Source organism: Cyprinus carpio, chromosome A3 (genome assembly GCF_018340385.1).
Source record: "Cyprinus carpio isolate SPL01 chromosome A3, ASM1834038v1, whole genome shotgun sequence".
Taxonomy (NCBI): domain Eukaryota; kingdom Metazoa; phylum Chordata; class Actinopteri; order Cypriniformes; family Cyprinidae; genus Cyprinus; species Cyprinus carpio.
Window position 1 is genome coordinate 6993035 of NC_056574.1, and position 72089 is coordinate 7065123.

At 34.9% G+C, this 72089-nt stretch overlaps 2 protein-coding genes across 3 annotated transcripts; one reads left to right on the plus strand and one right to left on the minus strand.

The window, feature by feature from the left end:
* The first annotated feature begins 19151 nt into the window (after positions 1-19151).
* mmd (monocyte to macrophage differentiation-associated) lies at positions 19152-44982 on the plus strand. Its single transcript, XM_042716786.1, is given in 8 exon segments — positions 19152-19430; positions 21167-21248; positions 23437-23466; positions 23469-23599; positions 24696-24770; positions 25338-25439; positions 41367-41436; positions 44106-44982. Coding segments are annotated over 8 exon segments (720 nt in total). The 5' UTR covers positions 19152-19404; the 3' UTR covers positions 44310-44982.
* A 5277-nt stretch (positions 44983-50259) lies between these two features.
* hlfa (HLF transcription factor, PAR bZIP family member a) lies at positions 50260-61227 on the minus strand. 2 transcript variants are annotated; one of them, XM_042716796.1, is made up of 4 exons: positions 61019-61227; positions 59396-59746; positions 52174-52385; positions 50260-51053 (listed from the first exon to the last, which is right to left on the minus strand). In XM_042716796.1, exons 1-4 carry the CDS (start codon positions 61137-61139, stop codon positions 50838-50840), a joined length of 900 nt encoding a protein of 299 aa, XP_042572730.1. In that variant the 5' UTR covers positions 61140-61227; the 3' UTR covers positions 50260-50837. The 2 variants fall into 2 exon arrangements, with proteins under 2 accessions (XP_042572730.1, XP_042572738.1); XM_042716804.1 differs by having other exon boundaries at positions 61025-61226.
* Between the last annotated feature and the right edge of the window lie 10862 nt (positions 61228-72089).

The window sequence follows — 72089 nt, forward strand, 5'->3', positions numbered from 1 at the left end:
CATAATTTTCTGAAAGCAACTAGGTGCTGAACTTATGCCAACGGAACAACCCCATGTGCGTCACGAATGCAGTCAGGTTTTTACTGTCCTCGTGCAGGGGTATCTGCATGTTATGTTCAACAAAAGGCATACAAACAGAGCTTCGGGTAAATGCTAGTTTACTCAAAGAACTTCAGCGGCAACAGAACGGAATACAGTACAACTGTGAAGCATGCGCATCAGCATGATTTCATGACAGTATTACTACAACAGATAATAACAATGAAGAACTGGTTAGCAACCACAACAGTGGTAAGGCTGTTACGAAACAATAGGTTTTTGTTTTTGAATGATTTCCATCAATTCTGTCTCTGTGTTGAGCAGCGCTATTCCCACGTGGCCAAACAATCGGCAGCGAGCGAGCGAGCGATAATCACAGACCGTCCACTGTGACGCAGAGCTTTGGCTCTCTCTCTGATTGATCGGGCTGTCCCTTTTTTACCCCGCTCGCCCATTGCTGCAAAAGTCTCTCTCTCTCTCTCTCTCTCTCTCTCTCTCTCAAACACACACACACACACACACACACACACACACACACACACACACACACACACACACACACACACACACACTTCCTAATTAAACCCAGGAGTGCAGAGCTCAGGCCAGTCAGGCTTTGTTCAACTTTCCTCTTCAGGAGCTCTCGCAGATATGCAGAGCTGCGTCCATCAGCCTCAGACAGACGTATCCCACAAAGCCACAAAGGAGGAAATATGTCAAGCCTCCCTCATGGGAAAACGCAGAACGATGTTTGATTGAAATCTGTGTGAGAAAACGATGCACGGGGAGTAATTTGTTCACTCATGATTTTGAAAGTTTGAAATAAATTAACACTTTTATTCACCAAAGATGCATTAAATTGATCAAAAGTGACAGTAAAGCCATTTAAAATGTTAGATAAGATTTCTGTTTCAAATAAATAATGCTCCTTTGAACTTTCTATTAATCAAAGAACCCTGTGAAAAAAATAATCAGGGTTTTCACAAAAATAATGAAGTAGCACAACTTTATTTTTTTTTTTCTCAACATTAATGGTTTTCTTGAGCAGCAAATCAGCATATTAGAATGATTTCTGAAGGATCATGTGACACTGAAGACTGGAGTAATCCACTAATATACATTTAAAATAGGAAAAAGAACAATCCAAGCTTGCCATAGTTACCAAACACACACTCCTGCAATATGAACTTGTGTGTAGTTCATAGAAACGATTTCTACCAAAAGTGCCAATGTCTGAAGGAAAGGTAGTTCTAGACGAGAAAAAAAAAAAAACAGTAATTGTTGCATAACATTGATCTGATCATAACAAAAAAAAAAAACCCTTGTCTCTAAGGCCACATCCACACGACGCCAGAGCTTTCCCTATCCAATCCTTTTTTTCCCCTCGTTCTAAAAAAAAAAAAATTCCATACACACGAAACCACTGAAACTGATACATGACAGACCAGTATGTGTCGCTATAATTGTGCCACATAGATACACTAAAAACGGAGAAGACTAGGAGCATGTGCATAAACCTTGCGAGGTGTTTACAAACATTTTTGCTTTAGTAATTTATGATTTTTCTTTAGTAAAGCTAATAGGCTCAGTAGCTCCTGCAGCATGAACACAAGCATGTAGTCCGCCATTTGATGGTCGTATCGATCCTTAAGTATCGATATAAATCGATACTGATGCGAGTATCGAATGTATCGATACTCAAATAAAAAATATCGAAACTAATGTGTTTTATTTACTAGTGATTTTGTTTATTTAACAAAAAAGAAAAAAGAAAAAATAATGAGTACAATGCGCATTGAATTGGAATAAATAAATAAATTATAGTATTATTGTTTTGTATAGTATTATTTTCCTGCTCATCTGAACACATGCAACTGTTGCAGGACAGAACTAATCAGTCACAGAGAGTGTTAACACAATTCGGACAGTGCATTCAAACAGGGCTGTGCTTTCCAAAAGTATTATAAGAAAGCATTGATGTTTTTTAGTTTGTGCAATTACATTTATTTAAATTGAACGTTAAAAGTTTATATTAACCATGTTCTGTAATGTTAGTATAAATCATGCACGGTCATGATAAAATGGTTGCTTATTATGCATGCAACAGCATGTCACTGCCAGTCCCTTATGAAAATATACCATGGTTTTACTAAAGTGACTGTAGTTCAACTGTAGTTTTTGTAGATTTCCATGGTTACCACAACAGTAAACATATTTTAACCACGTGTAACCTAATAAGTTGCAATCAAGGCATATTGAATGTTAAAATACATTTCAATTATAAAGTTTAGTGGATATCATTACTCATTTGACTCTTAGTAATTGATTAATTTAATACATTTCGTAATTTAAAAGTTCAGTTTAAGCATTGTATTCGCTTTAATATCGACGATAATGGCCTTTAAAAGTATCGGTATCGTATCGAAAGCAAAATAAGTGGCATTGCCAAGTAATCCACCATCGTTGTTGTTACGTGACGTAGCTGTGTCTGACTAGGGTCGAGACGTGGGGATCATGACATCATCGTTTCACAAAATATACGGATTGGCTGTACACATGAAAACGCAAGAGCGTAGTTTTCAGATTTATCCACTCTGGGACCCGGTTTCAAAAAAAATTTGGTTTCAGGCTACCAGCCGGATCCGTCTGGACGAAACGCTGATACGATACAAATTTTTAAATTTTTTTATGTATACAGCTAAACGCCTCTCCGTGTGGACAGGGACTAAGTGTTTTAAAGAAAAATCGTAATGGAAGTAAACAGATTAATTGAAAAGAATCTATCAGAGTGAACAATTATTTTGGAATTCGTGAAATAAGTCATTCATACTGCTTTACAAACCAATTTGACCGCTTAAATGAATCAAATGAGCGATTCTTTTGCGATTCACAAAATAAGTCACTTAGACAGCTTTGCTAATTGATTTAACCAATTAACTAAAATAATTGACTAAACTAGTCTGAATGAATCTTTTGCAATTTGCAAAACGAGTCGTTCAGAGAGCTTTGCGAAACGATTCATCCTTTTCTTTGAAAAGAACAGACTAGAATTAATTACTCCTTTGCTATTCATATAATGTATATGTATACTATGTATACATATATACTATATGTATAGTGTTCAGACTGCTTTTTAAATTGATTCAACAAAAATGGATGTGTCAGCATCCACAGGGTTTTATAGTCACCATGAAATGGGAATTCATCTAGTTTCTAAATGCATGTTATTGGTCTTATTATGAACAATTTATTCATCCATGTTTCTTTTTTTTTGACCTCAATTTTTTATTAAAACAGTGGGAAAAGACATTATTTTCCGCAATAAAGAACATCATTGAAATTACCTGCAAATAATGACTTTACATTTTGACTTAAAGGTGTCATAGAATGCAAATATCACTCTTATAAGGTGTTTGAACACAGTTGTGTGGCCACAGTGTGAAAACAACCAGCCTATAATGGTAAAAATCCCACTCATTGTTTTATAATCCCAATAAATCATGAACAGTCTCTACACACTAGCAGTTCCAGAATACTCACTACTATGACATTATAGTCGGGAAAATGTCCCGCCTATTTGTGACGCTCTCTGCCCTATTAGCATATACACAGCACTGAGTGAGAAGCAGCGGCCCGCCATTACTGTTTTCTTGCTGTAGCTGCTGCAACCCCCCCCCCCCTTTTTACGTCAGACTGCTTCACAAACGAGGGTCAGTTCAGTGCTGGAGTTGTGCAAAGATTGCTTCTGAAAGAGGGATCGATACCATAGCTTTGTGCGCAAACATCCAGACTCCAGACAAAGTAAGCATCACGCATCATAATTTGTTTTCCAGAAGAGCTTCTTGGCTCTCTGTAAGGCTAATGTTGCTGAAGCTATCATTGTCTGTCTGTTTTCACTGATGTTGCCTTCACGTGCTACCAGAATGATTATAAATAGGAATGTGGTAGTTAAAAATTGCATTTGGTGATGTTGTGTTGTCGTTATAATGGTATGATTGTTTTTAGGTGTGTGGTAGTTGGTATTTGCGTTTGCATGAGCTCTTAAAGCTCCGCACTTTTCTGAAAAGGGTGGCGGGAGCACAAGCTCATTTTCATTTAAAGGGGACAAACACAAAAAACAGCATATTTTGGCTAATACCCTAAAAGTGGCAATTTCAACAAGCTATAAAAAATTATCCGTGTGGTATTTTGAGATACTTCACATACACACTGTGGGAACATCAGAGAACAATGCAAAATATTGTATCAGTGCATTCTATGGCACCTTTAAGTGGACTTTAAATTATTATTCAGCAGCTTTAAACAGTAGTTCTGAACGAAACATCTAATATTAAATCCACCCATGATCTCTTTACGAGATTACATCAGTGTCCACTCTGATCTGGGTTGGGACACACTATTAAAATGAAATCATGGGTTATTTTATTAGGCTTTTGTGACCACTAAATAACAAGGGGTTTCTCATTTTTTGCTGGCAGTGAGGCGTTTTTCCCAGGGTAAATGATGTGAATTGTTGAGATGGTTCATGCAGGAAGCATGAGGGTGTGTCTCGCTCAGCAGCTGTGGAGGTCGGGAAGCATTTAACGGTGATGTCATGAGAGGTACAGACTTCACAGCGCTATGTTTCCTTTTATCTTACCTCGGCCTGCTGTGAGAAAAAGCTCACAGTTCATCCGTCAACCTCCGGAGACGCATTAAAGCGCTGTGACAAGATGGTTGAGGGTCTGTTATGTATTTAGTCACAGGAAGACTGGTGCATTGAAGAATACAAAACCAGCAGATCATTTACTTCTGGACTGTGTGCTGAAACAGTTTCACAGTAAACTCTTGTGAACCCTCATGACTCAAAGAAGTCATGAAACACATTTCACATAAAACTTTCTATTTAAGATAAATTTAAAGATGCTAACAAGTTACTAAGGCACTCCTAAAGAGACAGTGATGGAAAAAATATGAGATGGGATGAATTATTATTTTTTTTATTCTCTTTGTGTTCACATGCAAAACATTTGCATTCTCTCGCAAACTATGTTGCCCAAAGAAACCGCAATCACTTGCAAAACATTTGTATTATTCCGCAAAACATTTGCGTTCTTCCGAAAAATGTTGCATTCTCTCACAAAACTATTGCATTGCCCCAAGAAACTCTGCATTTACTAGCAAAACATTTGTGTTCTCTTGCAAAAATATTGCTTTCCCCAGAGAAACTTTGAGGTTTCTCGCAAAACTATTGCATCTACCAAATAATTTTGTTTTTGCTCGCAAAAGCACTGAAATATAGTTTTTCCTCTCACCTCATATTATTTCCATCACAGCAGTTTTGCCTCTGACCATCATAAGACAACTAAATATACAGGTGACGCCTTTAGAAAACTGCTGATTTAAAGGGGTCATATGAGGCGATTTTAATTTTTCCTTTCTCTTTGGAGTGTTACAAGCTCTTGGTGAATAAAGAAGATCTGTAAAGTTACAAAGACTAAAGTCTCAAATCCAAAGAGATATTCTTTATAAAAGTTAAGATTTGTCCACGCCCCCCTAAAACAGCTCGTTCTAACACACTCCCACATCTCTACGTCACTATTTGGGAAGATTTGCATAACACCGCCAAAATGTTCATGTGGGAAGATTTGCATAACACCGCATTATTGTTGTTGCAGAGTGATAAGTTTTATGTAGAAGCTGTGTGTTTCATTGTAAAAATGAAACTACTTTGTTTGGCCTTCCAAAAGAGGACGATATCCGCTTCGTCATGCCTGGAGCTGATCCGTGCTGGTCGCTGAGGAAATACATCAACTTCACGCTCACCGTGGACAGAGCGGAGTCCAGCCCGGGATCATCACGTGGTTGCCGCAACCCCCGGCCGCTCCTTCGTCGAATCTGCCAACCATTCCTTGTTATAACCGCTGGCTGCTGCTCACTCAAGCCGCAGGCCGTTCCTCAATCTTTGCAAGGACAGTCTGGCACTTCTGACTCACGGTATGTAAGTAGGTTTACATATGTAAAGGATTTGCCACTGATGATTCAAACGTGAATTTTGAGCAGTGTAGAGTAGCACTTGTTGTTTGTCGTTTTCTCCGATCACAAATGCAGACATGCATGCAACGCAACACGTAAAAAGACAGTATAAGTCATTATAATCAGTAATTATGTCCCACTGGATGCAACAACTGCCTCGTTTGTAATGGGTTTTATTGTTTTTGTCCTGTCATGCCGGTGTTCTGACCGGGAGACACCATAACAGTATATGTTGAGGGGCTTAACATTTTCGTCATACGCTTGAAAACATTTGGCCAATCACAATGCACTGGATAGCTGGCCAATCACAGCACACCTTGCTTTTCAGATCGATGAGCTTTGTAAAAAACGATGCGTTTCAGAAGGCGGGGCATAGAGGGGAAACAATAATGTACAGTATGAGGAAAATAATGTGTTTTTTTAACCTTAAACCGCATAAACACATTTCATTACACCAAATACAAAAAAAAAAAATTCTTTTAGGCAAACATCATATGACCCCTTTAATTTATGCCACATACAACCCATGGTAAAAAATATCTCAATTGTTTACTAGACAGCAGTGAGATTAAATGGAGTAATTTCTAGCTCTTTTGCCGAAATTGCTTAAATTAACTTAAACACTTCTATTCAAATGATCTGAGTTGCTATCCACAATTGATTACTGGATGACAACTATCTCATTTCTTTGTATATTTGATTAGAATATAAACTGATACCTAATCTAGTCTCAAACAAACTGTATTTCAGAAGGCAAACTATAATATAAAATGGCCTGTCTATTTGACATATTATATATTATTTGTGAACATGCGGTTATGTGTTTCTCAGTGAAACCAGTGTGTACGTTCTGACGTGCGTGTTGAATGTTGGCCGTATGGCAGTAGATATGGGGTGCGTTTCCCAAAAGCAAATATGGTCACAAGTTCTGTCATTTGTTACCAAGTTTAATGGAACTAATGACCAAAGTTAGTCAACGATGCTTTTGAGAAACGCACCCCACATTGGTCTGCTTGGGCCGCTCTAGAGGAAATGTGGAGTCCAGGGAGGAGTTGGTTCCCACACCCAGAAGAAGGGCTTTCGGCTGATCTAACACAAACACTGCAGCCCTCAGGAAGGAAAGGGTTCCCAGACACCTCACAGACCGAGTAACATCGCAGGTTTGCATTCACACGAGCACAAACATACACTCATTACATTTTCAGGGAGTTTTTTTGAGTCAAATTATTGCTCAGAATTAATATCCAAAATCACAGGTTGAGCTTACGTGAACACTGTCTTCCAACTGCATTTTGTTTGAGGATAGTGTTTAGGATTCGCAATTCACGAGTCGTTTAGACAGTTTGACCGATTCATTGAAAATAATCGATTAGAATGATTGTTTTTTTTTTTATATAATCCACAACAGTCGTTCAGACCACATTCACAAAATGAGTCATTAAGGCCACTTTGCGAACCAACTGATTCATTAAGCGGAATCGACTAGTATGATATTGTGATTCGCGAAATGAGTATTGTTTTTTTAGGGCTACATGTTTTCGGATATTGGTATTTTTCCTGAATGATCAGCGAGTTTTCTGTAAAGCCAATATTGTGATTCGCGAAATGAGTCGTTAGGGCTACTTTTCTGAACCTTGCGATTCACGAAACGAGTCATTTAGACTGCTGTACATACCGATTTTACCTTTTCTATTAAAATAATGGATTAGAACAATTCTTTTACGATTTGCAAAATGATACTTCAGACCGCTCTACCAACCAATTTGACCGATTCAGTCAAAAGAATACCCTTTAATGAACGATTCCTTTGCGATTCACAAGTCAAGTCAAGTCAATTCACAAGTCTGACAGTTTTGTTAACTGATTCACTGAAAAGAATCAACTAGAATGAATAATTTTTTTTGCGATTTGTGAAACAAATCATTCAAAAAATGACCTAGAAACCACTCAGAACACCTTACCAAGCAATATGATAAAACATATTTTACTGCGTTTAGTATACTCAATTAAATAGGCCTATTATTCTGTTTATTCATAAACACACATATATTCTGTACTGGCAGGTGTGTGTGTGAACATTCAGGGTATGAAGTTCAGTCTCTCTCTCTCATAATCGAATAAGTCTCGCTGCCCATGTCTAATGGACCCTTCTCCACAGTTCAGAATAAATAGGCTCAGAGCAGTTCACACACACACACACACACACACACACACACACACACACACACACCTGATAAACCATACCAGTACAGAAACACAAACAAACATGCCAGTCTCTCAGCACAGGAAAAACACACACGGCTCTTATACGTGAGTTCATTTGGAAATCTCTGGCAGTTCTTGTGTTTTTGTAAACTGAACAGAACTTTACAAGCAAACTGTAGATGTGCTTGTGCTTTTTCTTCCAACGAAGCTTCCAAATGATAGTTTATTGGCTCTTAATGAGTGTGAAAATGGATTAAGCTACAGAATTTCAGTTTGGTAAACCCCTGATATCAGTCTTTTTGGTTTATCATCATTAATGACCAAATGTCCTCCGACGCAAACTGTTGCCAAAGACATTGAGAAAGTCTGTCTTTGACCTTTTTTGACCTCAGCTGTTTATATTTTTTTTAATAATCTTTTGAATTTTTGGTGTATAAGTTCCCCGTGAACTTTAGGGAGAAAAAAACGGCGCCACATGCAAGTCAGATGTTGCAATGCAATGTTCAATTTCAGTTCTGACCCATTGTGCAGCTGGCCTTTCTGTGCACAGTTTGCACGAGAAATATCATCATATTATACTCACTTTATGCAAATTAGTAATTGTCAAATTGTGACAGGATGCGTTCAGACTGCTTTGCGAACTGATTTGACTGATTCCTCGAAAAGAGTCGACTAGAATGAACGACTCTTATGCGATTAAAAAACAATCGATTTATGTTGGAGACTGACCGACGCATTGAAAGAATAGACTAGAATGAACGATTCTTTTGCGATTCACAAAACAACCAGAGTGCTTTGCAGTCTAATTTGACTAATTAATGGAAAAGAATATTATTTATTGTTTTGCTATTTTTTTTTGCATTCTCAAACTGATTCAACAATAAGCCTAACAATTGTAAAATGTCACTTTAATAAAAAACAAATAAAGGGAACTGCATGCGAGAGAGGAAAAATGTATTTGCCACCAGAGTAAACGCACAGTGGCACATGGATGCAGGAATAAATGTGACAAACTCTTTATGGGTGTCAGTCAAAAATAAAGTTTGAATTCTGACGTTATCAAACCTGATTCTGGGAGCTGGAGGTAAAACATTCGCTGTCTCTGTTTCTGGATTTTGGCACCATAGACAGGACAAACTCCACCCGCACCTCTGAATACACAAACTGATATGGCAAAAAACATTTCATTCCTGCTTATTCATTACATAAATGTCTGACTCACTGAAAAACAGCTTGTGATTTCAGAATGCATGCACAGATGTTGTGGTGCCGCTGTATCTCAGAGTTATCACTTATCAGCTTGATAATGTCAGCAGAGTGAATGAAGGCAACAATCTGTTCTTCAGGCTGAGAGCCATCAGAGCTCTTCTAATTATTAACAGTTTTTACTATTATTGCTCTTATTAGTGTTAGTGATGTGATTAAACCTCTAGTATTTAAGTATTAAATTACTTAAATGTCAAGATTAGTGGCTTTTGCATCTAAATAATTACTAATCATTTCATGAACTCAATGCACTTTCACTGCAGCATTGTAAATAATATAAGAGTACAACTCTAGCTTTATATATATATATATATATATATATATATATTAGGGCTGTCAAATGATTAATCACGATTAATCACATCCAAAATAAAAGTTTTGTTTACATAATATATGTGTGTATACTGTGTATATTTATTATGTATATATAAATACACACACATGCATGTATATATTTAAGAAGAATATGTTATGTTTATATATTAAATATATTTATATATAATATAAAATATAAGAATATAAATATATAAATGTATATACATGTAAATATTTTCTAAATATATAATTTATGTGTGTGTATTTATATATACATAATAAATATACCCTGTACACATACATATATTATGTAAACAAAACTTTTATTTTGGATGTGATTAATCGTGATTAATCATTTGACAGCCCTAATATATATATATATATATATACAAGAAGCCTTATATCTGCTCAAAGCTCAAAGCATATTCAAATCACTCTGGGTGAAAGTTCACGTGTTCTTGAGGATTGTGGCCTGTATTATTCAGCCTTGAGCTCTTCTGCCCTCTGCTGCTCAGAAGAGACTTTGCACTGAATTTGACCTGTATACGAATTTCACCATTTCTGATCTGTACATTCATCTATTTATATCTGTCTCTTGCTGTTTGTCAGATATAAATTCAGATTTAGCTTTACTAGGCCTTGCATAGCTAATAAATTTGCACCATTTATGTCTCATTTATTTTTCTCTGACATAATTAGCTATGAGAGACTGATATGATTAACAGGGCATTTCCAATTTGCATTTTCAGTTTTTTAAACTCTGTTTAAGGAATATCAGGCAATATGCATTTCCCCATTCATTGCCATAACATTTCAAAAATCAGATTCAACTATATTATTTTTAATGAAATTAAAATAACTTAAATTCACCAAAGCTGTCTTTTTTTTCTACAAAGTTTTAAGCATTAAAATTTATATTTGTCCCTAAACAGGAAACATTTAAATTAAATTTATTTGATTGCTGCATTTTTTTAGTCTTTATTTATTTATTCATGCATTCATTCAATTTTATTTTATTTTACTTAAATAAGGTTGTATTAATCTTTTATTGTTTATAATAAAGTGTGTGTGTGTGTGTGTGTGTGTGTGTGTGTGTGTGTGTGTGTGTGTGTGTGTGTGTGTGTGTGTGTGTGTGTTTTCATTTTGTTTTTTTGTTTTTTTATTTTGCAATTTGGAGCCTTTACATTTAATTTTATTTTAAGGTCAGGTTTTTCATTCATTCAGTGCATTTTGGAGCCTGAACAGGAAAAATATATAGTGGTTAGTGTATTTGTTTGCTATTTTTTTAAGTGTTTTCTATTATTTTTTTTTAAATACATAAATAAGTTTGCATTTTAGATTATACAGTAGTTTGTTATTTTTAGATTTTAGTGCCATTTTTAATTTATTTATTGCATTTTGGAGCCTTTAGTTGCATTTTAGTTTATGCTCAGTTTTTCTTACATTGTTTGTTTGTTTGTTTGCATTTTCAAGCCTTCAGTTTCATTGTAGTTCAGGATTAATTAGGGTTAGGGTTAGGGCTATTTCTGTTTTTTTAGTTGAGGATGATAACATTGTCTCCAGTGGTGGTTTTTGTCTCTATGTCGTGCGTGTGATAGATTTAGAGTGAACGCTGCTAAAACAGATGGTTCAATCCCTCCTCACAATCAAGATTAGGATTACACAGGAGCCCTGCGCTGTATTATACACACACACACACACACACACAGACACACACACACACACACACACACACACACACACACACACACATACACACAATCAGTGAGTCTTAAAGACATGAACCAAAGAAAACAATAGCAACAAGGCCTCATCTCCATCAAAACCTAGATATCAGGCTGCAGTAATGTTTTGCTGGAGTCAGTAGAATACCAATTATATACATTAATTTATGCATTTATGCATTTATAAATATATGTGCATATGCGTACAGTGATTTAGTGCATGTATGATGTCAGTTCTCAACAAGATTTCTGTACCAAAAAAATGCAGTTCTTTTGAACTTTATATTTATCAAAATAAATAAATAAATAAACATTTCAGAGTTTCCACAAAAATATGAAGCAGCTGTTTTCAACATTGATAATAATCAGAAATGTTTCATATTAGAATGATTTCTGAAGGACCGTGCAACTGAAGACTGGAGTAATGATGCTGAAAATTCAGCTTTGATCACAGCAATAAATTGCATTTTACAATATATACAAATAGAAAACAAGTTATTTTTAAATTGTATCTATTTTACGATTTTCACTGTAGTTTTGAATAAATAAATGCAGCCTTAAAAACATAAAGGTCTAACTGACCCCCATCCATTAGGCCTATGTGTATATATATCTGAAAATGGAGCTACTGTAGTTACTTGAATCTGGGCTCCTGATTTCTTTATCCAGTCTTGTTCTACATACTGAAGAAGCTAAAGGTAAGAAGTCTGCCATAGATTAAAGTATTTTTAGACCCAGACACTGTTTTTAGTGTCAAACACCATCCGTTTTATCATTCTTTGTCCGTTTAACATTATATCAGGGCGCAGTTATGCACAATTTTTTTATTTTTTATTTTTTATTTTATTTTGTTTGTGATGCCAATAAAACACTGAAATATGATAGAGACATAAGCTGCAAATGCTCTGGCGATACAGATGTACGATTATTAGTCAATGTGCCAATAAAGCACATTAAACTGAATTGAGAGACAGACAGGAAAGTAGAGAGAGACGCAGAATGAGAGAGAGATTTGTGTCAACTAATCCCTCACAGGTCTATCTGTCCTGAGATACGGCTCACACTGCTCAGTCCTTCACCGTCCCGCCGCCACCATGAGCTTCATCGCTGACGATGTGGAGATAGACCCGGTCACCCTCAACCTCATCATCCTGATCGCCAGCTATGTCATCCTCCTCCTCGTCTTCCTCATCTCCTGCATCCTCTACGACTGCCAGGGCAAGGACCCCACCAAGGAGTACGCACCCGACCCCGTGCCCAACGTCAACCCCGCTCCCATCCGGCTGGTGGTCATGCAGAGTTCGTCCGCTAATGCCAGGTGGGACCAGAACAAGATGGTGACCACTTACGATCCTCCGGGCGCCGAGAAAAAGAGTACTTTGGTCTGACAGGCTGGAAGGAGACGGACTGATAACGGCTGCTCAACAGCTCAAGTTATCTTTTCTATCTACTGTACATACACAAAGGGTATCTATCATTTTATAACTTGCGTAAAACATATTTTTTTTAATAACTCATAACTTCTGTACGAGATTGAATCGTGTCAGGATTGGATTATCAGGAGAAACGGTGAGTAAACAACAACAACAAAAACATCTCTTTAATGTCTCATCTGTTTTTCTTGAACAGCTTTGAGATTCAGTGGAGAACAAGAGGAGGTTTCTCAGTCTGGGAAACAAAATCTTAGTATGAACCTAAAGGATTCTTCCAGGATTTAATGATTTGAACACTCAGTGAAATTTACGGTACAGAAATCATTAGCTGTACAGCTTGCCAGAACTTTACCGTTAACTGTAGCAACATTTTAGGACTGCACTTAAATTTATGGTAAATAAGTCTCACGCTGGGGATTGTGGGAATGTCAGTTTAGGAATTTTCACTGTAAATTAAAAGATGATGGTTCGCATTTACTTCCAAATTCTGTACATTTTACAGTATTGTACTGTAAAATTACTTAAAGCGTTCCCTCACAACTTATACTAACTTTTACTAATGTTTTTTTTTTTTTTTTAAAGTTAAGGACAAAACGTTCTTAAAATAATGTGTATTGAACATCCTTTTAACTTTAGTAATATTTGATATACATTCTCATAATGTTAAGAGAAAACGTTCTTAAACAACATTCTTGGAATGTCCTTATGATGTTATCTGAACTTGAATGTTCTAAGACATGTTTTTGTAAGCTTTAAGTAAAAAACTGGACATTTTAACATTCTTAGAATGTTACAAACAAACATTCAAATAACATTATACTTTGAGTAGAAATAAAACTAGGATGTTTAAGAAACCTTTTAGTCACTTTAAAATAACAGTTTAATCACAAACAAAAATGTAAATGTAAACATATAAAAAAACATTTAAATTACGTTATATTTTGGGTGAAAAAGTTAGTAGAACACTATAAGAAACATTTTTGTAACATTTAAATAACATTCTAATCACAACAAAAAGAATTGAAATTTTAACGTTCTTAGAATGTAAAAAAAAAGTTCAAATAATGTTAGTAATTTATAAATAAAGTTAGTAGAACACTGTAAGAAATGTTTATGTAATATTTAAGGCTGGACAAATGTTAAAACAATGTCCCAACGTTTTTATAACCAAAATTTGGGAGGAATTTATTAGCCTATTAGCAGGTGATCACAGCACAGTCTTTTATATTAAAATTACAAACATTCTTAGCTAACTATTGACTATTTCTGGAGAAACATCTGAGACAGAGCTGGCATTTAAATGTGATGTAACATACGATGTCATTAAGTCTCCTGAGCTAAAAGAGCAAAGAGTCTTTTTCTGAACAGTTTGACCCATGAATCAGTGAATCAGAGGTCAGACGTTTCTGTGCCAGTGATTGGTTTATGAACAATTGTTTAAGACAACATCGTGCATCTATTCTGAGTTGACGGCTCACACACATTGATCTCATTGGCTTGTGGATTAGATTATCCATCAGAAACCACGGCTGAGGTTGTTTGGAGGTTAAACTGAAACTTTACATAAAACACATCAATGTTTTTGTTTGGGTGTGCCGTGAGGGTTTGACGCGCTGTTTTGTCACAGAGGTCTTGACCCCATTAGCCGCTGAGCTTTTCGTCATTCTACTTCGTACTTACTAGCTATTTTTACACTTTGGTTTCTCAGAGGGGAGACACTTAAACAAATGCAGGAAATATATTACAGGATTATATATTTATAAATACTTTCCTCCAGAATGATTCTGAAAGATACGTTTCAGAGATGCAACTAATCCTGTTAATCATTTTGTCATCAGTTGGTGGAATGAAGGCACATTTTATGTTTTAAAATGAAAATCAATTTATTCTGTCTTGTCCTACAAGCAAAGTGAAGGCTATAAAATGAGTAAAAATGTAAATATAAGCGATACATTATATGCAAAAAATATAATAAGCAATAATAAAATTAATAAAATATTTAAATCATAACAATTATAATATATGAAGAAAAAAAAATGGAATTATAACAAAAAAAATATTTGAGTATAAGAGCATATACCCAACTAAACTACTGTCAGTAGCTGGAGCCATAATTTTTACCAACCCCAAACTTTTGGTTTTATAACTAGTTAGGCTACTATTTGGTGGAAATTATGGCTACCACGGGACATTTCTGTGCGTAGGCCCTTACGCATAATTTATTCAAATAGAGCATCATAAAAATGCTTGCCAGCAGAGGTGTTGATTAGATATGATAATTTAACACAATCATATCTGTAGAAGTTTATTGCCGTTGAACCATCATTGACACACACACACACACACACACACATTGTCTGTTTCAAAGGTTGAGTGACTCATAGCACAGAGTGAATATTTAACGTAAAGATAACAGAAGATAGCGCTATGTTCCACTAACATATGTCTGAAGATCCCTTACAAGTTCAAAAAAAGACACATATGCTTTCAGTTTCATTTCCATTATGATAATTACTCATCAAGCTATTTTATGGGGTCTTTAATGAAGATCCTAGCAAAATACAAGCAAAGTTTTAGCATTGGCTCTGTTAGCTAGAAAAGAGTTTTGCTTGGTGTTATTTTAAATGCAAGGGAACAACTGACTGAGGACAGATCTGGGACAGATTTCCATAACAGAAATAGGGTCAAGGGAGCATGCTTGACGCGGGACGATCCTGACAGGTTCTGTCAGTGCTGTCAGGAGACAGACAGAGAGGATTCTGGGAGGTCAGCGCTGTGTTTGGCAGCGTGTTCGTCCCGGCTCTCGGGGATATTATTTCAGCTTTCTCCTCTCAGGTGGCCCCTTTTGTTATGTCACTGTGGTTCACTCTTACAGTCCATGAAAGAGTAATTAGAGATGTTTCACGCAGGGAACACATGCTGCGCAAAAACTATCTGGGTGTACTTTCATTTTCTAGTCCCTCTGGACCTTTACCACAAGACAAGGTGAAAAATATTGTTCGTTTGGTGACCTGGATCTATGGGTAGTCTTTTATAATAAGAACATTATGTTAGGCTACGTTACCTTTAGAGTATATACATAGAGTATATAACCAAGAAAAAAGTTTTTAAAAACATTTATGATTTGAATGTTTTGAATGTTCCGAGATCATTCTGAAACAATGTTGAAACGAGTTTTATATTTCAGCTGAATGACAAACTTGAAACGATGGCGAAACATTCTTAGAACATATTTTTGTTAGCTGAGAAGTTATGTGATTTTTAATAATGTTCTCAAAATGTTAGCACTAAAATGTTATTCATTAAACATCGCATTTCTGAAATGTTAAGTCAACTAACGGTTTTTAAATATTAATATTTGTTTCAGAATGTTCTGAAAACCTTCAAAAGTAACATTCCCATAATTGAAAAAAAAAAATATATAAAATGGAATGTTCCCTTAAAGGGATAGTTCACCAAAGAATGAAGTTTCCGTCATCATTTACTCCCCCTAATGAATTTCTTACAGCTGTTGAATACAAAAGAAGATATTTTGAAGAAATTTGGCAACCAAATAGTTGACGCTAGCCACTGATTTCCATAGTCTGGAAAAACATAGGCCTAATATGGAAGTCAGTGGCTATGTTACCAACAATCTTCAAAATATATTCTTTTGTGTTCAGAAGAAGAAATATGCTTATACAGGGTTGGAAAAAAGTTAAGGGTGTCTAAATTAAAGTATTTTCATTTTTGGGTGAACTATCCCTTTAATATTCGCATAATATATATAGAACATTCAACATATAACATATGGAACATATAGAACATTCAGAAGTAACATTTTCAAAACTTAATGGGAACATTAGCAAAACATTCTTAGAATATATATATTTTTTGGCTCCGTATGTTAATGTTTGCGGACAGGAACATTAGGTTTGAATGTTTTGACTGTTGAGAAATACGTAATGAGGGATTGAAGGATGGGATTTAGTGTTAGTGTTTTGTTTTAGTTTCTCCGGTTTATTTAGCCCTCTTAACTTCCTCTAGAGAAGGAGGAGTTGTTTCAGCTTTAGTGTTATTGTGTTTTTTTTGTTCCGGGGTTTTTTGGTTTTGACTACCACGCAATGATTGCAATTTCCATAAACGCACATGGCTTCTAATGGCCTCTGTCATTGTTTCTTGTGGATTTATGTGGATACAGTTATCTTGCATTTGCCTAAGAAACTAAAGCACACATTATCCAACCGCTCTTACGTTTAGACATGCTTGGGCTGGTGTCATTTAAACTCATATAGTACTCTACCTTGTCCTCTATCTGTCCTGCAAATAAAAATCACAGGTTTTCAGGAGGTATTAATTAGCTGCAGTTTTGCTTGCAATATTTTTTCATTGTTTGATTCATGTGTTTTCACTTCTCGGTTCTATTTCTGGTGCATTGTGGGATGAAACAGCACCACAGAAAAGAAGAACCATTCTGAGGAAGTGTTCAAATGCAGACATATGCCCACTGTCAGAATGGAGTAAGAACATTTTGCTAACATTCCCATTAAGTTATGAAAATGTTATTTCTGAATGTTCTCAGAGCGTTAAGAAAAACTTACTTTACTTTTGTAAAAAACATTTGAAAAAAACTTAAACTTAAACATTACAGAAAAAAGCACCATGAATGAAGTATTTGTGCTTAGGTTTTGAGAACATTATTAAAGACCAGATAACTTTGAATGCATGTTCAATTAACTTTACTAGAAGAATGTTTTTGCATAACGTTAAGAGAACCTTTCCAGAACGTTAGCCAAACTTCTGAGAACGTTCCCTGTTAGCTGGGCGCATACAAACATTCTTTTAGTAACACGGATAGGACGTTTGTTCAGTTATCTGGTCTTTAATAAAGTTCTCAAAATGTTAGCACAGAAACATTGTTTATGGAATGTTTTTCTGAAACAGTTTAGTTGGACTAACTTTATTTTTTTTAAAACATTACTACTTATTTCAGATGGTTCAGAGAACAATATATATGTAACATTCCCATAATGTTTGCAACATTCTAAATTGGAACATTCCCTTAATGATGTCTCTAACATTCACATAACCAAGAATTTACATTTTAAAAACTTCCAAGAACACTCAGACGTAACATTTTCATAACTTTAGCAAAGTCATGCTCTTTATAATCAGATGACCTGGCAAATATTTAAAGTCTGAGGCAATTAGACCTTCAGTCAGACATGTAAATCTGTCTGTAGTGCAGTTAATAGATCTTGTTACTGTCAACATTGTACTGAATGATTACCATATTAATATTCAACAAAGTTCCTATATACTACAATGGCCTACTTTAAGGAAAACTACACTTCATGCTTGTACCAATGAAAAACAATTTGACATCTCTCAGAACAAGACATTTTCATTTCTGAAGGACGTCTGGATGTTTTTTTTTTTTCCTGGAAAACACACAAAATGTAGCAAAACACGATGCCAACTTCTTCTCAATTCAGTTAACAGCCTTACATAAATGTTCTGTGACATCTAATGCCATTGCTGCTGGTTTATGTAATAAACTGGTCACAGAATCCCTGAGCCACGGCGGCTCTTCACCCAAACACACTGTTTCACATTAATATTGTGCAAGTTTGCCTTTAGCATTAGTTGCAACATGTTTTCATTGATATTTTTTAAGTTTTGTTTAGTGGTTGGTTGGATATTGTGTGTCGTGGTAAATTTAATTGATTTGAAGGTTGGTGATTACTATTTCCATATACCATGGTATTTACATGCTAGCTTAAAGTAGGCTACTTAATACTATTAAATGTGTCCTTGGACACCGAAGCAGTCAATGATTACCACATGCAAATACCATGGTGCTACTCCAAGGTATTTTAAGGATTAAACATGTCATTAGGTTATGGTTATAGTTACACTTAATAATTATAGTTTTATATTTCAGCTGAATGACAAAGGTAAAGCGTCATTTGTCCTTTCCAGTGTCACTTTGAATAACAGGACACACTCAGACAGGTATGGCAACTCTCTCGCCAGCGTACGCCCCGCCCTCCCATTGTTGCGTCAAACAAAGCGATATCATTCCCGCCGATGATTGGTTGAGCGCATCGAGCGCCTCACGCCGACCGCGCTCCCATTGGCTGAAGGCCCCGTCAATCAAGTGTGCCGAAAAAAAAGAAATGCTTAAAATGTAAAACTCTTAATAGGCACAGAACGCGAGAGGGATCGGACGCAAGTTGGAATGATGTGACAGAACGGACTCTTACGGATGATTTCGGGTGTATCTGAGCAGTTATGGTGGCACGGACGCGTTTCGTTTCGACCGGGGATTGGTTTTTGTGAATGGGGATTTCGTCGCAGGCCGAGGACATCTGATTCATTTTCATCATCTGATTGATTTAGTGCGTTTTTATTTTCGAATTGGCGAGATGAAGAGGGTTAATAGTTTCCAGAGGTGAGTGCAGAGGCTAACGGGTCCAATTACCATGCACTGTCCTGTCTCTCTGTTATTGCTAGTTATATCTTTATTGTTAATTCACAGAGGCTGTTTGTTCAGAAACCATGTCATGCATCATCTTGTAAACTATATCCAGAGATCAGATCATGCATCTTTATTGATTTTGTGCTATGTTGAGATCAAACCCGCTCACTGACATACAGGCACGTCCAGATGTGATGCCTTTTATTTTAATGCATGATCTTTATTAATGTATTCAGATCACGCATGCATAGCAGAACATGTATTTTATTGACTCTGCATTCTCTATTTAGAGACCAGACAGTGCACATCAGTGCAAATCAAGCTAATAAGGGTTTTATTGACTTTCTATTTGGAGATAAAACCATGCATAGGTTACAGATCATGTGTTTTGTTGGCTACATATTGTATAACCACAGATCAGACCATGAACTTTGTTTGTGATGCAGGAATCAGACTATGCACTGAGATCAAAGTTCATCCTGTGACCTGATGGCGTTACATTTCAGTGCATGGTCTGATCTCTTTATGCAGGCAATTTTATTCCTGTGCTATTATTTGTTATTCTCTTATAGATGCATGCTTTATTCATGGATCAAAACCTAAATTAAGTTTAAAGCACGTCCTGTGGTCTGATCATGGCAATAAAATGCTCTGTTTAGAGATCAGACGTTGCTTTGAAATCAGATTCTCTATGCAGTCTGATTGGGGTTTTCTGGTCTGATATCTGCTCTCCAAACATCAGCAGTGTCAGAATTGGGAGGCAGGGAGCAGGGAATGCATGTGTGTTTTTAATGAGCACGCAGCACTGCATCACACACCACCATCATTGCTGCATCCTTGAGGAGTTTAGGACTGAAGTGAAACACACCTGAGAAAAGCAGAACATCTGTATGAGTCACACTGCAGATTATGAGCTCACGTCCTCAGGCTGGTGCCCGTGTACTGATGGAGATCATCATCAGTGATAGACAAAGATCTGGGAGAAATAGCCAAAGCAGCTCAGAATGAGTCACAGGGTGCTGTCTGTGCTCACAAATGCATGGTTATGTTATTTGCTTATGCTATTTATAAAAGCATGACTTTGTATTTTACATTTATTTTTTAGACTCCTACAGAAGGATAAATGACAGTTATTTTCTCTTAACAAGCATTTAATTGAGTTCAATTAGATTTTTATCGTCATGTAGAAATGTTGTAGTGTATACAGACTTTTAAATTAAATGTTCCCTCCTGGTGGAATGACCTGCCCAACTCAATCCGAGCAGCTGAGTCCTTAGCCATCTTCAAGAATCGGCTTAAAACACATCTCTTCCATCTTTATTTGACCCTCTAACTTTTTCCCTCACTATTCTAATTCTATTAAAAAAAAAAATATTAAAAGAATTGTAACTACCTTTCTAATCTTTTTGTATCCTATCTATTTTTCTTTTCATTTATTATACAATTATAAAAAAGACCTCTATCACTAGCTTGCTCTATTCTTTTTCTATTCTATCTGTTTTCTTTTTATTTATTATATTATTTAAAAGCCCTTGCTACGTATACTGTGTTAAGGTTAACTGAGACTTGTTATAGCACTTACTATATCATTGCTCTTTTGTTGTTTTTGATTGAAGTTAAAGACAATAAGATTGGTCCAATCATGCATCAGATGGAATCGATCTGTTTTCTGGTTGGTTATTAAGAATGCACCGTTTGTTGTGTTTCAGGTTTATGAACGCCAGGGCATCTGTGAACTGCCGTTACCAGCCCACGTGTTACGAGCACGCGGCCAACTGCTACACCCATGCGGTAACGAATATTCACTCTTTAATGAACAGAATGAAAGAGATCCACCTGAATGCTCATTTGGAGTCATGAAGATGTGACACTCTTAAATGTTATGTATTACAGTTTTTTTTTTTTTTTTTTTTTTTTTTTTTTTTTACGATCGCTATGTCAATTATTTCAATACTTTTAACAATTTTCCTAAACTCCTAACACAGTTAACACAACATCCGTCTTTGTAGGTTATACAATTAACACATTTCTTGTTGCTTTGACACAAAAAGCATAAAGTTAACACAAATTTAAAATGCTTGAACTTCTTTTACACACAAGGTCAACCAAGACCAAAACAATGTAATTTTGCTGGCAAATTGTCAAATGCTTTCACACTGTATGTCAGATCAGATAACATCATTTTCTAAAACTAACTTATAGGCTGAAGTCAAAGTGAACAGCTGTTCATATTGTGAATTGAAACACAAATATGTCTGTATTTATGCCATTGCTAATGAGAAAGAGCTGATTGAAATTCTGCAAATACAAATTATGAGTTTATTCCCATCTAGAGAACACACTCAGGCGTTGAGGTTCTTTCAATTGCATGACCATATGATATATACTGTAGTAAAAGAGGATCTCTTGTGTGGAAAAGTATTATTCTTAAATTCTGGAATAGTACTATTTTTAAAAAAAAAAAAAAAAAAAAAAACTTGTCCCTTTTAGACTTGCACTCTATTCATTTACTGCTTGTTTTCTTAAAAAAAAAAAAAAATAAATAAAAAAAAAAATAACTAACACTAGCTTTTCTAATCTTTTTGTATTCTATTTGTTTTCTTTTTATTTTATAATTATATAATTTATATATAATAAAATTATATAATTTACAGTAAAAAAGGTGCTTTGTGTACTGTTACTGTAAGCAAACTGAGACTTGTTATAGCACTTGCTCTTTTGTTGATTTTGATTGCTTCCATTGTCCTCATTTTGTAAATCGCTTTGGATAAAAGTGTCTGCTAAATGTAAATGTAATGAATTTGGATAAAAGTGTCGGCTAAATGTAAATGTAATGATAGAGCATAACAAAAGATTTACTTGCTATTTTTAGGAGGCCGGTTTTTTTTTTATTTATATATATATGATCACATGGAACAATCTGGCATTCCACCTTTCCCAGAGCAGTCAGAGCCTGGTTTGACACCCATTCGTCTCTTTTCCTTGCTCCTTACTCCCCTTTCCTCAACCCCACTGAGGAGTTTACTGAGCCTGGAGATGGAAGGTTTTTCACCATCGTCCCTCCAGATGTCCCTCCAGATGTCCCTCCAGGATGCAATGGATTCTGAATGCCAAGACATCACAGCTTAACAATACAAGGAAGGATAAGGCATACCAAAAGAATCTTCCCAAGATGCCTCGCCAGAGAAGATATCAGGTGTGATGTGGATGAGAACACGTGACCAAACGCAGAAGACCAGGCAGATTAGATTACATTTATTTATTTATTTATTTTTCTTCTGTGGCTTTTTCTGTTTGTATATTTTGCATTTTCACATTATAAATGACTGTTATATTGTACTTGTTTTCTTCTTCTTATTTTTTTTCCTAATGTCCTGTTGCAAATAAAGCTTTTACTGCAGCAATTCTGTCTCTGTCTTTTTTCATCCCCATAAACGGTTCATTCTATAAAGCTACTCTGAAATGCTTCATTCAATTTTTGTATTGAATTTCTGCAGCAAAAAAACAAACACAGTACATGCATTTACTAAACCCAAAAAGAAACTGAAGTGTAAAACACAATCTATGATCAAAGCACTATACTGTCTATATTGTATAAGGTCAGACCTGACACCTAAAATACAGTTATTATCCAATCGATGTTAGTGTTTTTATGACATCGCGTTATGATTGACTAAATGTTCCTGTTTGGAAGAGAACATGTGTTAGTGTTTTGGAATAATAATTTGATTTTGAGACATGTTTGCAGTGTTATTGTGTTAAGGTATTATTGTAATTTGAAAATTAGTGTTGGAGTTTAGTTTGCAATGTGTGATTTTGAGCATGAAATTAACTGTTTTGTCAGTTGCATGTTGTAGGTGTGTTGGTGTGTTAAGAGTTTAGGAAAATTGTTAGAAGTATTGAAAAAAAAATGTCATAGTGATCGTAAAAAAACTGTAAATGCTTATTTTTTTCCCTTTAATTCTGCCCGTCTCTGTAGCTGTTGGTTGTGTAGGTGTTTGTTGTGATGGGGTTCTTTTGAATGGGTTTTTTGATGAGGGTTTGTGGCGGATCACGGCCTGGGTGTACGGCATGGGTCTGATCGCTCTGTTCCTCGTCTCCACAGTCTTTCACATCATTTCATGGAAAAAGAGCCAAATGCGGTGCGTTTGCCTTCGTACAGCATCACACAGAACTGTGGCAGTGACATTTAAATGCAAGACTGAATCATTAAATGACTGTTCCATGAGTGTCACTGCATTACAGGGATAGGTCATACAAAAATGTGCTTAAAATAAACTCACCCCCAGGCCATCCAAGATGTAGATGAGTTTGTTGAGAACAGATTTGGAGAAATGTAGCATCACTCACCAATGGATGCTCTGCAGTGAATGGGTGCCATCAGAATGAGAGTCCAAACAGCTGATAAAAACATCACAATAATCCACAAGTAATCCACACCACTCCAGTCCATCAGTTTATGTCTCAAGAAGTGAAAAGATGCGTGTTTGTAAGAAACAGATCCATCATTGAGACATTTTTGACTTTAAACGGCTAAAGTCCATAATTCATAAACTTTCTCCAGAGGAAAACATCGTCTCGTCTGAATCAGGACAGAAATATGCACAGAACAAGCAAAACAGTCCAAAAACGTTCTGAACAAATATGTGGGTGGATTTTGATGTGAGAGGACGACAGGAGATGGACTTTTTCACTGGAGGAAGCTTTATTGTGGACTCATATTTTGGCCAGAAGCAATGGTTTAAAATTAACAACTATAATAACAGAAGACATTAACTGGTGGACTGGAGTGGTGTGGGTAACTTGTGGATTATTGTGATGTTTTTATCAGCTGTTCGGACTCTCATTCTGACGGCACCCATTCACTCCAGAGGATCCATTGGCGAGCAAGTGATGTGATGCTACGTTTCTCCAAATCTGATGAAGAAACAAATTCATCTACATCTTGGATGGCCTGAAGGTGAGTGAATGTTCAGTAAATGTAAATTTTTGGGGTGAACCACTCCTTTAAGAAGTTGTGCATTTCAGTTCTCATGACATTGAAAACCATTTAGTTTTTCTTTAGTATTAGTTTTTTTTTATATATACTTTATGCATATTCATGAACCTTCGTGTTTGATTCTATAAACGTTCTATTGATGAACTGTTATATTCCTAAAAATATGACATTTCTGTGCATATGGTAGACAAGCTCTAGTATGAGCACACTTTACATGAATACCGTCTCTGTGTTTTCAGGACCATGGAGCACTGCTTTCACATGTGTGATAGAGTCGTCATATACTTCTTTATCGCTGCCTCTTACACACCGTGGTACGTTTCTGTATACATCTCTGTCATATTTAAATCACTTCAGAGAATTCCAAAATTAAATACATATTTATATTTAAATTGCCTTGTCTTTTTGGACACCATAATACCATGTTTGGGATCAGTACGATTTTTTTAACCATGTTTAATGTAGAAAGATCTTCACGTTATTAGTCAAATGTATTTATATAGCACTTTCACACAATACACAATGTTTAAGAAAATCATGATGTTGATTTAAAATCTTCATGCCTTATAGTTGCATTTAGCAGATAAGAGCTGTGCAATAATATACTTACATTTTGCAATGAAATAAGCAATTAAACAGTTGAGATTTGCTATATAGTTAATATATACTCATGTATCCAACTTTATATAAAGAGCTGATTGATAATATATGTGTGCAGTGATAATGAATCAGACATGGCTGGTTTTGTCAAGCTGATGGTTGTTGGATCGATCAGGGTGTGTGTGTGTGTGTGTGTGTGTGTGTGTGTGTGTGTGTGTGTGTGTTACGGTTGCACATGTTCCTGCGTGATGAGCACTAATGAGCTTGTGTTTTTCCCGCAGGCTCAATCTGCGGGAGCTCGGGCCGCTCGCCGCTCACATGCGCTGGTTTGTGTGGCTGATGGCGGCCGCCGGGACCATCTATGTGTTCAACTACCACGAGAAGTATGTTTGCTCTGACGTCTTGTAGTTGATATGATATGGTTTGTGTTGATGATTTAATATTGAAAATTTGATAATTAACAATCGAAAAGTGTTTATTCTGTTGAATGCATGTACAACTAGACTGTTTTTGATTACTGCTAAAGTAACCGCAATTATGTTGAATTTGAAAGTCTCAGTCATGTACAGTACAGCCAGTACTTTTTAATTGCAAGTTAAAAAGTCATAACTGTGAGATATAAACTCGCAATTCTGACTTTATTTCTCAGAATTGCGAGTTTATATCTCACAGTTATGACTTTTTAACTTGCAATTACAAGTTCATATCACGCAATTATGAGAAAAAAAACTCAGAATTGCGAGTTTGTATCACGCAATTATTTTGAAAAATAGTCAGAATCGCAAGTTTGTATCACGCAATTATTTTGAAAAATAGTCAGAATCGCAAGTTTGTATCACGCAATTACGAGAAAAAAACTCAGAATCACAAGTTTTTTGTGTCATGCAATTACGAGAGAACGAAAGCTCAGAATCGCAAGTTTGTATCACGCAATTATTTTGAAAAATAGTCAGAATCGCAAGTTTGTATCACGCAATTACGAGAAAAAAGCTCAGAATCGCAAGTTTGTATCACGCAATTATTTTGAAAAATAGTCAGAATCGCAAGTTTGTATCACGCAATTATTTTGAAAAATAGTCAGAATCGCAAGTTTGTATCACGCAATTACGAGAAAAAAACTCAGAATCACAAGTTTGTGTCATGCAATTACGAGAAAAAAGCTCAGAATCGCAAGTTTGTATCACGCAATTATTTTGAAAAATAGTCAGAATCGCAAGTTTGTATCACGCAATTACGAGAAAAAAGCTCAGAATCGCAAGTTTGTGTCACGCAATTACGAGAAAAAAACTCAGAATCGCAAGTTTGTATCACGCAATTACGAGAAAAAAACTCAGAATCGCAAGTTTGTATCACGCAATTACGAGAAAAAAACTCAGAATCGCAAGTTTGTGTCATGCAATACGAGAAAAAAAACTCAGAATCGCAAGTTTGTATCACGCAATTACGAGAAAAAAACTCAGAATCGCAAGTTTGTATCACGCAATTACGAGAAAAAAACTCAGAATCGCAAGTTTGTGTCATGCAATTACGAGAAAAAAACTCAGAATCGCAAGTTTGTATCGCAATTACGAGAAAAAAACTCAGAATCGCAAGTTTGTGTCACGCAATTACGAGAAAAAAGCTCAGAATCGCAAGTTTGTATCACGCAATTACGAGAAAAAAACTGAATTTGAAAGTCTCAGTCATGTACAGTACAGCCAGTACTTTTTAATTGCAAGTTAAAAAGTCATAACTGTGAGTTTGTATAAACTCGCAATTCTGCAACTTTAATTCTCATCCGCAATTGCGAGTTTATATCTCACAGTTATGACTTTTTAACTTGCAATTACAAGTTCATATCACGCAATTATAAGAAAAAACTCAGAATCGCAAGTTTGTATCACGCAATTATGAGAAAAAACTCAGAATCGCAAGTTTGTATCGCAATTACGAGAAAAAACTCAGAATCGCAAGTTTGTATTCAATTATGAGAAAAAAACTCAGAATCGCAAGTTTGTATCACGCAATTATGAGAGAAAAAAAACTCAGAATCGCAAGTTTGTATCACGCAATATTTGAAAAAATTCGCAATGACGAGAAAAAAACTCAGAATCGCAAGTTTGTGTCACGCAATTACGAGAAAAAACTCAGAATCGCAAGTTTGTATCACGCAATTATGAGAAAAAAACTCAGAATCACAAGTTTGTGTCACGCAATTATGAGAAAAAAACTCAGAATCACAAGTTTGTGTCATGCAATTACGGAAAAAACGCTCAGAACGCAAGTTTGTATCACGCATTATTTTGAAAAAAAGTCAGAATCGCAAGTTTGTATCACGCAATTATTTTGAAAAACGCAATTACGAGAAAAAAAACTCAGAATCGCAAGTTTGTATCACGCAATTACGAGAAAAAAACTCAGAATCGCAAGTTTGTATCACGCAATTAGTTTGAAAAAAGTCAGAATCGCAAGTTTGTATACACTCAGAATTCGCAAGTTTGTATTTGAAAAATTAGTCAGAATCGCAAGTTTGTATCACGCAATTACGAGAAAAAAAAATCGCTCAGAATCACAAACGGCAAGAATCGCGAAAGTTTGTATCACGCAATTACGAGAAAAAAAACTCAGAATCGCAAGTTTGTATCACGCAATGAGTTTACGAGAAAAAAACTCAGAATCGCAAGTTTGTATGAGGAAAAAAAAACCTCAGAACGCAATTACGAGAGAAAAAACTCAGAATCGCAAGTTTGTGTCACGCAATTACGAGAAAAAAAACTCAGAATCGCAAGCAATTGTTTGTACTCACGCAATTATCACGCATTTGAGAAAAAAAACTCAGAATCGCAAGTTTGTGTCACGCAATACGAGACGAGAAAAAAAACTCAGAATCGCAAGTTTGTGTCAGTATATTACGAGAAAAAACTCAGAATCGCAAGTTTGTATCACGCAATTACGAGAGAAAAAAACTCAGAATCGCAAGTTTGTATCACGCAATTACGAGAAAAAAAACTCAGAATCGCAAGTGTTGTATCACGCAATTACGAGAAAAAAAACTCAGAATCGCAAGTTTGTATCACGCAATTATGAGAAAAAAAAACTCAGAATCGCAAGTTTGTGTCACACGCAAATTACGAGAAAAAACTCAGAATCGCAAGTATCACGCAATTTGTGAAAAAAGCGAAAGAATTGAAATTACGAGAAAAAAACTCAGAATCGCAAGTTTGTATCACGCAATTATGAGAAAAAACTCAGAATTGCAAGTTTGTATCGCAATTACGAGAAAAAACTCAGAATCGCAAGTTTGTATCGCAATTACGAGAAAAAACTCAGAATCGCAAGTTTGTATCACGCAATTATGAGAAAAAAACTCAGAATCGCAAGTTTGTGTCACGCAATTATGAGAAAAAACTCAGAATCGCAAGTTTGTATCACGCAATACGAGAAAAAAACTCAGAATCGCAAGTTTGTATCACGCAATTATGAGAAAAAAAAAAAACTCAGAATCGCAAGTTTGTGTCATGCAATTATGAAAAAAAAGAATCGCAAGTTTTGTATCACGCAATTATGAGAAAAAAACTCAGAATCGCAAGTTTGTATCACGCAATTATGAGAAAAAAAAACTCAGAATCGCAAGTTTGTGTGTCACGCAATTACGAGAAAAAAAAAAAACTCAGAATCGCAAGTTTGTGTCACGCAATTACGAGAGAGAAAAAACTCAGAATCGCAAGGTTGTATCACGCAATTATGAGAAAAAAACTCAGAATCGCAAGTTTGTATCACGCAATTATGAGAAAAAAACTCAGAATCGCAAGTTTGTATCACGCAATTACGAGAAAAAAACTCAGAATCGCAAGTTTTGTGTCACGCAATTATGAGAAAAAAACTCAGAATCGCAAGTTTGTATCACGCAATTAAGAGAAAAAAACTCAGAATCGCAAGTTTGTATCACGCAATTATGAGAAAAAAACTCAGAATCGCAAGTTTGTATCACGCAATTATGAGAAAAAACTCAGAATCGCAAGTTTGTATCGCAATTATGAGAAAAAACTCAGAATCGCAAGTTTGTATCGCAATTACGAGAAAAAACTCAGAATCGCAAGTTTGTATCACGCAATTATGAGAAAAAACTCAGAATCGCAAGTTTGTATCACGCAATTATGAGAAAAAAACTCAGAATCGCAAGTTTGTATCACGCAATTATGAGAAAAAACTCAGAATCGCAAGTTTGTATCACGCAATTATGAGAAAAAAAACTCAGAATCGCAAGTTTGTATCACGCAATTACGAGAAAAACACCTCAGAATCGCAAGTTTGTATCACGCAATTATTTGAAAAAAACTCAGAATCGCAAGTTTTGTATCACGCAATTATGAGCAAATTATGAGAAAAAACTCAGAATCGCAAGGTTGTATCACGCAATTATGAGAAAAAAACTCAGAATCACAAGTTTGTGTCATGCAATTACGAGAAAAAAGCTCAGAATCGCAAGTTTGTATCACGCAATTATTTTTGAAAAATAGTCAGAATCGCAAGTTTGTATCACGCAATTACGAGAAAAAAAAAAAGCTCAGAATCGCAAGTTTTGTATCACGCAATTATGTTGAAAAAAAGTCAGAATCGCAAGTTTGTATCACGCAATTATTTGGAAAAAAACTCAGAATCGCAAGTTTGTATCACGCAATTACGAGAAAAAAACTCAGAATCACAAGTTTGTACGAGAAAAAAGCTCACGCAGTTTTATCACGCATTATTTTGAAAAAACTCAGAATCGCAAGTTTTGTATCATGCAATTACGAGAAAAAAACTCAGAATCACAAGTTTGCAAGTTTCACGCAATTATTTTGAAAAAACTCAGAATCGCAAGTTTGTATCACGCAATTACGAGAAAAAAAAACTCAGAATCGCAAAGTTTGTATCACGCTCGAGAAAAAAAACTCGCAAGTTTTGTGTCACGCAATTACGAAAAAAAAGCTCAGAATCGCAAGTTTGTATCACGCAATTATGAGAAAAAAAGCTCAGAATCGCAAGTTTGTATCACGCAATTACGAGAAAAAAACTGAGAATCACAAGTTTGTATCATGCAATTATGAGAGAAAAAAGCTCAGAAATCGCAAGTTTGTATCACGCAATTATTTTGAAAAATAGTCAGAATCGCAAGTTTGTATCACGCCAATTACGAGAAAAAAACTCAGAATCACAAACTCAGAATCGCAAGTTTGTATCACGCAATTACGAGAAAAAAAACTAAGAATCGCAAGTTTGTATCCCGCAATTATGAGAAAAAAACTCAGAATCGCAAGTTTGTGTCACGCAATTCCGAGAAAAAAAACTCAGAATCGCAAGTTTGTATCACGCAATTGAGAAAAAAACTCAGAATCGCAAGTTTGTATCACGCAATTATGAAGAAAACTCAGAATCGCAAGTTTGTATCACAATTATGAGAAAAAAAAACTCAGAATCGCAAGTTTGTATCACGCAATTATGAGAAAACAAACTCAGAATCGCAAGTTTGTGTCACGCAATTATGAGAAGAAAAAACTCAGAATCGCAAGTTTGTGTCACGCAATTATGAGAAAAAAACTCAGAATCGCAAGTTTGTATCACGCAATTACCGAGAAAAAACTCAGAATCGCAAGTTTGTATCACGCAATTTATGAGGAAAAAAACTCAGAATCGCAAGTTTGTATCACGCAATTACGAGAAAAAAACTCAGAATCGCAAGTTTGTATCACGCAATTATGAGAAAAAAAAGTCAGAATCGCAAGTTTGTATCACGCAATTACGAGAAAAAAAACTCAGAATCATCGCAATTTGTATCGCAAGTTTGTGTCACGCAATTACGAGACGAAAAAAAAACTCAGAATCGCAAGTTTGTATCACGCAATTACGAGAAAAAAAAACTCAGAATCGCAAGTTTGTATCACGCAATTACGAACGAAAAAAGACTCAGAATCGCAAGTTTGTGTCACGCAATTATGAGAAAAAAGCTCAGAATCGCAAGTTTGTGTCACGCAATTATGAGAAAAAAACTCAGAATCGCAAGTTTGTGTCACGCAATTATGAGAAAAAAGCTCACAATCGCAAGTTTGTGTCACGCAATTATGAGAAAAAAAACTCAGAATCGCAAGTTTGTATCACGCACTTATGAGAAAAAAGCTCAGAATCGCAAGTTTGTATCACGCAATTATGAGAAAAAAGCTCAGAATCGCAAGTTTGTATCATGCAATTACGAGAAAAAGCTCTTACCCTCTCACAAACTCAGAATCGCAAGTTTGTAAAAACGCAATTTGTATCACGCAAGAAAAAAACTCAGAATCGCAAGTTTGTATCACGCAATTACGAGAAAAAAAAAAAAAAAAAACTCAGAATCGCAAGTTTGTATCACGCAATTATGAGAAAAAAAACTCAGAATCGCAAGTTTGTATCACGCAATATGAGAAAAAAAACTCAGAATCGCAAGTTTGTATCACGCAATTACGAGAAAAAAAACTCAGAATCGCAAGTTTGTATCACGCAATTATGAGAAAAAAAACTCAGAATCGCAAGTTTGTATCACGCACTTATGAGAAAAAAAAATCAGAATCGCAAGTTTGTATCACGCAATTACGAGAAAAAAAACTCAGAATCGCAAGTTTGTATCACGCAATTACGAGAAAAAAGCTCAGAATCGCAAGTTTGTATCACGCAATTACGAGAAAAAAAAGTCAGAATCGCAAGTTTGTATCACGCAATTACGAGAAAAAAAACTCAGAATCGCAAGTTTGTATCACGCAATTATGAGAAAAAAACTCAGAAATCGCAAGTTTGTATCACGCAATTACGAGAAAAAAACTCAGAATCGCAAGTTTGTGTCATGCAATTACGAGAAAAAAAGCTCAGAATCGCAAGTTTTGTATCACGCAATTATTACGAGAAAAAAACTCAGAATCGCAAGTTTGTATCACGCAATTACGAGAAAAAAACTCAGAATCGCAAGTTTGTGTCATGCAATTACGAGAAAAAAACTCAGAATCGCAAGTTTGTATCACGCAATTATGAGAAAAAAACTCAGAATCGCAAGTTTGTGTCACGCAATTATGAGAAAAAAACTCAGAATCACAAGTTTGTGTCATGCAATTACGAGAAAAAAGCTCAGAATCGCAAGTTTGTATCACGCAATTATTTTGAAAAATAGTCAGAATCGCAAGTTTGTATCACGCAAATTAAAAAACTCAGAAAAAAGCTCAGAATCGCAAGTTTGTATCACGCAATTACGAGAAAAAAACTCAGAATCGCAAGTTTGTGTCACGCAATTACGAGAAAAAAACTCAGAATCGCAAGTTTGTGTCACGCAATTATGAGAAAAAAACTCAGAATCGCAAGTTTGTATCACGCAATTATGAGAAAAAAACTCAGAATCGCAAGTTTGTATCACGCAATTATGAGAAAAAACTCAGAATCGCAAGTTTGTATCGCAATTACGAGAAAAAACTCAGAATCGCAAGAAAAAAAACTCAGAATCGCAAGTTTGTGTCACGCAATTACGAGAAAAAAAACTCAGAATCGCAAGTTTGTATCACGCAATTACGAGAAAAAAACTCAGAATCGCAAGTTTGTATCACGCAATATTTGAGAAAAAAAACTCAGAATCGCAAGTTTGTATCACGCAATTACGAGAAAAAAAAACTCAGAATCGCAAGTTTGTGTCACGCAATTACGAGAAAAAAAACTCAGAATCGCAAGTTTGTATCACGCAATTACGAGAAAAAAAACTCAGAATCGCAAGTTTGTATCACGCAATTATGAGGAAAAAAAAAACTCAGAATCGCAAGTTTGTGTCACGCAATTACGAGAAAAAAACCTCAGAATCGCAAGTTTGTATCGCAATTACGAGAAAAAACTCAGAATCGCAAGTTTGTATCACGCAATTATGAGAAAAAAAACTCAGAAATCACGCAAGTACGAGAAAAAAACTCAGAACGCAATTATCACGCAAGTTATTCACGAAAAAAACTCAGAATCGCAAGTTTGTATCACGCAATTTACGAGAAAAAAAAACTCAGAATCGCAAGTTTGTGTCACGCAATTACGTGAAAAAAAGCTCAGAATCGCAAGTTTGTATCACGCAATTATGAGAAAAAAAACTCAGAATCGCAAGTTTGTATCACGCAATTATGAGAAAAAAACTCAGAATCGCAAGTTTGTGTCACGCAATTACGAGAAAAAAGCTCAGAATCGCAAGTTTGTATCACGCAATTACGAGAAAAAAAGCTCAGAATCGCAAGTTTTGTATCACGCAATTACGAGAAAAAAACTCAGAAAAAACTCAGAATCGCAAGTTTGTATCACGCAATTATCACGAGAAAAAAACTCAGAATCGCAAGTTTGTATCACGCAATTACGAGAGAAAAAAGCTCAGAATCGCAAGTTTGTATCACGCAATTACGAGAAAAAAACTCAGAATCGCAAGTTTGTATCACGCAATTATGAGAAAAAAAAACTCAGAATCGCAAGTTTGTATCACGCAATTATGAGAAAAAAACTCAGAATCGCAAGTTTGTATCACGCAATTACGAGAAAAAAAACTCAGAATCGCAAGTTTGTATCACGCAATTACGAGAAAAAAACTCAGAATCGCAAGTTTGTATCACGCAATTACGAGAAAAAAAAACTCAGAATCGCAAGTTTGTATCACGCAATTACGAGAAAAAAAACTCAGAATCGCAAGTTTGTATCACGCAATTACGAGACAAAAAAACTCAGAATCGCAAGTTTGAGAAAAACGCAATCCGAATTTGATCACGCAATTACAGAAAAAACTCAGAATCGCAAGTTTGTATCACGCAATTACGAGAAAAAAATACTCAGAATCGCAAGTTTGTATCACGCAATTTACAGAATCGCAAGTTTTGTATCAGAAGAAAAACTCAGAATCGCAAGTTTGTGTTATTGTTCACGCAATTATGAAGAAAAAAACTCAGAATCGCAAGTTTGTATCACGCAATAAGAGAAAAAACTCAGAATCGCAAGTTTGTGTCACGCAATTACGAGAAAAAAAGCTCAGAATCGCAAGTTTGTATCACGCAATTATTTTGAAAAATACTCAGAATCGCAAGTTTGTATCACGCAATTACGAGGAAAAAAACTCAGAATCACAAACTGTCACGCAATCGCGAGAAAAAAATCAAGCAAGTTTCCGAGAGAAAAAAACTCAGAATCGCAAGTTTGTGTCACGCAATTACGAGAAAAAAACTCAGAATCGCAAGTTTGTATCACGCAATTACGAGAAAAAAACTCAGAATCACAAACTCAGAATCGCAAGTTTGTGTCATGCAATTACGAGAAAAAAGCTCAGAATCGCAAGTTTGTATCACGCAATTATTTTGAAAAAAACTCAGAATCGCAAGTTTGTATCACGCAATTACGAGAAAAAACTCAGAATCGCAAACAATTTGAGAAAAAATCGCAAGAATCGTTTGTGTCACGCAATTACGAGGAAAAAAACTCAGAATCGCAAGTTTGTGTTTGCAATTAGAAGGAAAAAACTCAGAATCGCAAGCAATATCACGCAATTACGAAAAAAAACTCAGAATCGCAAGTTTGTATCACGCAATTACGAGAAAAAAAAAGAATCGCAAGTTTGTATCACGCAATTACGAAAAAACTCAGAATCGCAAGTTTGTATCACGCAATTACGAGAAAAAAACTCAGAATCGCAAGTTTGTATCACGTAATTATGAGAAAAAAACTCAGAATCGCAAGTTTGTGTCACGCAATTACGAGAAAAAAACTCAGAATCACAAACTCAGAATCGCAAGTTTGTGTCACGCAATTACGAGACAAGTTTGTATCACGCAATTATGAGAAAAAACTCAGAATCGCAAGTTTGTCACGCAATTACGAGAAAAAAGCTCAGAATCGCAAGTTTGTATCACACAATTATGAGAAAAAAGCTCAGAATCGCAAGTTTGTATCACGCAATTATTGAGAAAAAAACTCAGAATCGCAAGTTTGTATCAATTACGAGAAAAAAAGCTCAGAATCGCAAGTTTGTGTCACGCAATTATGAGAAAAAAAGCTCAGAATCGCAAGTTTGTATCACGCAATTATGAGAAAAAAACTCAGAATCGCAAGTTTGTATCACGCAATTACGAGAAGAAAAAAAAACTCAGAATCGCAAGTTTGTGTCATGCAATTACGAGAAAAAAACTCAGAATCGCAAGTTTGTGTCACGCAATTATTTTGAAAAAAACTCAGAATCGCAAGTTTGTATCACGCAAAAAAACTCAGAAAAACTCAGAATCGCAAGTTTGTGTCACGCAATTACGAGAAAAAAAAACTCAGAATCGCAAGTTTGTATCACGCAATTACGAGAAAAAAACTCAGAATCGCAAGTTTGTATCACGCAATTACGAGAAAAAAAACTCAGAATCGCAAGTTTGTGTCACGCAATTACGAGAAAAAAAAAAGCTCAGAATCGCAAGTTTGTATCACGCAAATTATTTTCAGTCGCAAGTTTGTATCACGCAATTACGAAAAAAAACTCAGAATCGCAAGTTTGTATCACGCAATTACGAGTTTGCTCAGAATCGCAAGTTTTCACGCAATTATTTTGAAAAAACTCAGAATCGCAAGTTTGTATCACGCAATTACGAGAAAAAAACTCAGAAAAAATTACGAGAAAAAAACTCAGAATCGCAAGTTTGTATCACGCAATTACGAGAAAGAAAAAAACTCAGAATCGCAAGTTTTTGTGTCACGCATTATTATCGAGCAATTACGAAAAAAAAACTCAGAATCACAATTTTGTGTCATGCAATTACGAGAAAAAAGCTCAGAATCGCAAGTTTGTATCACCGCAATTATTTTGAAAAATAGTCAGAATCGCAAGTTTGTATCACGCAATTACGAGAAAAAAACTCAGAATCACAAACTCAGAATCGCAAGTTTGTGTCACGCAATTACGAGAAAAAAACTCAGAATCGCAAGTTTGTATCACGCAATTACGAGAAAAAAACTCAGAATCGCAAGTTTGTGTCACGCAATTACGAGAAAAAAACTCAGAATCACAAGTTTGTGTCATGCAATTACGAGAAAAAAGCTCAGAATCGCAAGTTTGTATCACGCAATTATTTTGAAAAATAGTCAGAATCGCAAGTTTGTATCACGCAATTACGAGAAAAAAACTCAGAATCACAAACTCAGAATCGCAAGTTTGTGTCACGCAATTACGAGAAAAAAACTCAGAATCGCAAGTTTGTATCACGCAATTACGAGAAAAAAACTCAGAATCGCAAGTTTGTGTCACGCAATTATGAGAGAAAAAAGCTCAGAATCGCAAGTTTGTATCATGCAATTACGAGAAAAAAATGAATCGCAAGTTTGTATCATGCAATTACGAGAAAAAAAAAAGTCAGAATTGCAAGTTTGTATCACGCAGAAAAAAGCTCAGAATCGCAAGTTTGTGTCACGCAATTATGAGAAAAAAACTCAGAATCGCAAGTTTGTGTCACGCAATTATGAGAAAAAAGCTCAGAATCGCAAGTTTGTATCACGCAATTACGAGAAAAAAACTCAGAATCGCAAGTTTGTGTCACGCAATTACGAGAAAAAAAAGCTCATCGAATCGCAAGTTTGTGTCACGCAATTACGAAAAAAAAAAAAAAAAACTCAGAATCGCAAGTTTGTGTCACGCAATTACGAGAAAAAAAAATCTCACGCAAATCGCAAGTTTCAGTATCACGCAATTACGAGAAAACAAACTCAGAATCGCAAGTTTGTGTCACGCAATTACGAGAAAAAAACTCAGAATAATTAAGTTTGTATCACGCAATTACGAGAAAAAAAAACTCAGAATCGCAAGTTTGTATCACGCAATTTACGAGAAAAAAACTCAGAATCGCAAGTTTGTGTCACGCAATTACGAGAAAAAAAGCTCAGAATCGCAAGTTTGTATCACGCAATTACGAGAAAAAAAACTCAGAATCGCAAGTTTGTATCACGCAATTTGTACTCAGAATCGCAAGTTTGTATCGCAATTACGAGAGAAAAAAACTCAGAATCGCAAGTTTGTATCACGCAATTACGAGAAAAAAAACTCAGAATCGCAAGTTTGTATCACGCAAGTTATGAGAAAAAAAAACTCAGAATCGCAAGTTTGTATCACGCAATTACGAGAAAAAAAAAACTCAGAATCGCAAGTTTGTATCACGCAATTATGAGAAAAAACACTCAGAATCGCAAGTTTGTGTCACGCAATTATGAGAAAAAAAAGCTCAGAATCGCAAGTTTGTATCACGCAATTATTGAGAGAAAAAACTCAGAATCGCAAGTTTGTATCACGCAATTAAGAGAAAAAAAAAAACTCAGAATCGCAAGTTTGTGTCACGCAATTGACGAGAAAAAAAAAACTCAGAATCGCAAGTTTGTATCACGCAATTATGAGAAAAAAAGCTCAGAATCGCAAGTTTGTATCACGCAATTATGAGAAAAAACTCAGAATCGCAAGTTTGTATCACGCAATTACCGAGAAAAAAACTCAGAATCGCAAGTTTGTATCAACGCAATTACGAGAAAAAAACTCAGAATCGCAAGTTTGTGTCACGCAATTACGAGAAAAAAAACTCAGAATCACAAGTTTGTATCACGCAATTACGAGAAAAAAAAAAAAACTCAGAATCGCAAGTTTGTGTCATGCAATTACGAGAGAAAAAAAGCTCAGAATCGCAAGTTTGTATCACGCAATTATTTTGAAAAAATAGTCAGAATCGCAAGTTTGTATCACGCAATTACGAGAAAAATCAGAATCACAAAACTCAGAATCGCAAGTTTGTGTCACGCAATTATTTTGAAAAATAGTCAGAATCGCAAGTTTGTATCACGCAATTACGAGAAAAAAACTCAGAATCGCAAGTTTGTGTCACGCAATTACGAGAAAAAAACTCAGAATCACAAGTTTGTGTCATGCAATTACAATTAGAAAAAAAGCTCAGAATCGCAAGTTTGTATCACGCAATTATTTTGAAAAATAGTCAGAATCGCAAGTTTGTATCACGCAATTACGAGAAAAAAAACTCAGAATCACAAACTCAGAATCGCAAGTTTGTGTCACGCAATTACGAGGAAAAAAACTCAGAATCGCAAGTTTGTATCACGCAATTACGAAACAAAAAAACTCAGAATCGCAAGTTTGTGTCACGCAATTACGAGAAAAAAAAAAAACTCAGAATCACAAGTTTGTGTCATGGCAATTACGAGAAAAAAGCTCAGAATCGCAAGTTTGTATCACGCAATTATTTTGAAAAAAAGTCAGAATCGCAAGTTTGTATCACGCAATTATTTGAAAAAATACTCAGAATCGCAAGTTTGTATCACGCAATTACGAGAGAAAAAAAAAAAAAACTCAGAATCGCAAGTTTGTATCACGCAATTACGAGTAAAAAAAACTCAGAATCACAAGTTGGTGTCAGCAATTATCACGCAATTACGAAAAAAAAAACTCAGAATCGCAAGTTTGTATCACGCAATTACGAGAAAAAAACTCAGAATCGCAAGTTTGTGTCACGCAATTACGAGAAAAAAACTCAGAATCGCAAGTTTGTATCACGCAATTACGAGAAAAAAAACTCAGAATCGCAAGTTTGTGATCATGTGCAATTACGAGAAAAAAACTCAGAATCGCACGCAATTACGAGAAAAAACTCGAATCGCAAGTTTGTGTCATGCAATTACGAGAAAAAAAACTCAGAATCGCAAGTTTGTATCACGCAATTACGAGAAAAAAAACTCAGAATCGCAAGTTTGTATCACGCAATTACGAGAATCGCAAAAAAGCTCAGAATCGCAAGTTTGTATCACGCAATTACGAGAAAAAAACTCAGAATCGCAAGTTTGTATCACGCAATTACGAGAAAAAAACTCAGAATCGCAAGTTTGTATCACGCAATTACGAGAAAAAAACTCAGAATCGCAAGTTTGTCACGCAATTACGAGAAAAAAGCTCAGAATCGCAAGTTTGTATCACACAATTATGAGAAAAAAGCTCAGAATCGCAAGTTTGTGTCACGCGATTATGAGAAAAAAGCTCAGAATCGCAAGTTTGTGTCACGCGATTATGAGAAAAAAGCTCAGAATCGCAAATTTGTATCGCAATTATGAGAAAAAAGCTCAGAATCGCAAGTTTGTATCACGCAATTATGAGAAAAAAACTCAGAATCGCAAGTTTGTATCACGCAATTATGAGAAAAAACTCAGAATCGCAAGTTTGTATCGCAATTATGAGAAAAAAACTCAGAATCGCAAGTTTGTATCACGCAATTATGAGAAAAAACTCAGAATCGCAAGTTTGTATCACGCAATTATGAGAAAAAAACTCAGAATCGCAAGTTTGTTGTATCGCGCAATTACGAGAAACAAACTCAGAATCGCAAGTTTGTATCACGCAATTATGAGAAAAAAACTCAGAATCGCAAGTTTTGTATCACGCAATTACGCAGAATTACGCAATTGACGAGAAAAAAATCTCAGAATCGCAAGTTTGTATCACGCAATTACGAGAAAAAAAGCCTCAGAATCGCAAGTTTTGTGTCACGCAAGTTTTATCGCAAGAAAAAAACTCAGAATCGCAAGTTTGTGTCACGCAATTACGATAGAAAAAAACTCAGAATCGCAAGTTTGTGTCACGCAATTATGAGAAAAAAACTCAGAATCGCAAGTTTGTGTCACGCAATTATGAGAAAAAAACTCAGAATCGCAAGTTTGTATCACGCAATTACGAGAAAAAAGCTCAGAATCGCAAGTTTGTATCACGCAATTACGAGAAAAAAACTCAGAATCGCAAGTTTTGTATCACGCAATTACGAGAAAAAAAAAAACTCAGAATCGCAAGTTTGTGTCACGCAATTACGAAGAGAAAAAAAAATCGCTCAGCAATCGCTTCAGAATCGCATTTTGTGTCACGCAATTATGAGAAAAAAAACTCAGAATCGCAAGTTTGTATCACGCAATTATGAGAAAAAAACTCAGAATCGCAAGTTTGTATCACGCAATTATGAGAAAAAACTCAGAATCGCAAGGTTGTATCACGCAATTATGAGAAAAAACTCAGAATCGCAAGTTTGTATCACGCAATTATGAGAAAAAACTCAGAATCGCAAGTTTGTGTCACGCAGTTACGAGAAAAAAGCTCAGAATCGCAAGTTTGTGTCACGCAATTACGAGAAAAAAGCTCAGAATCTCAAGTTTGTATCACGCAATTATGAGAAAAAAGCTCAGAATCGCAAGTTTGTGTCAAGCAATTATGAGAAAAAACTCAGAATCGCAAGTTTGTATCACGCATTATGAGAAAAAACTCAGAATCGCAAGTTCGCAGTGTGTGTCACGCAATTATGAGAAAAAAAAGCTCAGAATCGCAAGTTTTGTGTCACGCAATTCAAGAATGAGAAAAAAAAACTCAGAATCGCAAGTTTGTGTCACGCAATTTTATGTCACGAAGAAAAAAACTCAGAATCGCAAGTTTGTGTCACGCAATTAGGGGGATGGAAAAAAAAAAAAAACTCAGGAATCGCAAGTTTGTATCACGCACTTATGGAGATTATGAGAAAAAAGCTCAGAATCGCAAGTTTGTATCACGCAATTATGAGAAAAAAGCTCAGAATCGCAAGTTTGTATCATGCAATTACGAGAAAAAAAAGTCAGAATTGTGAGATATATATATTTAAAAAAAAACCACACAATTACCTTTTTTATTTTTTATTCAGTGGCAGAAACGGGCTTCCATAGCTTGTGATTTACTTTAGGCAGGGGTGTCAAACTCAATTCCTGGAAGGCCGGAGCCCTGCATAGTTTAGATTCAACCCCATTTTAACACACCTGATCCAACTAATCAAGTCCTTCAGGCTTATTTGCAAACTATATGGTATGTGTGTTGGAGCAGGGTTGGAACAAAACTCTGCAGGGCTCCGGCCCTCCAGGAACTGAGTTTGACACCTCTGATTTAAGGTAAGCTCAATTATTTTGAATTGAAAAGTCCCAATCAGGTACAGCCACCCAAGTGAGCACACATGCATTTGAAATATATAAAATATTATGATTTGTATTTATAAAATTATTCATAAAATTGTAAATAATAATAATTATTATATTAAAATATTTACAAAATACTTTCAAGGTTTATTGCAAATAAGTAATTTCTTAAAGTGTATGTGGCTTAATCACAACAAAATGGATAATTAAACACACAATAGACAATGAACTCAATTATCAATATTTACCTGGAGAACTTCCCTGTAAGTGAAAGAGGTGTTTGATTGTCATCATGTATTTGTGTGATAATGAAGTGTGTGTTTGTGCAGGTATAAGTTAGTGGAGCTGGTGTTTTATCTGACCATGGGCTTCTTTCCTGCGCTGGTGATGACATCAATGGTGAGTCTGTGAGCTCATTTCCTGTTGAGCTCATCAACTTAATCTGATCCATGTGCTTCTAAAGGCCAAGTATGAATTAGCAGACCCCTAATTAACCTGACGATTTAAAGCTCATGTAGGAGGGGTCACTGCAGGGGATGTAAATATCAAAATTATAATGCGTTGAACATCAACAAACGGCTGAAAAGGACCTAATTACTAACCTTCAGAAGTAATTATGCATTCTGGATGTGAAGAAAACTAAATGTTTAGTCAGCATTATGTTTGATTGTGAAGCGAGAATGTTCCCTTGAATGTTTTTCCCCTAAATGAAATCTGATCACCTTCACGAGTCCTCAGGCTGTTCATGTCAACCTGTCACACCTGAAATATTCATTATCACTGTGAGTGAGACACTCTGTCAGTTATACAACCGACTCACACTTGATCTGGGATTTCCACCATTTAGAATCGGACACAATATATATACTGTGTAATAATATAACTGCATTAATTGAAAACAATGTAACAAGAAATTGCAGTAGTCCTAAAATACAATTTGATATTCATAACTTTTTTTTTTTTTTTTACTTCTGGGTGAAATATAATCCAGACATGGTTTGACAGGTTTTGTGAGATTCATTCTCACAAATAAATAAATACAGCACCTGTGTACAGTATGCATTATACAATACAATTAAGACTTGGGTATGGTGTAGTAAGCAAACAGGGGTGCTTGGAAATTCAAGCACTATTGAACTAAAACACAAACTTTGCTTTGGGTTCATATGCTGTTGGAGTCAAAGGCAGCAGCAGAACTGTTCATGACACACAAAAAAAAAAAAAAAAAAAACAGCATGTATCCCATGTCACAGACACTGAGGGCACCTTGTGGTTCGGAGCAGTAGTTACACTTGCTTAAAAACATTTAGGGATACCAAATAGAACTCCCTGCATTCAAAGCTCAACTTTTCCATTGGCTTTTGGATTATTGCAGAAAATAAGCTCTGTGACCAACAAAAGGTTACGATTCCTATACATTTTTTTTTTTTTCATTGCGATGATCTTCACAACTTTTTTGAATTTTGAAGCCTAAATGCAATCAGCAGAAGTAAAAAGTTAAACGTAGGCCACGTACTACACCAGTCACATGACTTGAACATCACCATCGTTAGGTGTCCAACAACTTCTAATCTTTATTTTAAAACATTTTCCTTTAAAGTTTGAGTTCGGATAGTTTGCAAGAGCGTGATTTTTAAAAACACAACAAGGCTATAAAAGTGGACTAGTGAATAGATGAGTTTATCTGTTCAGGCTGATGATGTCTGATGTCCTCACAACCTCTGTAGTCCCATTTGGCCTCTTGATAGTGACCACCTTTTTCAAGACAAGTAAAAGCTTTAGAACGAAATTGTAAGGGCTTATTACTGATTTATTTTTGTTTTAAAATAAAACGTGACAATGTCTTGAACTTAACCTGAGCTTAACCTGTGTTAACCATGGACCTTATCTGAGGCATTAAATCAAAAACCCTTTCAAAAAAATCCATTGAAGTGCTAAAATGCGAACTTGTTTCAGGGTTTTCTACAAACATACTTAATTCGCTCTTCTCTCTAAAACACTACATGCAACACCATCAAAATATTAAGTTGCCTTTTACACATCTGCAGTGTAAATATAGTTGGCTACACTCTTAAAAATAAAGGTTCTTTATAGGCATCTATGGTTCCATGTAAAACTTTTAAATTCCATGGAAACTTTCCATTGATCACAAGATTCTTTATAGTGGGGGGGGGAATGTTTTTGGAAACCTTTATTTTTAAGAGTGTAGGACTTTACAAAAAAAAAAAAAAAAAAAGAGCAAAAAAGGGGTAAAAGCTTAACCTGAACTTAACCTAAACTTGCCCTTTCACTTAATCTAAAGTTTCCCTTTAAGTTAACCTAAACTTGCCCTTTAACTTAACCTAAACTTGCCCTTTAACTTAACCTAAACTTGCCCTTTAACTTAACCTAAACTTGCCCTTTAACTTAACCTAAACTTGCCCTTTAACTTAACCTAAACTTGCCCTTTAACTTAACCCTAAACTTGCCCTTTAACTTAACCTAAACTTGCCCTTTAAACTTACCTAAACTTGCCCTTTAACTTAACCTAAACTTGCCCTTTAACTTAACCTAAACTTGCCCTTTAACTTAACCTAAACTTGCCCTTTAACTTAACCTAAACTTGCCCTATAACTTAACCTAAACTTGCCCTTTAACTTAACCTAAACTTGCCATTTAACTTAACCTAAACTTACCCTTTAACTTAACCTAAACTTACCCTATAACTTAACCTAAACTTGCCCTTTAACTTAACCTAAACTTGCTCTTTAACTTAACCTAAACTTACCCTTTAACTTAACCTAAACTTACCCTTTAAAAATGAAAAATCTTTAACAATCTTTCCTTTACACACAAGCTTTTTCATAGTGGAAAGATTTCTTTTTTTTTTAAATGTTCTTCACACTAAGAAAAAATGGTTCTATAAAGGTTTTTAAAATGTTCTTAAATGTTTGTTTTATTGCTTCTTTGTTAATTTTTGGATGATTTTTTTTTTTTTGTTTTTCACACTAATTTTAAAATGTGTAAAAACACATCATTATTCAGTGATTTTCATGTCAGTTACTGTGTGTCGTTCTTGTTTTGATCAGAATAACACAGACGGGCTGTATGAGCTGGCGTTCGGAGGCTTGGTCTACTGCCTGGGTGTCGTCTTCTTCAAATCGGACGGTGTGATTCCATTCGCTCACGCCATCTGGCACGTGTTTGTGGCTCTTGCTGCCGCCATCCACTACTACGCCATCTGGAAGTACCTGTACCGCAGTTCCTCGCTGGAGGACATCAGGGATGCTTGAGCGCCACGCCTGCCTCCTCTTCCTCTTTCCTTCTCCATCACCATAACACCTCAACCGGATGCTCCAAACACTCACAGTTTAACAGTACGACCATGCAATGTTTACGGTTTTCTAACCAACTGCGATCAGTGAAATGTGTGTGTCGCAGTCCTGAATGCATATTTGCCACAGTTGCAACAAGACAGCAATGTTTGTGTGTTTTTCCCATTTTCTTCAGTATTATGTAATTATTCTACTGGAAGCAGATGAATTGTGATTCTTTTTGATATTTAATGATATTTCCGTGCATTCAGTCTCACACACACTCAGTAGCAGTTTCATATCATCTGTAGTGAATTATTTTTCTTTACTCGTGCGACTTTCTGTATCAAATCTGCATTTGTGCATCTTAACTCACTGGGTTTTTACTTCGGACGTGCGGCTAGTTGTTTTTCTACGAAGCGCTGGTGGTTTTCTACACTCATGGCATCTCCTTCCCTCCAGTTTCTGCTCTTTCAGCTTTTTTTCTATGCGGCACTTTTCTAACAAGAAGAACCACTTCTCTTTGATACTCCGTTTGTAGGCTGATGGTGGATAGAAACAATGTGAACGCTTCTCTGCACAAGCAGGCTTGTGATGCTTCTCAATTTCAGCACAATATTCGATGGGTTTTTGATTAAGAAGTGTTAACCAATCACATTAAAATGACATCCAGTGTCTGTTATGATGAATCTGACAAAAAAAGGTCATATTTCACCCCAAAATCATTAGAAAAAATGCAGTAAAATTAAAAATTGCATTGCAAGGAACTGAAGCATACTATATTTTATGTATAGTATTTCTTTATATATATTACTGTGATAGTTTTATTTATTGCTATAATTATATAAGTAATATATTTATTTGTTTATACATTTAAATATAAAACATTAACATAAACATAAAAATAACGTATATATATATATATATATATATATATATATATATATATATTAGAGTGAACTTGGAGGGTAATGTGCTTAATTGTCATAATGTCCTAATGCAAAAAACTTACCCCCAAAAAACTTTTTTATTCGTTGACTCTGAAATGATTTTTTATTATTTTTTTGATTTACTTGGATATTGAGAGTGTGAATTTGTATTTTCTGGTTTTTGATTTATTTTTGGGTTTTGGTAGTGTAAGATGAGTGTGATCTGATGGGATTCAGTTGTATTGTTTTTTGTGTTGTTTTCTATCGACATGCTTCTTCTTCTCATGTTGTGTCGGCATATCCATAAATACTTCTTCATCCTGTAATTACAGACTTTAAAGTGAAAGTTTATGCAAGCGCTGATACAAGTAAAAACAGGTTTTCTACACATTTTTCTCCTTCATATGCTGTTAGATTTTTTGCAGGTTGTTTATTATATGTCCTGTTTTTGTAATTCCGTCGTGCAGTTTCATTATGATTTGGGGATGTTTGATGAGATGTGTTAGGACTGCATGAACGGAGTCATTTTGACCACCTCTTATACTCTGGGACAGACTTTTGTAAGAATCTTTCTACATCCTCTTTTGGCACATAATTCTGCACTGGCCTTCTGAAAATCCAACTACGAAACCTCTTCTAACGCTTCTGATGTTCTCATCGCACATCGTTCTGGTGCTGATGTTACTAGAAAGACTAAATGTGTCCAACACTGAACAAGTTTCTAAAGTGTTAATAAACACAAGCAGTAACTCTAATGCATGTGTGTTTGTGATCATTTCATCTGGAATATCGTGGCTCAGTCCATGTTTCACACATGGCACAGTGAAGACTTTTAATGCATGTGTGTTTGTGATCATTTCGTCACACTGAGCACAGTGAAGACTTTTAAACATTGACAAAAAGGTGTAGGATCTACTTTTAATCATTTTCCACTTAAGATCTCACTTGTTAACATTGGATAAAATTAACTAAGAATTAGTACTATAGCATTCATTAATCTCAGTGTTCATCATATTCTGTTGTTAACATTATTTTGTGTTGTTGAAATTTTTTTGTGCAATGGGAAAGTGTATTTTTAGTAACAAACCAAGATTAATAATTGCTGAAAAAATATATTGTTAATTCATGTTAATACAATGTATTAATGTTATGAAATGAGAGCGAAACTGCTTATTTTGAATAGAAATTGGTAAAGAAATGTACTATTTAGAGGAAAAATTTATTAGCAAAGTAATCTAAATACAAAAAAGTATTGATATAAAGAAATATAAGTATTTTTTGTTTTATAGTAAAACTTTACATTTTATTGCTATATTGTATTTTGTTTCATATTATTTTATTATATTTTATCGTATTATTAATAATCCATGTATACTAATTATACATGTATAATAATAATTAATGTTTTGATGTAATGTTTTGATGTTTTTTTGTCAGTGCTTGTTTTTCAGTGTATGTTATTTATATATGAAAATATTTTTTTATTTTTTTTTTTTTTTATTTAATATGTTACACAACCTGATATTAATTGGAACGTTTTTTAATTCCTCATTTTATTTAGTAATTTTTTAAAAGCATGGAACAAATAGGATAATGTCTAGAATTCAGACAAACCAAGTTATGAAAAAAGACAATCACAGATGTTGAGAGAAAAACTGAAGTCTTTATTGGACACTAAATGTACAGAGAGATAAGGAGTCAAAAGTTGGCAGCAGAGAGTAAAGGTTCAGGTTTCTGCTTCCATTTGCGTGACACACAAGATCAAACATCTCCAGCTTTGAGTCTCTCTCATAGACTGTCTGCAGGTGTTGCCTTCAATACGGCGTTTTTTGTCTTTTCAAGACGCACCGTCTGAATTCTGAGTTTGTGTCGAATAAGGGTGGGATTTTGGGGTCAGTCTGATTGGAGCAGCGCGAGAGCCCTTTCCATGCAGGTCTGATCCGGTCCAAGTAATTTAAGCTTTAAAATGTGTGAAATCGTATGTACTAATTCAAGGCACTGGACTAAACAGGTTCAATATGGTTATAGGTTCCTTTCAAGACTGAGGTAGTGAATTTTACCAAAGAAAGACACCAAGCAGTTTCACAGAATCTCACTGCTGTGTCCTGGAAAACAGGGAATAGACTAGCTACTGCAAAAATGAATTCATAAGATAATGCATATGGCCTTTTAAGTTAAGCTATGTGAATACAGCATGATCTGCTATGTAGGCTAATCTATTGCCAAACTGTCCAGCTTGAGTTGTTTCTGGTCTAATGCTGTTTTCATGTGCTATCAGAAATTTCTCATTTCTGAAGTTGGTTAATAACGAATTAATCGAGTTCAGCTGCTTTGATGTCGAAAGAATAGAAATCATGTTGGTTTATCAATGTCTATTACTTAAGAAAATCCTATAAAAGCCAAAATGTATTAGATATTTTATAAATATCCAACATATTTTGAATAAAATCTGGTTCGTTTACAATCTGCACTTATTATTTAAATGTTGGTATGGTTGGTTTTTTATTTTTTTATTTTATTTTAGTGTGATATTTTGATTGTGTAAAATACATAACAATGCACACCAATTTGTTATACGTCAATATGCATGGAGGCAAGGACAATGTAGTCACATTTACCGTTTTTTATTATTATTTTTTTCAGCGAAAATTCGCGGACGAATTCCAGTCATTCCAATAGGAATCCACGCGTGATAGCGAAAACGTTCATTTTTCAGGTTGGTTATATGATATAGGCTATTATTTCTGTGTGAGCAATGCTTTATATGTTGCGTGACAATTGCAAATGGATATTTTGTGCGTGCAAAATTTTGTTAATGTTACAACCGTCAATACAACAGTTCTTTCCGCCGCCATGTTTAAAATGTATGATTCGCGCAACTTGGAAAATCAGGTATCAAAATGATCTCAGTTTCTCAGTCATAAATACAACCTGATACACAGTCCAATTTGTTAATATTTATGATAATTTTGATAACACATGAAGAAAGCATAAATTGCGGCCTAGGGCTTAAACCTATTTAACCTGAGATTACTTTCTTATCTAACAAGGAGAGGAACACATTGGTGAAATGCTGAAAACTGGGTTGGGTTTTCCTCATGCCCTCAGGGAGGTATTTCCGGGGTTCATTATTCACGAGAAGCGGTTTGGCTTAATCCTGGATTTATTTCAGTTTTGCACAGATAGAAACAGTCTACACAGGGCTTTATACACGCGTCTCACGTCTGCATTTAGACCACAAACAGACATGAGGGAAAATCAAGGGAAATTAAAAGAAACAGCATCATTTCTGCCCCATCAATCCTCAATAATACAAATCTGTGCACATCTCAACTTTGGCCTGAACTGGGATAGACGAGGACTTTTCCTGTCGACAAAGTCACCAGCGCATCAAACGCAACTTCTGACCTGAGATCAGAAGTCCTGGATTTAAACCCTGTAACTTCTAATAAAATAAAAAGAATAAAAACTGATCTCAGAAACTTTTACAGAACCTTACGAAACCTTGTTCTCAAACCCAGCGACAACAAGACTTTTTCTAACATTCAACCAAGCAAAAGTTTTCAGAGCTGCCGCACTAAACATTCAATATCAACACTCTGCTGTGAAAAAGACTCAATTATATAGACTAAAAAGCATAGCCTTTAGATTTCCATTCAAAGAACCAATAGCAATACTGTAAAATGCTCTGTAATTAAACACAGCATCAAGAGTGTGAGTTAGACTGAGGAATTGCAGCTTCTTTCTATAGGAAAAAAAACTACTGATGTACAGAACACAGCTATATATATAGATATATTTACTATTTATATGGTTTGTGTTTTTGTTTGTTGTTAGTGTGTTATGGTTTGATGTGAGGGTGTTATGTTTGCTGTTTCAGAATACTAAAGGCTATTTGAATACAAGGGTGCAGAAGGTTTTTAATGCCCAAAATAGAGGACATGATGACGGGTTTCCATTTACTCCCCGTTTTATACTTCATAATATATCAAAACACCATAGCTCTGAATAATAGATATATATGTATAAGCTATCATATATTTCTCTTGCATTACTCTGGATTTGTTGTGCCTTGAAAATATTCAGACAGTATTATATAGGAAAAATACTGTACAAAAAAGCAACTTAGAATAGATTTCATATATATATATATAATCATTAAAACTCTGTTTTATCAATAAATCTGTGTGCTGTATCTTTTGGTCTGCAGTAAACAAACTGATTTCAACCACAGTATTTGAGACAACACCGTCCTGCTCAACGAACGCCTCAAAACCTCTCAAAACACATTCATTACAGTCATACAGCCGACAGACACGCGAAGCTACAAAACAAAAAGAAAGAAAATAAATCACTACACATATCTGCTTGTACTGACAAATATTCTAATACATGCTCTGGGTAAAAAAAACAAAAACAAACAAAAAAATTATAACAATAAAAATAAAAAGATAGGATAGAATAATAATCAATCCTAAAAAAGAAGGGAAAAAAAGAAAAGTAAAAGGCCCATTCACAATTAGAGTTAGGCCGCAGCTCCGAAACAATAGTCATGCTGAAATATCCAATAAAACATTAAACAATCAGGAAAAATTACTATACAGCCATAACAATAAGAACAGCTATAACAATAGTAGTAATTAACATTTGAATATTTTTGAAAAAAATTCTTCCATTCAAAAAAATTAGAGAAAAAAAGTCCATAAATATATCAGGCAGATTATAGTGTAGGTAGAAACATTGCACCAGATCAGATTGTGAAACACGCATTAGTGCAGGGAGTTAGAGCGAGACAGAAAGACAAACATGGATTCAGCATTTTTGGAGGGAAAGTTTTGAAGGGAAAGTTTATTAAATAAGGAATAAGTTGTGGCTATGTGAAAGGGTTTGGATTAAATTTAGCTTGTGTTTTGCATTTTTTGGCGTTTCAGGCTTATTGCTCCATGGACAATGTGGGAAAGACGTAAAAAACTACGCTGGTGTTGGTTTAAAAGTAATGATGAAATAAAACAGACAAAACACACAGAATAGGAAAAGAACGAAACAAACATCATGTTCTGATGCTAGCTAGTGTTTTACACACTTCACAGAACGAAAGGTGTCGGTGCGTTACAGCTATTCAACTAAAATACATTTATATACACAAAAAGAAGCTGGGGCAACAGGAAGTGGGCGGGGCTTCTGGGAAGAGGGGGTGGGCCAAGCGGTTGATTGACAGACAGGAGGCTGAGCGGCGAGGAAAATATTTATCAGTCTGTTTTACAGGTGTATAAAACACTCCCGAGAAAACCATTTCCAGACAAACGATCCATCGTTGGTGAAGGAATAAACAGATGAACGGAACAAATAAAAGGAAAGAGAGAGAAGTGAATGTGTGAAACTACACAAGAGGAAAAAGACACGAATGAAATACAAAATCAACTAAAGAACACAAACTGGGTTTGTAAAGAGAAAAGTGAAAAGAGAAATGTGAAAAAAAAAAAGAGAAGAGAATTTGCCGCCTCTTAAAGAGGTGCCGCAGAAGTCCCTGGGGGGGCGGTTGTGGAGGTGGGCGGGGTTTGTGTGTGGTGGGAGGGGCTCACAGAGGGCCGTGTCGTGCCTCGTATTTGGCCAGAATGTTCTTACAGCGGCCGAGTTCCTTCCGCAGGTCGGCCACTTCCTGTCTGAGCGCCGTGTTCTCTTTCTCCAGGAATCCCGCGCGGATGGCGATCTGGTTCTCTTTCAGCCGGCGAGCGTCACGGGAGCGTTTAGCCGCGATGTTGTTCTTTCTGCGCCGTACCCAGTATCTGTCGTCCTGCGCGGAGATGGAGAGAGAAGCAAGTGAGAAACTATTTATTCTCACTATATTCTGTTCGCAATTTTCACTGGGGCCAAAATTCCATTTAAAAATTCCATTCCGTTAAAATCTTTTAAATCAAACTAAATTTCAAACAGTATAGGAATCATGTGTTGTTGTTGTTTTTTTTTTTTTTTGTGTTTTTTGTTGGTTGTTGTATAATAATTGTTGACAGATGGTAGTATGATTAACGATTAACTCTTAATGATCATAATTGCGCACAATGATTTTACTGATATTTTCTATCAGATTTTACTGATCTTTTATATCAAAGTATTACATATTATATATTATATAATGTTGACAGTGGAGGTTTTCAACCTATTAAATAGGTAATTGTGATTATGTTTTAGTTTTATTAAATAACTGTGAACATTTATAATATAGCATTCACCTAAAGTAAAGCAAATACTTTTACAAAAGAAATGTAGAAAATAAATCATGTAAATGTATGTAAAGTGTATAATAAATGTCAATTTATAAAATTAAGGAAATTAAATAAGAGAAAGAGACAAGATTAAAAATATAATAATAATAATAATAATAATAATAATAATAATAATAATAATAATAATAATAATAATAATAATAATAATAATAATAATTCATATTTGTGCAACATTAAATAATAATAGAAAAATAAAAACTGCATAGTAAATAATAATAATAATAATAATAATAGAAAAATAGAAACAGAATGCATCAACAATAATTATTATAATAGAAAAATAATAGAAAAAAAATTAAAACAATAGTAAAAAAAATTAAAGTGTTTCTAAAATATTAACAATATAAAAATATTATTTTCATTATTTTGTTACACAAATATTTGGAGAGACATAACAACAACAACAACAACAACAACAACAACAACAACAATAATAATAATAATATGAAAATCTTGTTGTTATTGCTATTATTATTATACAAAAAAAAAAAAAATGCCAAAGGCACTTAAGCATGTTTTTAGCAAGCTTTACTGTAAAACACGAATTTTGATCTTAGTTCAAAGGCCCTGAATCTGCTTTGCGTGAGCTGATCGTCTCTCTGTGCTTCATGCTTCAGTGTTTGTCTTTACCTTCATGTCATCTGGAATGAAGACCTTGCGTGCCTTCTTGATCATGGGCTGCGGCTTCAGCTCCTCTGCTGAGAATTTGCGCTTGCGTGGGTCAAAGATTTCCTGTCCTGGGACGCTGGAGAGGGCGAGGTCGGCGGGGTCGGGCTCGTACCTGACCGGAACCTGGATGGAGTCCGGATCTATTGGACTGGGCGTATCACGTGACGGGAGAACTGAAGGAGAAAGAAAGAGAAAATCAATCAGGATTTATAATAAATAAATTAATTAAAAATCTAAGGTAATGATAATATTGACTTATCTTCCCTGCCTTTACATCACAATCTCAACCATATTCATACTCATTTGACAAAACACAACTCTACTTAGAAAACACTTGATTAGATTATTACAAAAATTTAAAAGATTCTGATTTATCTACAGAATGTCTAATAATAAATAATAATGCATTATTCATACATAATAAACATTAATATAAAGTAATAAAGTTTATCATCATTATTAAAACAGAAAAGGAAACTTGCTCAGCTAAAAAGTTGAAAAAAGGACACACTTTGTAGCACTTTATAATTTAATTAAAATATTAAGATTATTATATTATATAATGCTTATTAGACCAGAGAATTTTATTTTAAGATGTAAACAGGATCATGTCATGTTGATTTTGTGTGTAAATGTGCACTACCATCTCCTGAGCACTAGAGGGAACATTGAACCCACCTCACACACACACATATTTACACATCTACATCCACATATAAGAATAATATTAAATAATAAATAATCATAAAAAATATACTATAATGTATATAATTGTTTTATAGTATAATTTATACTACAAAATAAAATAAGTAATACAAATAGTAATAATACAAATTATTATTATTTATTTTTTTATAATATATACTATAAAATTATTATATAGAGTTTATATATATATATATATATATATATATATATATATATATATATTATATATATATAATATAATAATGTAAGTAACTAAGCTTATTGCCTTAAAAACACACCACACACTGATGCAATAAAGGCAACCGTGTGACTGATCTACTAAAGACGTCAAACACAAGAGCAAGCGAGTGTGTGTGTGTGTGTGTGTGTGTGTGTGTGTGTGTGTGTGTGTGTGTTCATTAGTGAGGGATTAGAAAATCAAATTAAACTCTTGAGTGATTTAAGGGTCATTAAACAGGAGCTGAGAGCCGCACAACAGCACCAGGAGCTGGCACACGTCCACACACATAATCCAACTGAAACACACAGTAACACAGCTATAACTGCACTTGATGCTCACACTCTGAATCACACAACAATTAAACTCACAACAAGCTGCTTCTCCTTCATGAGCCGCAGCAGCATTAATACGAGGAACCAGAGAGAAACACACAGCAAGGTCAAAGGGTCAAAGGTCACAGCTGTAAGCTATGGGAGATTTCTTCAAGACCCAGATCGCTGCTAAAGCCTGACCATACTCTGTGTGTGTGTGTGTGTGTGTGTGTGTGTGTGTGTGTGTGTGTGTGTGTGTGTGTGTGTTACCCTGTCTGATTACAAACAAGTAGACAGTAAATCGTGAACAAATTTATCTGAACTGACCCAACCAAGACCTGCTTTATGACGGTCAAACAGCCAACATGACTCAGAAGTAATGTTCTGAGTGAAAAGTAATGATAGTACTGGCTTATCTTCACTGCCTTTAAATGATCATTAATATTCATGCTCATGAGATAAATCCAACCCTAATGAGAATAAACTTGATTAGACACAATTCCAAATAATTTCTAGATTATATTTAGATTTATTTACGAAATTTCATTTAATAAAAAAATAAAGAAATAATTTAATTAAGAATAAGGAATATTCAAGACAAAAATAATATATAACAAAAAAATTAATAATAAATATTAAAATATAAATCTAATGTTTAATAATAATAATAATAATAATAATAATAATAATAATAATAATAATAAATTAAACAGTATAATAATTAGTACAATAAATTATTTTAATGTAATCTCTAACTATAAGAACACAACTAAATTATATTTTTATTATATAATATATAAAATACTATATTTATTATATTTGATTTTAGTTTGATTAACAATCATCATCATAACAATAATAGTCTAATTAATTATGATAATATTTATTTTTATTATATTTATGTTATTAAATAGTATAATTATGAATGAATGTTTAGGTTCTACAGGTAGAATAAGAAATATTCAAGACAATAAATAATATATAATACATCAAAATTTAATATAAATCAATAATAATAATAATAATAATAATAATAATAAATATTACAACAAAGTATTCTATAATTATAATAATACATATAATTATTTATTTATTTATTTATTTATTTATTTATTTATTTATTATAATACTATGTTAACGTTATTAATAATTATTGTTCATCATTTACAATCATTTATGCCCATCTATCTTCAAATAGCAGATAGAATAAAGACACAGAGAGAGAGATTCGATTAGGCTACGATAAAACATATCTTTAATATTCTTACAGTCAATATTTTGCCTGCAAGGATCAGAAACTAAACAGTCACTCATAAGTTTAACGATTAGTAGAAAAGCCTGTGTGTGTGTGTGTGTGTGTGTGTGTGTGTGTGTGTGTGTGTGTGTGTGTGTGTTTAAAGTCCTGTATAACAGCTCTGACCTCCACACAGCACTGACTGAATAAACCTCTTATGAGTCTCTCTCTGCCAATCAGAGAGCTTGATTTTGCCTTGAGGGGCAGAGGTGAGGGGTGGAGGTCTACTGACCAATCACAGGCCTCTGTCCGGAGCGGTGGGCGGAGTCTGACCGCTGACCCAGTGAAAGCATATGAGAGTGGAAGTATTGGGTGGCAGAGCGTTCAGGGGTGTGATCGTGACCGTCCCATGAACCCTGGCCTTCACTTCTTTACACACACACACTGAGGGAAGTCGACGGGTGCAGCAAAATGATGCCCTAACAAGCTCTGTTATAACCAGTGATAAGAGGTGAAACGAGCCGTGAGTGGGCAAACGTTAGCGAAACAGACACAAAACCAACATCTGCCATAAAATAAGCAGCTATAAATGCCTCAGAGTGATTCAAAAATATATATGGACTCATAAAAATGTCTGAATGACATTGCATTTGATAAGCAAGTGGTGTTCATACAGAAAGAGCTCAAGCACACACACAAAAAGAAATTACTAATGTATATAATATAAGCCTTGATGAGCAGAAGAGACTTTTGTCATTTTTGGAGATTGTTTCTGACCTCTGACCTCTGTGTTTGTTTATTATCACAACTAACGTCACTATCTCAATCCATTCTGGTACTCAAAGCTGATGAATAACTTCCAGCCGTGCTTGTTTTGCTCTACTATCTACTGTTCTCTCACGCACATCGAGAGCAAAGTCCACCACTTCTGACAGCCGCTCACGCTCACACTCATAGACAAAGCAGGCTCAAGACATTGGCTTTCTGGTGACGCGAGCGACAGATGTGTGGATGAGGTCAAGCAGGACTGCAGCTGGACACTGTATACTGAGTAGAAATCACAACCATTCAGAATGTCATTATTTAATTGCTATGAATCTGATTTGAGGTAGCGAACAGGATGCAGAATAGTAATGCATGTACTGCTGTAAATATAGTTTTTAATAATGCATTTATTTATTTATTTTTAATTTCACTAACATGATCGTTCACACACACACACACACACACACACACACACACACACACACACACACACACACACACACACAGCATATTTGAAAACAAATATTTTAATTAGTTTTAGTTAATGCATTTGTTCAAAATGTCATAATATATTAAATACATAATATTAGATACATATAATAATAAATAATACATTATAATATGCTACATGATAAAATGTATTAGAAATATTTATATTTGATATTAAAAAATATAAAATATTTAAGTTCTCTGAAAACAATTATGGCAAAATGTATTTTATAAACCAAGGTGGAAGAACAATGAATTAATCCCAGAACAAATTTAATGTCATAATTTATTATATATATAAATATAAATATAAATATAATATTACATAAATATAATAGTATATGATATATTATAAATTAAATTATTGTAAATTGTAAAAATGTTTACATTTAATATTTAAAAAAAAACCGTTTGAAAATGTTTCAAAGCTTACTTAATTTACAAGGATTATTTAAATTATATGTATAATTAAATTAATCTTTTTTTAATAAACCATGGTGAAAGAGTAATCCATTTTACATAATTAATTTATTAATATTAATTAATTAAATTATTAGTGTCAAAATAAAAAAAAAATATTAATTACATTTATTATTAAATAATATATTCTAATACTTATTAAAATAACAAATATTTTTTTTAAAAAATATATATTTTTGAATATAAAACATTTATAAAACAGTAATACAAATACAAAATAGTATTAGACAAAATACTAAATATTCTTTAGATTTCTGAAAACAATTTGTCAAAAAAAAAAAAAGTAAAAAAAAAAAAAGTTTGGATAGCTCTTTGCCAAATGTATAGGCTACTACATGTTATAGAGAATGGTTGGTCAAAATTAATTATGCTAGTGATGCATTCCTGTGAATTGCAATATAGTAAATGATCTTGTCAATTTAATTAATATGCAACTCAAGAAGCAAAAGGAGTCATTTCTAAAATTAAACTTAAACTAAATTAAACTTTTGCTCAACCCTGCAAAACAGCAGCACGGTGACTCTGCAGCCTATATCTCAAAACACAAATTCAGCTGTGATAACACTTTTATCTGTGCCTTTCTTTCTCTCTTTCCCTCTGCAAGCCTGTGTGTGTGTGTTTGCTGGTGCGCGTCACCTCCGCGGGCTCTCTTTATATTGCACTAGGGAGGAGATTTGGTTTTCGGTTGAGAACAGAGTGTACTTTTGCTGCGCAAAACACAGACAGGTGGGAGGGGCGGGCGGGGGCGTGTCGGTGAGCGAGGGGCGGGGCCACGGAGGCGGTGCCTAATCAGAACGCTGGAAGGGAATGGGAGGGGCGTGTCATGCCTAGACAAACTCTCTCTCTCGCGGCCGCATGTGTTGATCACATGGCAGCGCACGCTGCTTTGAGAACGGCTGGGTTCACGTGAGGCGAAATGTGCGGAACGGAGCCTGAACCGCCAGTCTAGACAGAACACACACACACCCCCGAGCCACGCGCAGGCACATGTGAACGCGCACTTCAATTAATTAACAAACAATTAATTTCCCAGAATGAATTTATTCATTATTTCATATATATATATATATATATATATATATATATATATATATATATATATATATATATATATATATATATATATATATATATATATATATATATTAAATATAAAAAACATTTAGAATGTTTTGGTGGCTCTTAATTTGAGAGTACAGAACTCTGTTGGGTAAATGTATTCACTTCACTTTCATCTTAAGTGGCTATAAAGTCCAGATTTTATAAATCCTGACACTTAAATATTATTTTACACTCTCAACTTCGTTCTCAACATCAAAAATGTCAGTAAAATGAAATATAGAAATCTATTCCTATGTATAATAAATGAATCTCCTAAAACCTGTCGTAACATGCCCAGTTATATTTCAGTAATATTTTATAATTCTATAAATGTCTGTATACAGTAAGTTATACACATAATTATATTATAAATGATATACATTTTTAGATTTGAAAGAAAACAAAGACTGCTGGGATGTTGTTTTATTTTGTTCCTTTTTTGATGATTATTAATGATTTTTTCTCTAAATTTTCTTTTTTATATATATATTATTATTATATGTTTAATTGTAAATGATTTATATACCATGGCAGTTGTGTTTTTAATTTATGCTAATTTTAATTAAAAAGTTATTGTAATAAAGTAATTTTTCACTGTAATGCAGTAATGAGAATTTAAGGTGAAAATGTGCTTATTTGTTAATGTTGCAATACAAAAAAAAAAAAAATTAATTTTTAAAATTTTTACTTATTTCGATTTTAGGGGAAAAATGGATCATGTTTGTGAGGTTTACACAAACCATCTACATTCATTTATGTGGGGTGTGTTTGTTTGTCTTTCCAAGCTCATCAACCTCATGCGTGCTCAAGTACCTGCATTACTAACATCAATAAACTGTCTGTTTTGGTGTGTCAATAGGATGAATGTCACATTCGTGTCTCTATAGAGTTTCCGCCTACATTAGCCATAAAACATACATGATTTAATGGACTGACTACATTTACACAAATTAAAGACATAACATGTTGTTAGAAATTTGTCTAATTTCTCATGGCAGGTTTAATGGCTGTAAAAGTGAATTATGTGTGAAAGTCACTGGTTCATGAAGGAATGTATGATCAATGTGACAGGTGACTCTTGTGGCTACTCTGGTGGGTTTTGGGGTGTGTTTGGATTGAGGTTTGGGTAGTTTTTTTGGTAGTCTGAGTAACAACATGCACATCAAGCATGTGCTGTGATACTGCACTAGTGCTGCAAACACCATCACTAAATGTTTTTTTTTTGTTGTTGTTTGTTTTTTATTTCATGATTTAAAAAAAAAAGTGTGTAATGTATTATCAGTATGAACTGTATCCGCATGTGCAAATTGTCTTTGGTTTTTGTTGAAGAAGTGTCACAATGACACTTTTATTGACAATATTGATAAAATTCCGAAAGGCGGCAGAGTTAAAGCTTCCAACACAGCTGTGAGCGCAACATGAACCGCAAACACCTGACCACATGGACTTCAACCAAACACACTGTAGTCGCCACTGAGCGAAGTCCGAGGAATCTGACGAACACTTCAAAACTCTCACTTCTGTCACTCAAAACTCCACGACAGACGCTTGAGTTTTGGGTTATTGTGATGTGACTCTTTAAAGGTCTACAGAAGTCAGATAGAAAACACTGGTGATTAACCAAAGCAGAAGATGATAAGACACAAAAATAACAGTTCTTTATTCGCATTGATGATTCCATGAAGAACCGTTAACATCCATGGAAACTTTTCATTCCACAGAAGGTTCTTTAGATTCTAAAACTGTTCACTGAAAGGTTCTTTTTGGACCCCAACATGGATATTCTATGGAAAACCCGTTATTTTTTAGGAGAATATTTGAACCATAGCACAGATTAGATGCTTTCGGGTGTCATTTCAAGGCTTGGGTCGGTACCTGCTCTGCTGGGACTCTGGAGGCAGTTCTGGCCCACGATGCCGGAGTGAACGGACGTGGCCGTCCGGTTACTGAGATCCACCACCGAAGGTGTGGGCGGGGCGGAGGGTGGCTGCTGCTGCTGCTGCAGGGGCTGCTGGGAAGGCTGGTTCTGCTCGCTCCCAGGGTTAGCAGGAATATTGTTCTCCAACAGAAACTCCTCTAAATCCATATACTCTAGCTGGAAGTTGTCCCCATCGTACGGCAGGGTCTTGTCCCACAGCGTCGGGCCCAAGAAGGCGGACTGAGGAGTGTTGAGAGCATTTCCATCCTCTTCCAACTTCTTCTCCTTCTCTTTCTCTTTCCCAAACCCTGGAGGAACAAGACAGAGGCGTTAATGTCTCTGTCAAGCCCAAAAAATGTATATTTTGTCATCATTTACGCATATTTGTGTTGTGCTGCATGCTGATTTTAATAAAAACTGTATCATAATACAGTCATTTATCACAGTAATTTTACTGGAAATGTGCTTAACTGACAATTAAAAAATGTTTTATTTTATATATGCTAAATGTTATTTATTACACATTTGTGTTGTTTCAAACCTGTATTTATGATGATTTTAATAATAATAATAATAATAATAATAATAATAGCTTTAATAAAGAAATGAGACTTTAGGGTGAAAAAATGTGCCTGTCATAATTATGCAGTGCAACAAATATTATTATTATTATTATTATTATTATTATTATTATTATTATTTTTAATTACACATTTGTGTTGTTCCAAACATACATTTAATTTATATTTACCCCCTTTTGTTTTTTTGTTTTTTTACACCAGCTGTTACTTTTATGGTGCATTTTGTGACTCTGTTGCTCAGCCGTGGAAAAGTGTGGGAATTTCTCAGCATTTCTCCAGAGAAGAAAGAAAGTACAGTTTTGGAAAGAATGACATGAGAGTGAAGAAAGTTTCTGGATTAGAGCGGTTATTTATCAAAACCAACATATTTGTTGTGCACACTGAAAAAAAAAACAGCATTCATATCTTTTATCTCGCCAAAGCATGACTTGCTTACGTGCATGCAAAAATAAATTAGCCTTTTATTTACACTATAAACGCATGATGAGGACTGAGGTAGCGCAATACAATCAGAGACTCTCAGTGGCGCCCTCTATAGGGAACTATGAGTACAAATCATCATTGCGTGCGAATTCCATCTATCCAAATAAAGTCAGTATCGGTTGAGTAGACTCTGCTTTTTATTTCTCTTTGTGAGCAAATGCTTTAATAATGTGCAAAATAATCATATTTTAAGCAGGTTACATTATGCATTTAGGCAAAATTCACTAATCAATGGATTTATGTTTGCGCGTAAAATGAATGCAATGCACTGCAATGTAATCAAAGTATCAACACAAACATAATAATAAACATAAATTTCCATCTAATATCAAATTAGATTTGATATTAATTATAAATTTCAGCATGATTTAATGTGAAGTCAGAATTCTGATAAATTATGTGTGGTGATGCGCGTTTACGCGCAGATTATAATGAAAGCAAAGAGCGCACCTCGCCTGACAACCAACAGCTGATGCAGAAGACCATTTAAACCCTTCTAAAGCAACATTCACCCACCTTTACCTTCATCGTGGTGAAAGGGCAGCTTCATGGGGTTCTCCAGCAGGGATTTCAGGACGCCGTGGGTCGGAGGTAGGAAAGTTGGGTTTATAGGGAGAGGTCTAGACATCTTCTCCATTGCGTAAAGGAGAGATCAGTCTTTCTGAAGAAACGAAACGAATTAAAAAGCCAACTTTAAAAAATAAAAATTAAAGCTCTGCAGTGGGGTGTCGGAATACAGTCCTCAGCCAGTGCGCAGCACCGAAGAGCGGCGGCTAATGTTGTTAGTAAGTGAACTTTTTGGATTTATGGATCTGAAAAGCGCAACTGATTCGCTATTCCATGTGCGAAGACTGACGTCCGTGACGTCAATGGTTAGGCCGAGCTGTTGAACAGAGCCCCGGCCAATGAGAGCTCGAGGGGCGAGGTCTTCCATCATGCATCGATACATTGTTGCTCGTACATGATTACATTCTTTTTGCGTTTCAGGGTAGGGAGGTTTTTTACATTGTAATGTATTTAATGTGTTTTGTTTTTTTTGTATTTATTATAATTTTAACATGTGAGAGGAAGTACACATGCAAATAATAGGATTTAATTTCATTTTCCTATTCTAATTATTTGTGATGTATAATTCCAACCTGAAAATTGATTAAATTAATATTGAATATTGAAACACTATTGAGTATTGTTTACATATTATTATTAATTTTATTAATATTTTTAATTGGCTTTTACTTGTATATTTTGTGTTTGAATTATTATTTTGAATTTTTTAGTAATTTTATGTCATTTTAAAATGTATGTCCTATTATTATTATTATTATTATTATTATTATTATTATTATTAATAATTATTACTAATTTAGGTTTTTTGTTTTAGTTTCATTTAGTTTTTATTTATTTCTAGTTAGTAATTTTAGTCCTTTGACTTCAGTTTATTTTCTAGTTTATTTATTTATTTTAATATTGCAATTTATTTAGCTTTATTTCAATCAACAACCATGCTTTTAGTTTTAGTTCACAATAACAACACTGTAAAATAGTGGGTCTGTTCCAAAACCTAGTAATCTGGAACTCCCTACATAGAGCATGGGACTCTCTGCCTACATAAGCAGCTCACTGTGTTTTTGATGGTCCTCTACAGGCTGCTTCGTCAAACAATGCAGATACATCTAGAAAGTACACTCAGTCAGTGCATAAACTAAAATTAGGAAGGAAGTTGAACTGAATTCATTGTTTTACATTAAACCCTCACACATTCTACTGACTCTAAACACAAAATCATCTTCTTGGAATGGCCAGTGCTCCCTGACTACACAGTAACAGCCAGTGCTAGTAACCAGTGGTCACCAGAAAGAGAACGCGCGTGAGTGTGATTGGTGGAGTGTTGCATGCGCGGAACAGAACATCCAATCACAGTGAAGCTGGTGTGCAATGCGCTGAATTAAGGAACATCTGGGCAGCGTTCAGCCCTCGGCTGGAACTGACCTACTTTTGTCCAATAGCAGCAGCCAGTCGGTAATTCCGGTGAGATCAGTACGGGCCACGGCACATTGAATGTCATGTGTTCGCTGTGATCCCTGTAGAGTGAGTCTGTGAAAACAACTCCAGCTCTGACTTCATGTCTGCACATTTACACTGATGACCACACCGGTCAGTATCAATACTATAAATCAGAGTTGATTGCCTATTTCAGGGGTTCTCAAACCTCACCATGAAGTACCCCCAGCACTGCATTTTGTATGTCTCCCTATCTGACACACCCACTTCAGGTCTTGCAGTCTCCACTAATGAGCTGATGAGCTGAATCAGGTGTGATAGATGAGGGAGACATACAAAATGAGCAGGGCAGGGGGTACTCCAGGACAGGTTTGAGAACCACTGGCCTATTGATTCCCTGGATGTATATAAAGGTACAATTATACAGTTTAGTGTGAGTGGTTTAAAACATGCACCAGTGGATGGGGGCCTGCGCATGCACCGGTAGGTGCGTGAGACGGAGCGTGAGACAGCTTTTTTACGAGAGAGAGAGATAGAAAGAGAGAGAGAGAGAGTGAGAGAGAGAGAGAGAAAGAGAGAGAGAGAGTCATGCTTAGTAACGGCGGCTGTTGTGACAACGCATGCATAAAAGTAGGACACACACACTCACACGAGAGAAAGAATGAGCTGTGACAGCAGAGAAGAATAGATGCAATGACAACTGCTGAGAGAACAGCACTCATCATCTTCACCATGACAACTGCATAGTTGTGTTATATCTGTGTGTTCGTTGTAGTTTTATATATGTTTTTATATATCATTTGAAAATATCTATCTATCTATCTATCTATCTATCTATCTATCTATCTATCATCTATCTATCTATCTATCTATCTATCTATCTATCTATCTATCTATCTATCATTTGAAAATATCTATCTATCTATCTATCTATCTATCTATCTATCTATCTATCTATCTATCTATCTATCTATCTATCTATCTATCTATCTATCTATCTATCTATCTATCTATCTATCTACCTACCTACCTACCTGTCTGTCTAACAACAAATTGATTTGATCGCTCACACTGAATGAGTCCTGATGTTAGTGGAGTAACAGTGGCACAGATGGTCATTCTCATCTGTCACCTACATTCCCTCCGGTCTCTATGGCCTACGAAATGACAGATTTCGTAATTAAAGAGATTCGCCAGTCTGATAGGAGTCCAGTGAAATACAGTTGCCTAGAAATGAAGGCTAGGGTTGTATCAGTACCAAGGTCTAAATAAAGCGAGATACACTGACGGGAGACTGTACAGAGTTAAAGGATGCTTAGGATGCCGTGTTGTGTTGGGCCCACTCTCTCCACCCACAGGTACACGACCCTCAGGCTGGAGCGAAAGGCCCGCAGTCTCAGCTCCTGTCCTCTCCACTTCCCTCTCACCCCATCACATCCTGCAGCAGCTACTGTATTCATCCTGAAGCCCTGCGTGAATCACAGAGGGGGAAAATGGTAAAAATAGCCAAATTTCGAGTGGGAGTTATGTGAATTAATTCAAGCTGTGGTCTCTTTGCACCACATACCACAGATATTAAAAGGATTATTGTATGTATGTATGTATGTATGTAATAAACCATAACTGGAGCAATATACATCTGTGTCAGTTGCTAAAATCTCACAAATAACACACAAACCTTTGGTTTTAGAAAGAAATTAGTACTTTTATTCAGCAACGATGCATTAATTTGATCAAAAGTGAAAGTAAAGAATGCTATAATGTTCCATTTTTCCACAAAAATACGAAGCAGCACAACTGTTTTCAACATTGATAATAATCAGAAATGTTTCTTGAGCAGCAAATCATCATATCAGAATGATTTCTGAAGGATCATGTGACACTGAAGACTGGAGTAATGATGCTGAAAATTCAGCTTTGCATCACATCAATAAATGACATTTTTATATATATATTAACATAGAAGAACAGTTATTTTAAATTGTAATAATATTTAAAAAAATTTACTGCATTTTTGATCAAATGAATGCATGGTGAGTAGAAGAAACATTTTTGTTATTTTAAATCATAATAAAATTTGAAATTTTACTACCCCAAACTTTCAAGATAGTGGCTAATATATTTCTGATTATCAGTATTATAGTTTTAACAAAATAAACTGACAAAATCATCCAAAATATTTCACAGATCAAGACATTTGACTCTATATTACATGTGTTAAGTGTTAGAAAGCAGGCAAAAATGAAAGATACCTGTGTGTATAAACTATATTCTTTAGTCATGTTTCACTTCAAACAATAGAAACCTGAGATATCGTTATTAGTAGCTGAGGAAGAGAAATGGAGATGAAAATGGAGATATTATAGGTACTTCACACTGTCAGATACGGTTTCTTTCCCGTAAAGCCTTCCGTGTATGTTTTCATTGTCTCCTTCTTCAATGCTTAATGAGATGCTTTGTCTTTTGTTATTGCATTGTTAATAAAATACTGCATTTTTTATCAAGTTTCCCTTTTAATGTGCACAAACCACATTTAAAACAAATGTAGTTTCAAATGAATTAACTATATAATAAATGTTTAATTATAGCCAGGGGAATCCTTCTGCCTCCACCTAAGCTCCGCCCATAAAAAAAAAGGTCACAAGGTTTACTAACTTGTTCAGGATAAAAGATTTCACATCTGGGCAGCAGGTTAATCGAGATGCTTTTTCATAACCACCTCCTTGTTTGTGGTTCTTTTAGAGGTTTCCCAGGTAAAGCATTTCCTTCAACAAAACCGCTTTGTTCCCCGTAGATATTTCTGTTCAGCACCTCCCCTTCAGTTTACAGGTAAAGCCACTCCTACAGTTATAATACAGCTAATAAGTTCCTACTTCCGACTCATGAAAACATGTCAAGCATTCAAAAAGAAAATACAACATGCTTTTCTGCATGTATAGACGGCACCCATTCACTGCAGAGGATCCATTGGTGAGCAAGTGATGTGATGCTACATTTCTCCAAATCTGATGAAGAAACAAACTCATCTACACCTTGGATGGCATGAAGATGAATACATTTTCAGCAAATTTTCATTTTTGGGTGAACTGTTCCTTTAAAATGTTGGTGATTTGATGTTACTTGAGTGTGTGTCTGTGTGTGTTGTAAGCAACTGAGACTTGACTGTAAACAAATGAATGCTTTGTGTTTGAGTGCATCATGAGATTCTTGGACTTGCTATTTCTGCCTGATGCTTTATCAGCGGGAAGAGTGTTTTTGACCATTATAATACTCAAAATTCACACTGAATTGTGCGATTGCAAAATAAACAGTCATAAACACATATCTGGGCAAATGCTGAGTAAAGTACTACATTACTGTTCAGAAATTTGGGGTTGATGGTTAACTAAAACTAAAACAATTTAAACACCCATTTATATTACTTGAAATAACTAGACTTTAACTGAAATACGATTTCTATTTGTCTCTTCCCGTCTCTCAGGGGATGACAGTGGCAGGGCGGTCACTTCCTATGAGACAAACGGAGCCCACAGAGAGAACACACAGCAACAACAACAGGCACATTCTCTGTCTATATTTTTATATATTTATTGATATTTTAATTTTTTTGAGACACACACACACACACACACACACACACACACACACACACACACACACACACACACAAACACACACACACACACACACACACACACACACACAAACACACAAACACACACACACACACACACACACACACACACACACACACACACACACACACACACACACACACACACACACACACACACACACACACACACACACAGTAAATAAACACGATTCTTCAAACTCCTGTTTCTGTGTTTTCAGAACCATTACAGCCTCATAGATGTTACAGACCACTGTTACAGGTGTAACTCTTTCTCTCAGTCGTCTAGCAGAAGTCTTGAGCATCTGTGATCACATCTCTGTGACTGGCTGTGGAAAGACATGCAGTCAGACCCAGAGCTGCTGTTACGTAACATAATCGAGAATTTCTGCACTCACTGAAAGCCGCTTCACTGCATTCCAGCAGACTCACGCTGAGATAATAGACTTGACTGAGGTTCATCATCAACCTCATGTGTTATGTAATGTGATCGTGAATTTGAAAAATCATAAATGACATCTCTTTAATATCTCAACTGTATCTCCTGGACTGAGACTTCTGCATAATCCTAATATTTCTACAGAGAAAACTGAGAGCTGAGAGTTTCAGGAGAGATCTCTCAAACTGTGCACAGATTTGCCAAGAGGCCAAAGTGTGCATTCAAAAGTCAGAGATCTCAATATGAACTCAAAAATGTCTCATCAATTTCTTCAAAGACCTAATGATCTCAGCTGCAATACACATTTTTTTTTTTTAATAGCTGTATGAATTTTTGGAGGAACATCTGAAATAAAGTTGATAACTTAGAATGTACATAAAGTCTCTGAAGGAGCCACTATTGAGCAATAAAAGGTTCCTTATGATGCAGATGTTATATACATTTGAATAACAATAATTAAAATAATAAATGATATATAAATAATGCAAAAAAAAAAATTACTAGTAATTATTTGTAATTAAGAACTATAAAAACATAATATGTTATTATTATTATAATTATTATTATTAATTAATTACATGTAAATACACCTATTCTTAATAGCAGTATTTAAACGTAATTAATAACAATCATATATTAAATAACTTTTAATTATTTATTTTTATTAGAAACAATAAATAATCTAATTATAATTATGAATTTTGATTTATAATAATAATAATAATAATTATCATTATAATAATAAAAATAATATTGTTGATTAATAATTGAATAATAATTATTATTATTATTATTATTAATAATAATAATAATAATAATAATAATAATAATAATAATAATAATAATAATAATAATAATAATAATGTGACATCAAAGAAGTACTTAGCACTCATTGAAAGAGCTGGAACTACGTTTGAAAAAGGGACAAACAATTAACAGCAAACAATTAACCCTCATAGAAGCCGAAAAGATGCATTGGTGTGAGGTTCTCCTGTGACTGATTGCAGTCATTAAGTCTTTTGCAGAATGAAACCTCATTTTCAGGGGCTCTGAAGAAAAATGAATGATGAAATTCCTTCAAAGAGGTTGACCTCATGGCTAAGTTTGACCCTGTTTTAAGAGAGCATGTCAGCAGAGTTGAAAATTTAGGAAACCACTTCCTATCTGGGCAAAACAATACAAAATGAACTGAAATCCTTCATTGGTGATCAACTGGTAAAAACGATGGTGGCTTGGCATCAAAGAATCAAAATATTTTTTATATTGAGCCATTGCAGCTCCAGTTAGAGAAGGTGAAGGATGCTCTGCTACAAGTGAGGGAGAACATCAGATCCAACAGTTAGGATTGAAGCCCAGTCACTCTCTGAAGAAATTGGATCCTTCGGATTTCAAATCAGTCTTGTTATCTGGTACAGTATTCTGAGAAAAATTAATATCATCAGCAAACTCCTTCAGTCTGCTTCCAAGCAACTGGATGCTGCTGTAGATCTCATCTATCAGACAAAAACTTCTCTCATGAGCTACAGAGCTACTGGCTTTAACGATGCAATCAAGACAGCAACCTGAAAAGTGTGAGGAAATGAACGTCCAAGGAGTGCTTAAGGAGAAGAGGTTAAGAACCACAAAGAGACACTTTAGTTTTGAAGCACCTGATGAGCCAGAGCCCAGTGCTCTAAAAAGAATGCTAATGTCTTTCTTTAATGTTGTGGATTGTGCCATCCAAATGCTGGAGGACTGTTTCAGCTCCCTGGGTAAAGTGAGAGACACCTTTGGAGTACTAAATAACTTTCAAAATCTTAAAAAACTCAGACAATAAGGTATCAATGTGAGCAGCTTGGAAGAACACTGAGCACTGGAAATGAGTCTTATGTTGATTGGAAAGACCTTGTGGAATTAGAAAGCCTTCCAACTCTCTCTAAAGCACTAGAACTTGCATCCTGCACAATAAAGGGATATGTGAGCTGTACCCAAACCTTTGGGTAGCTCTTCACATTCCATGCGTTTTTTTTAGTTGTGAAACATTGTTTTGTAAACTATTTATTTATTTTGTTCATCTGCAATTTGAATGTTGCTGTACTTTTTATTTGCACTCCAGAAATCTGCTTAGGGCCTCCAAAATGCTAGGGCCAGCCCTGCAACAGTTCGATGGAACGAGTGTGTAAATACATCAAAAACAGAGAAACAAAAATTTTAAAACCCCTCTTTTGTGCAGAACTATTCCCTTCCGCCACAGATTCAAATCTTAGTTTGACATTTATGTGGAGTATGATGAGAGAGAGATGGACTGAGTGAGTGTGATTACCTGCTTCTGATACAGCATTCATTCTTCTGCTCAAACTCATATTCACAATAAAACAAGATTGAATGTCCGCTGAGGAAAGCGATATCTTTGTTGTACTGTCCTTTCATCTGTTAAGGGTGATTTCTGATGACAGCGCTGATCACTGAATTTGTTAACTGCCTGTGGTGTGGAAAGTAAAAATAACTGCCTTGTTTACAACCGTTCACTCAGTTTCTTTCAATATAAAAGTCTTGGTAACACTTTACAATAACTGCACACTATTAATCATTAATTAAGCATTAGTAAACAGATAATTCATAATTTATAAAGCATTAATAGACATTAATAAGCAGTTTATAAATACAGATATAAATGCTTTATTCTTGATTTAAAAGCATATCTATAATGTGTTTAATAATTTTATTGTCATACTTTATTCATGATCAAGTTATCATTTCTCAATGAAGTATAGCATTATTTACAAACCAGTTATTTAGGAGTCGCCAGTGATTCATAAGATCACAAGAAATTGTAAGTAAATTGTAGTAAATTCAGGTATTTATAAAGCATTTAGTAATGGTCAGTTAACTATTTATGTGAGCTCATCTAAAGTGAGGACTAGTTATGCCTTGTAAAGCATTTATAAAGGATATTTAAAGGCTCAGTTATCTTCTAAACAGGAAAATGAAACAAACACAACACAGTGATACAGAACATAGAAATATTAACAGCCTTTAAATCTCATTTGTAAATGCTTTACAAGGCATAAATAGTCCTCACTTTAGATGAGCTCACAATAATAGTTAACTAACAACTACATATGTTTTATAACTACCTGAATTAACCCTGAATTACAGTAGAAATACATGTTAATAAACCATTTATTAACACTCTAAGTAACTATTACTATATGTATGAAAAATAAGATGTATGAATGCACATTTAAATAGTTTATTAATCATTTACTTACAATTTCTAAGTGATCTTATGAACCACTGACAACTCCTTAATAAACTGGTGTGTAAATAATGCTATACTTCATTTAGAAATGATAAATTGATCATTAATAAAGTATGAAAAAACCAATTATTAAATACATAATAGATATGCTTTTAAATCAAGTATAAAGCATTTATATCTGTATTTATAAACTGCTTATTAATGTCTATTAATGCTTTATAAATGATGAATTAACTGTTTCCTAATGCTTAACTAATGATTAATAGCGTGCAGTTATTATAAAGTGTTACCAAAGTCTTTACTGTGGACTCACTCGCAAAAACAGTCTCTTGACGCAATCTAATGGCAGACACACACACACACATACAGTTTCCCAATACTAAATACTACTATTATTTATATAAAAATATTATTTATTGAATAATAATATTTAATAAACAACAACAACAGTCATCATAAAAGTTGCTAGGCAATTCAGTCAAAAGTACAAAGGCAGCGCTCTGACATATTGGATGATATTGTTTTACTATTTATTAAATTTTAAATTTATAGTGGATTTGGACTTGGTGTGAGAAATACCGCAAGTGGACTGACACAAACGGTGAAATGTTTGGAGGTCTGTTATCACTAGAATATTGCACTCCTCTCAGTCAATCAGATTTGAAAACCAGAAAGAACTGTTGTGTGTATAACATAAAAATTCCCATTTCCAAACTGGGAAAGAAACTCAGCATCTCAACACTCTGTCAGCAGAGCAGTGGATTTGATTATTTTTTCTGTTTTTTTTGGAAGCACGAGGCGAGACTGGGAAAGTTGGTTAATTTAGGATTTATTTGGCTTTATTTTACTTTTACTGTATAATCATGTGAAGGACCTTTTACCACGGTAAAAATAGAGGTACTAATTGGATTAAAAGTCACTCACTCTTTACTTGTGTTCACGTCACTAAACTTAGACTGCTAAGACTGAATTAGCATGCTGCGACTGGTGAAAAATAGAGGTTGTTTTTGGATTGATAGTCACTCACTCTTTAATTGTGTTACACACACACACACACACAAACACACACACACACACACCACACACACACACACACACACACACACACACACACACACACACTTCAGATCTCACACACTGATTCACATGCCGACTGCAACAGAACACATTAATTTGTTTTCCATTCATTTAAGATGGATCGTCTGTCATCTGAGGATAGAGAGCTAGAGTCAAAAATGCACAATTTTGCCAGTTGACTGAGAAAATGTAATAGCAGCACATTGCTACTGGCTGTGAACCCATATAAGCAGCACATTGCTACTGGCTGTGAACCCATATATTGCATTTTTCTATTAAAATAACACATTGATGTTCCTGTGAAAATTAATTTCTTAGGTGTTTTTTTTTTTCCTTGTATGAATTACTGCAAATAGATACATAATTTCATTATTATATTTGCTGTTGTATTTTTATGATTTTTTTTATTTTATTTAGTGACATACGATTATGGAAGACTGTTTCTGAGTTAGATAAAAAAATAAAAATAAATAAATAAATAAATATTACTAATATTAATTATTATAATAATTATTATTATACTTATTGTTAACATTAAGTAAAAATAATAATAAATTATCTTCTTGTATGCATTTGTATTAAACAATTGTGACTTTATATCTCACAGTTTGCTACTCTATTTCTCACATGTGCAACACTTTATCGCTCAGAAAGATATAAACTTTATTTTAAAATGTCTCCTACTTTTATTTTTAAAATATAAACTACCTTTATTTTTTATTTTGTATTTATTGCCAAAAATGGGCTTCCATATGGCGCTTTTCCGCTGCATGGTACGGCACGGTTCGGTACGGTTCATTTTTGGGGGGTTTTCCACTGGGTACAGTACCTGGTACTTTTTTTAGATTCACCTCGGCTGAGGTTCCAAGTGAACCGTACCATTACCAAAACGTGACATGTAAACTCTGCTGATCACTTATTGGCCGGAGAGTATCCTCACTACCTGCGTCACTGAACTTGCGACACGAAACACAACAGAACCTGTCCAGCAGAGCACAGCCAGCAAAGGATTGAACCCAACTGTTTTGAATGAGCACACCTTTTTTTAACAACCAAAAATGGCTGTTTCGTTGTCTGTTGAGGAAGTACAGATGTTCATCTCGTTGATAGCAGAGGAGCGGATCCAGAGAGCTTGATGGGGCAATGCGGAATGAATAAGTTTTTTAGGAGTTGCGGCAGTAGAGGCAGCACAACA

Excerpts from the sequence above, each read along its gene's own strand:
- hlfa (XM_042716796.1), bottom strand. The coding sequence starts at position 61,139 with ATGGAGAAGATGTCTAGACCTCTCCCTATAAACCCAACTTTCCTACCT. Across the intron at positions 59,747-61,018 it reads TCACCACGATGAAGGTAAAG|GGTTTGGGAAAGAGAAAGAG; the intron begins GTGGGTGAATGT and ends TTGTTCCTCCAG. Across the intron at positions 51,054-52,173 it reads TCATTCCAGATGACATGAAG|GACGACAGATACTGGGTACG; the intron begins GTAAAGACAAAC and ends ATCTCCGCGCAG.